The 69,395-nt window shown below is 39.0% G+C and overlaps 4 protein-coding genes across 6 annotated transcripts; 2 read left to right on the top strand and 2 right to left on the bottom strand.

Moving 5' to 3' along the window:
- Positions 1 to 12,483: 12,483 nt before the first annotated feature.
- LOC134748370 (chymotrypsin-C-like) lies at positions 12,484 to 13,561 on the top strand. The gene has a single exon (XM_063683157.1). It carries the CDS (start codon positions 12,506 to 12,508, stop codon positions 13,559 to 13,561), a length of 1,056 nt encoding a protein of 351 aa, XP_063539227.1. The 5' UTR covers positions 12,484 to 12,505.
- Positions 13,562 to 14,507: 946 nt separating this feature from the next.
- LOC134741274 (venom peptide isomerase heavy chain-like) lies at positions 14,508 to 15,509 on the top strand. The gene has a single exon (XM_063673992.1). It carries the CDS (start codon positions 14,585 to 14,587, stop codon positions 15,497 to 15,499), a length of 915 nt encoding a protein of 304 aa, XP_063530062.1. The 5' UTR covers positions 14,508 to 14,584; the 3' UTR covers positions 15,500 to 15,509.
- Positions 15,510 to 16,232: 723 nt separating this feature from the next.
- Positions 16,233 to 39,405, bottom strand: LOC134746032 (src substrate cortactin). Of its 3 annotated transcripts, XM_063680244.1 has the most exons (13): positions 38,938 to 39,159; positions 33,198 to 33,337; positions 30,115 to 30,201; positions 26,764 to 26,873; positions 25,132 to 25,286; positions 24,623 to 24,788; positions 24,373 to 24,494; positions 23,485 to 23,658; positions 22,768 to 22,836; positions 22,234 to 22,530; positions 21,226 to 21,513; positions 20,403 to 20,487; positions 16,233 to 19,288 (listed from the first exon to the last, which is right to left on the bottom strand). In XM_063680244.1, exons 1-12 carry the CDS (start codon positions 38,938 to 38,940, stop codon positions 20,404 to 20,406), a joined length of 1,695 nt encoding a protein of 564 aa, XP_063536314.1. In that variant the 5' UTR covers positions 38,941 to 39,159; the 3' UTR covers positions 16,233 to 19,288; position 20,403. The 3 variants fall into 3 exon arrangements, with proteins under 3 accessions (XP_063536314.1, XP_063536332.1, XP_063536323.1); XM_063680253.1 differs by lacking the exons at positions 16,233 to 19,288; positions 38,938 to 39,159 and adding an exon at positions 39,200 to 39,405 and having other exon boundaries at positions 19,306 to 20,487; XM_063680262.1 differs by lacking the exons at positions 16,233 to 19,288; positions 26,764 to 26,873; positions 33,198 to 33,337; positions 38,938 to 39,159 and having other exon boundaries at positions 19,304 to 20,487.
- Positions 39,406 to 46,128: 6,723 nt separating this feature from the next.
- On the bottom strand, positions 46,129 to 65,570 carry LOC134745896 (acyl-CoA synthetase short-chain family member 3, mitochondrial). Its single transcript, XM_063680005.1, has 12 exons — positions 65,288 to 65,570; positions 64,541 to 64,691; positions 64,146 to 64,290; positions 62,706 to 62,850; positions 60,739 to 60,835; positions 56,092 to 56,291; positions 55,626 to 55,857; positions 53,816 to 53,975; positions 50,668 to 50,815; positions 50,246 to 50,391; positions 49,072 to 49,303; positions 46,129 to 48,949 (listed from the first exon to the last, which is right to left on the bottom strand). Exons 1-12 carry the CDS (start codon positions 65,400 to 65,402, stop codon positions 48,672 to 48,674), a joined length of 2,049 nt encoding a protein of 682 aa, XP_063536075.1. The 5' UTR covers positions 65,403 to 65,570; the 3' UTR covers positions 46,129 to 48,671.
- Between the last annotated feature and the right edge of the window lie 3,825 nt (positions 65,571 to 69,395).

The raw sequence follows: 69,395 nt of genomic DNA, 5'->3' as shown, positions 1-69,395 counted from the left end.
TTCCTTTTTTATTTTTGAAATATTTTCACTTTTAAATGTGTGTCACCGTTTTTTACCTGTGCCTGTGTGTATATACTGTCATCATTTTCCTCGCATTGTCCCCGCATTTTGCCACGGCTCATGGGAGCCTGGCTCCGCATGGCAACTAATCCCAAGAATTGGCGTATTCACTAGTTTTTACGAAAGCGACTGCCATCTGACCTTAATAAAAACGGGACCCTATTACTAAGACTCCGCTGTCCGTCTGTCCGTTATGTGTGTCTGTCAGTTGAAATTTTCACACATGATGTATTTCTGTTGCCGCTATAACAACAAAAACTAAAAACAGAATAAAATGAATATTTAAGTGGGGCTCCCATACAACAAACGTGATTTTTTTGTCGTTTTTGCGTAATGGTACGGAACCCTTCGTGCCCGAGTCCGACTCGCACTTGGCCGGTTTTTGATATTGACGTTCGTCGATAAACAATTGTCATCTTACATATTATTATTATTATTGTTAATTGTAATAACAATAGTCGCTTAACTTCAAACTGGGGTTAATCCATCTGTCACATTATGCGATTTTGGTATTAAGAGAAGGTAATAGGGTAGATATTTGCTGAGAGGGTCGAATGGATTTACCCGAGTTTGGTGTACACAATTCCTAGCAACGAAAACTAGCACCAGACATAGATATCAAGTACCTATCCAAACATATATACATTGGTATTGGTAAGTGTAAATTTCATGCAAACGTTAATTCTCTCCTTGACTAATTTAGTTTTTGCCCTGGTACCGGTAAAACTGTTTTTATTTTAATAATTTTTAACGCAGTTTACTGAAACACTAATCGACAAGTACTCTTGTATATTTATTGTATACCTATAGACTAATAGGGTAAATATCCTCCTACTAGACAAATCAGTTTCTTTTTTAGAAATGAAAACGATTTGGTATTTATATGAAACATTACATAATAACGTCACGGTCAACTCACCTACTTTTTAGGGTTCCGTACCCAAAGGGTAAAAACGGGACACTATTACTAAGACTTCACTGTCTGTCTGTCCGTCCGTCTGTCCGTCTGTCCGTCTGTCTGTCTGTCACCAGGCTGTATCTCATGAACCGTGATAGCTAGACAGTTGAAATTTTCACAGATGATGTATTTCTGTTGCCGCTATAACAACAAATACTAAAAATATAATAAAATAAATATTTAAGTAGGGCTCCCATACAACAAACGTGATTTTTTTTGCCGTTTTTTGCGTAATGGTACGGAACCCTTCGTGCGCGAGTCCGACTCGCACTTGGCCGGTTTTTACATTTCTATCCGATTTATTAAATAGAACTTGTGTTTAAAAATAACATCTATCTACATTTTCCTAATAATTATCTGGTGCTTTAAAATATTGTGCCTGAAATAATTTATTTTTAATACAGTCAAATAGCCTATTGTCATGTTAAATTTCATGTTATTTCAGACTGTCGTTTTGTAATGAGAGCGTAACTTAGATTGTATGGTGGCGGCCAGGTTCGTGAGACCCTTGTTGAATCTGACTCCACCTCCTAGACTACTGCAGATACTAAACACGGCTAAGATCGTTGGATATAATTACTATTTATTTAATCAAATCATCGGTGTTTTCGCAATCATTTCGGCAACAAGAGGCAATCATCACAGCAAGGTGCCATCAATGCTGCGTTTAACTCGATGATAATGGGCTAGGAGTGTCTGATTGACATACTTAACGTTTTCGAGGAATATTAAGCTATAGATTTTCAGTGATGCGAAAAATTTAAGAGGCGTAAATCCAGAAAATTTGAAGGAAACAAAAGACAGCTCCGCCTTGTTGCGCCGGAAGATATGGACATCGCCCGTGTTTTTCCTTTTTCTTTTATCTCAATTACTCCAAAAATACACTTCTGATTAAAAAAAATCTCAGAGGGCCTATTGCGAACCACGTTCGACGTGTTGCCTCTCTGTCACATTTACGTATGAATTTACAAGTGCGACAGAGAGGCAACACGTCGAACGTGGTTCGCGGTAGGCCCTCTGATCCCTCGGCTATATCATTATACTAAAAATATACGTACTTCTATAGGATAGCGATATAAAATTGAAAATAAATGGGAATTAGTAATTTTTTTCGTGATTTTTTTTCTATCGAGCCAACTGTAGCCTTTAAGGTTTTAGCTGGGGTCTACCCTTGTAAATATAGTCCAGTTTCTATGTGATTTTTTTCATGGCATTTGCCCGGTGTAAAAATTGAAAGTTTAAGATGTCAACTTTTTTTGTTTTTATGGTACCTACGACCTTGACTCGACTAGACTATGGAGTAGATCTCGCGCGCACCAATAAGCGAGAGCTATCGTATCATATCAACATCAAAACCGTAACAGATTTCTAAGATACATTCTTGGGTTCGACTCTTGATTAAAAATTTATTAAGATATTTATCTTGTTTTGGTACTACCTTATAGATTGCTCATCTTATGTCATTAGGCATCTCGCTCGCTCTTAATTTTTTACCTAATACCATCAATATGATTTCTTGAATTAGAATCGGCCTCCATAATATCACTCTTTTGCTTACGAATGTAGCACAATTCATTTATTTCTTGAAAATGAAGTAGGGACATCTTAGTAGAGAGGGAAAGAAGGGCGATGGCAGTAAGGGGGAATATGCTTGCCCGCAGGTTTGTACGCTGTAACGATCAAGTAAAGTTGACGCTCTTTAAAGCATATTGTCAAACTTTTTACACGTGCAGCCTGTGGGTAAGCTTTACACAGAGATCTTATAACACATCAACATGTAACACTAACATAGCCTTTTAAGTTTGTACTACAACTAACATTTTTTATGGACACAATGTCTGAAATAAACAATTTTTAATTCTTTAATTTAATTTTAGTACGCGCTACGGCGTAGCGGATAAGTTTAAACTTTCGCGCTGAGTGTTAGCTCCAGGCGTCACAATAATTATTTGTATAAACTTTAAATTTTAAATCATAAAATCATGTCATTGTTGAAAGCGAGGGACAGTAAGTGTTAATAGATAGTACTATAATTGCCGAAAGTATTTCAGGATTTTCACGACCTATCAGGCTATTCGAACGTGCCCTGACATCAAACGATATTGGATATCGTTCATTTTGCTCAGACTTGCCCGAAGTATTAGTGCGAGCAAGAAGCCCACGCGGATGACAGCTAATCGACATGATTCCACGGTTTGATATCAGTGCACGACTACACGTTCGAATCGACCTTTATGACGCCGCTGACGATATTAGTTATTGACAGTACGATTCAAAGTACGATTTGTTATTTCTTTAGGTATTTCTAATTTTAATTACCTAACTAAAAAAACGGTCTTAAAAAATAAAAGCATGTTTAATATTTTAATCGGCGGTTAAAGAAACATTATCCTGTCGTCTGTGTCAAAGAGGCCAATTCAAACTTACATTATGACATCAAAAGGATGTCAGTCGCGCATGCATTTCGCTCATACTTGTCCGTACATGTATAGCCTAAGATACGTTGTATATGGTCGACCTTTACCGATACCATATTTCTTTAGGGAACCCTATTTATTTATGTTCAGGAACATATTTTCTTTCACATATAAAATTAATCAAATATTAAAAACTAAAACAAACACGTACATATAAAACTAAACAAAAACACAAAAAATAACTAGAAAATATACATTATCTATACTAAGTATAAACAATACAAATACAAATGAATTTATTTTTACAGCTGTTCTTAGTTATAGTTTAAGTGTTAGGTAGGTAATTAGTCCATCTTAAGTATAAAGAGCAAGTATTAGGTAAGTATTTATCTATACATTGTGCAACAATTTAAACCCCATTCCGACCCCCACCCTGTCCAAACGTGCCAAATATACTTGCGGCATTGCCGTGCTGGATAGTTTTTTCTTTCATAAAATATAAGTTTCATCCGTCAGACGAATTGGTGAAGGTCGACCATATATAACATTGGACAACTGTTATGATAGCTGTATCGTTATTATCAATAAATAAATAACGTATCTCCTACTAGTATTGGCACGAGCAAGACGCATGGGCGACTGACATCATTTAGATATCGTTTTAATGTTATAATGTAAGTCCGAATTGGCGTCAAAGGTAAGTAAATCCTCAGAGAATAGTCTCAGTAACATAATATATAATTATACCGGTGTCACCTGCAACAGGTCGAACCCTAACGAAGAGAAACGGAGAGCCCGCCAGACAAATAAATGCGAGTCCATTGGTCCTTAAGTAGCTTAGGTCTGGAAAACTTCAAGCCAGTGTGGCTTGTGTTTTAAAATAACTTAGGACAAGAAGCTGTTTACTTACAGATTTTTATACACTTATTTTAGGTACATAATACTGTGCATAGTTAATAAGTACTTAGACCAAACTTGATAAAGTTTTGAAGGAATTTTATATATGTATCATCATCATCATTCGCTTGCCCTTGTCCCTGTCACTTGGGGTCGGCGCAGCATGTCTTTTTCTTCCATATCGTATTATATATATATATATATAATCTTATGGTCGTCTTTCGTCTCCTAAATCGACCACCATATTAACTCTTCTAAATTTAAGCGCTTTTCCAGCTACATCTTTATAAAGACCTGAAGGTGTAATCAGCATTCAGAATATCCGTGATAGCATATCTGTAACAAAATGATAACAAGAAATAATCATCTAGTTATCATTTTGTTACGGATAGGATCTGTCAGCTGTCAACAGTGACATGTCTGGTTGAAGAAATTACTATCTGGATAGGCGTCCACTCCTTTAACGCAATCTTATCCCAAAAACTGGCACAGGTATTATATAACTGCCATTAGATCTTCTGCCACAAGGAAACTGGGGCTTGTTGGGATTAGTCATGTTTATAAACCGTCGACATTGCTCTACCGAAGAGTTTAAAAATATTTACATTATTTACCATAATAGGTATATTGAATGATATTTTGTACATCATTTCCGAAAAAATTTTCGGTGCAAGCGAGTCTTTAGTGAGACTAATCGTACTCGCCGGTTACTAACTCTTAGGGCTGTTAATTTTTTTACCTAAACTGAATGAAATGTCATATACTAATAAAATGTGACCAAGGCCTCCATTGTCGCGGCAGGTGCGAAAGCAGAGCAGAGGTTCGATTCCAGCTCTAGGCACTTGAGGCCCTCGTCACTTTTTCTTAGTATAGGTATGACATTTATTTCAGTTTATCATTTAATATATTTAGTAGTGTTTCTACTTGAAATAACACAAATTAAAATATTTTCAAAAATTAATCTGTTCTAATGGTAATTTAATACCTAGTTACACGTTATACACAACATTTCCCCTCACGTCGGAAGGGAGTGTCCAGATAAAGCCATCATAGATAATATAATAAACTGTTAACTGATAAGCTAGCCATTAACTCGGGTGTTTATCAATTAAGCGACTGACGTTGGAGGCTGACAGGTTGTACCACACGTCGAATGTGAATAGTACGTAGAGTAAGCCACTTCACGGTCATGACGAAATTTAGAATTTCGTGAAAATAATTAAGGCTCCAAATATTTTATTTTTATTATCTGCAGTTGTATGATTGGCCCAATGATTTAAACATGTACGCTTAGCCCAGGTACCAATCGTTACATGCAGAGAGGGTATGATATTTTTCGCTTCAGTCCGCGTAGGTAACGATAACGGTAGGGTGTCCATCGTTTAAGTAACTAAGCGAATAGTTTAAAGTAAAGAAAAATAATCTGCCCGAATTACTAATTCCACGCAGACGAAGTCGCTGGCAAAGGCTTTCCATACTAATATTATAAATGCGAAAGTCTGTCTGTCTGTCTGTCTGTGTGTTCCCACTTCACGCTTAAACCGCTAAATCGATTTAGATGAAATTTGGCATAGAGATAGGTTGAGTCCCTGAGAAGGACATAGGATAGTTTTTATCCCGAAAATCATCCCTTTAGAAAGTAAAAAGCGGGTGGAATTGAGTTAATTAATGAAGAGCCTGCTAATTTGTGTGCATAATATGCTCAAATTGAATTATTGCTATGAGAATTTTTCCTGGCGCTACACTTACTTTAGCTGCTGCTGTTACTAAATCCACGCAGACGAAGTCGCGGGCAAAAGCTAGTTATTAATATTACTAAAATTCTATTCAAATTCAAAATTTTCATTAAACGTAAATATTACAACATATTACGTACACAAACCATATACTAAATCTAATATAAACAAAGAAAAACAATGATTTACATAAACTAAAGACAACTAGCTGGTCTCTCTAGAAAATCTAATCTCAAACTATGTGGTTTATATGCAGGAACGCGCGTCGCATCTAAGTTATATTTAGTTTACTTAATTTCTTGGTTAACTAACAGCCGCAGCATTAGCCTAAACTTGAATATTTCTTCTAAGTTCAATTGGTGTTATAATTTTATGAAGGTACTAGCTTTTGCCGGCGACTTCGTCTGCGTGGACTTAGTAACCGCAGCTAGAGTAAGAATAGCGCCTGGAAAATTCTCATAGCAATCTAAATTTCAGCATATTATGCACACAAATTAGCAGGCACTTCGTTAATTATCTCAATTCCACCCCGCTTTTTACTTTCTTAAGGGATGATTTTCGGGATAAAAACTATCCTATGTCCTTCTCAGGGACTCAACCTATCTCTATGCCAAATTTCATCTAAATCGGTTCAGCGGTTTAAGCGTGAAGAGGGAACACACAGACAGAAAGACAGACAGACAGACAGACTTTCGCATTTATAATATTAGTATGGATTGTGGAAAGGTAGTTTTCTGAAGGAGTAGTTGTGGAAAATAGAGTTACATCTGCTGCCGCAAGTAGGTACTATATCTGAACCATTTTAAATAGAAATTTATCTGTTAAATATGTTATAGTTGCCTAAAGTGAGGCGTCCATAGAACTTGATTCCCATTGGCATACTTGTCTTAAGACAATTAAACACCCCTCAACCAGTCTAAAAAAAGCAAGGGGAAGCCTTTCTACTGGTGGGTTGCTTATATTATACTTATTACCCATACCTAAATACCTACCTTACCTACCTACCTTACGTTATCTTGTAATCTTAGATATTTATAGTCAAGAGAAACAAATAATCCATACTAATATTATAAATGCGACAGTGTGTCTGTCTGTCTGTTACCTCTTCACGCTTAAACCGCTGAACCGATTTAGTTGAAATTTGGTATACAGATAGTTTGAGTCCCTGGGAAGGACGTAGGATACTTTTATCTCAGAGCTCACCCCTCTGGTGAAGGGGGGGGGGGGTGGAAATTTGTATGGGGAATAAATAACCGCTGAATCGATTTAGATGAAACTTGGGATAGTTTGAGATGTGGGGAAGGATATAGAATAATTTTTATCCTCGAAATCATCCCTTAAGGGTGTAAAAAATGGGGTGGAAATTTATAGAGTGCACCAATTAGGGGGTGAAAAAAGGATGGATTTAAAAGCAGATTTGTTTAAAAATTAAAGTACCCAAATTACTAATTCCACGCAGACGAAGTACCACGTGTATGTAGATTGTAGGTTTAATATAACACATAAACAGACCTGTAACGATTGTTATTAATAAACTTTCATTTTCAATTTCATTTTCATTTTTCGCGGGCAAAATCTAGTATGTATATAGAGTTATTTTACTCGACTTATTTACATCTTAAAGGTGATTCTAGGTACCAATAATTTTATCTTAATAAAATACTGACATCTCCGTAGTATCTAATCTATAAGGGATCAAATAAACGAAAATTATTTTAATCTAAGGTACCAATAGAAGCAAATTACATTCGGTTCGATTAATGTGTATTATATTTCTGTTTAATTTTATATCAATCTTGTAAGATGTTATTAAGCCACTATTGCATTCTAGCGGGAATATGTTATGAGTTGTGAGAGATATTACGAACCTTATGAGTAGAACTAAGTATGTCAGCTTATTGTAAAATCGTTCGGGAGCAGCACAGAAAGGGGTCAAGTACACAGGATGTACATTTTATGAACCTGACGAAACGCACTGCGGGTAAAGAAAATAAACGAGAGCGAGACATACACAGAATGTCAAATTAATATCAAATCACTACGATTTTTTAAAATAATTACCTACCATTATTTTCACGCCGAAAGGCAGTATTTATCGAAAAATCTGAAATCTCTAATAAGTTGAAAAACAATGAATTTAGACCCCTGGACTTGACTTAAATCGTTGACTGGACATTGCAAATGAACTGTAAATTACTTAACCTTTTTTAAGGAATAAGTAAAAATAAAAACCGGCCAAGTGCGAGTCGGACTCGCCCACCGAGGGTTCCGTACTTTTTTAGTATTTGTTGTTATAGCGGCAACAGAAATACATCATCTGTGAAAATTTCAACTGTCTAGCTATCACGGTTCATGAGATACAGCCTGGTGACAGACAGACGGACAGGCGGACAGACGGACAGTGGAGTCTTAGTAATAGGGTCCCGTTTTTACCCTTTGGGTACGGAACCCTAAAAATCACCACTAAATCACTATGTATGTAGACAAAGTTATTTTATTCTCTATAATGATAATGAAATTATATGAAAATTTGGAACATAATTATTATGCACTTAATCATAGCAGTTTTCAATTAGTGTATTACCGATATTTTTTACCCTATTATCTTTGAAAGAACTTCATTGTTACTTAGGGGTTTAAAATGTCGAAACTTTAATTTGAGCAATTGAAATCTTGCTCATATTACAGGGCCCCTATTTCATACGGTTCATAATTTATTGGTGAATTAAACGTTCTTGAATAATCACATAAGGCGGTTCCCTGAGCCAGAAGGCGAAAAATCTCCTTATATGATTATGTTTTTCTAAGAGGCGATGATATTCGTAGACGTGGAAAAAATATATGTAGTTCTTGACTATATTATCTTTAACATCATAGCTTCCGATACACGAATTATGACACTTCGCTCGATACAATTAATTCCCAAAGTAACCTCTAACTCGGACTTTTAATCCTACTGTACTCGGTTATTTATTATGTGATACTATTAACAAAAAAAGAAGAAAAAACAATCTTAACTTAAATAGTAATTTCATAGCTTTCGAATTTCGATATTGTAAGGTAACGTTTTTAAAATAAATAAAAATCGACAAAATTAGATCAAAATTGACACTTGGCGCGCATGATCTTTCCCGTTCTTTCTTACGAAATGTGACAGTGACAGCGGCAAACCGATGGAACGGCCATAATACTAAAATCTAAATGATTACTACCTACGAGTACATGCTAATATAAATTGAACTTTGGATCCTCTATTCTGCACTCTCCTTTAGAAAAAATATTTGTAATGTAGGAAAGTGAGAAGAATCTCTATTAGATATAGTTAAAATTCAGCGAGGGAAGCGCTTTCCGCCGAGCGTACATTAATATCATTTAAATAAGTGCATTATATCTTTGAATCTCATTTATTTATCTCGTATCTAATAGTTATCACAGTTATCACATAATTCGAACAGAATTAGCCGGTAAGTCAATTTTATAAACTTTTCCATCATGTTTCATATCCCATCGACCCCTAGCCTCGAGATACCGTACCTAAGGGCGATAACTAAAGCTATTTTCCCATAATTGCATCATCAGTATACATACCTAAATCGCGTACCTATAAAGGGAAATCGGAAATGGATATTATATTTAGTAGAGGCCTCGCAAATCCGCAATATCTCTTACATTCTTCATATGTCATGTCATGCAGTTATTGGACTATGTATGTAGGTAGTACCTACTACAGCGCCATGCGTTTCATGGTTTAATATAACCATACCGTAGGCTGACTACGAATTGGTGGATAAATAACCTTGAACAACGGCTCAGTCAGTTATCACATGGAGTTTCTTAAATACATACCTAAACCCTTCCTTCGGTCGTGTTTTAATTTATCGCCACTCGTTACGAATTTCCTATTTTTCGCACTTGTATCGTAATGTACTATTAAAAGTATTATTTAATTATTATAAGAGTTTGCCCCAATATGTCCTACCGATCTGTCATTTTACTACATAATTGGTACAAGAGCAGTTTGATTTGTAATTTGGCAATCGAGTTATTATTTAAGAATCTGGCACAACTTTTTACGTTTCCAAAAGCAGCTTCAACGATTTTTTATATAATTTACCCACCATATATCCCTAACTATAGGAAGGAATCATTCCACAATTTTTATGGGTCTTTACTGTCAGACCCACGAAACATGCTGCTTGTAGCATAATATTACATTAAACACATGTAGGTATGTTTATTGTTATGAAACACGAAATTTTAAGTTTAAAATATTTGTTACCTATAGTTATATAGTTTGGCGTCAAATGATTCGGCAGTAAATTGTCTGTCACGTTAACCACGCTGTCCTCATCACCCACTATTGTCTGTTACGATAACCGCGCTGTCCTCATCACCCACTATTGTCTGTCACAATAACCGCGCTGTCCTCATCACCCACTATTGTCTGTCACAATAACCGCGCTGTCCTCATTACCCACTATTGTCTGTCACGATAACCGCGCTGTCCTCATCACCCACTATTGTCTCTCACGATAACCGCGCTGTCCTCATCACCCACTATTGTCTGTCACAATAACCGCGCTGTCCTCATCACCCACTATTGTCTGTCACGATAACCGCGCTGTCCTCATCACCCACTATTGTCTGTCACGATAACCGCGCTGTCCTCATCACCCACTTTTGTCTGTCAAGATAATCGCGCCATTCGCGAATTATTCGCGCCGTCCTAATCACCCACTTTTGTCGAAGCCTAAACAACCCGCAGCAGCATTACTTTGTAATTTGTCTGCAAATTGCTTTTCGCGTCGCAAACAAAATCAGCCCTTTGAGCGGCGACAATTATAGACATTATAGTTGCAACTTGTTACAATCTGTTGAAACACATGAAAGATAGGTACTCTTCCGGCTCATCATAATAATAAATTGTTATAGATGTAATATAAGTATTTAACTTATAGTTCAAAATTACTTGATGACCGGGTGCGCCTTGATACTTGATGAAACTGAAAGTTTGCGTACCTAAAACTCAAAGGTATGACCGTGTTAATTTTGGAGCTAAGGTGCCTATGGACATTCTCCAATATACATTATCTAATGATTAATAATAATCGTCTTAAGTATTTTCTTTTTATAAGGTACCTTTATACAGGGTGTCTTTAGGCATTGGACAAAACCGAAATGTACATATTTAGCATTAGGACCAAATCCATTAACGACCAAATCCACAATCTACTTAACGATATTTTTAACCCTCCACCAACCCGCCGAAATTTAAATAAATCTGTTCGCTGGAAAAGAAGACTTTATATAAACTTTTTTTCTTCTTATCATCTAATCTTTCGATTCCAATATGTCTCTACGACGCTCGAGTAACTACTAACTACACATTTAGCATCGCCGGCTCCCCACCTAGAACCTGCATTGACACCAAACCGATTTTAGAATGATATTAGTATCATATCAATTAGACTTATATTGACCGGGATATAGACCGTGATTACCTTTTGTATTATTTGTGAGCTCCCGATATTTCGACGCAGTTACATGCATCATGTTCACGGGTGACTGAAGATAGCGGAACACATTGCTGCGGTCAAGAACAATGACGTTCGCAAGTCAGCTATTGCTCAGCATCTCCTTGAGTCGGGTACAAATCACTGGATCGAGTTGCATAGTCCCAAGGTCATTTCGACAGAACGCCACTATATACCAAGATTGGTAAGAGAAGCCGTTGAAATTCACAAATACAAAAATTTTAATCGTGAAGATGGGTTTAAACTGTCAAATGTGTGGAATCCTGTGATTTGTTTGTGTAAAAAACCAGTGATATCCGAATCAAACACGCGTAGTGACACCGTGAGTGTAGTGTGTTTGGACAGACCAACGAGTGTGAACGCGACCGGACCAACAAGTGTGAATGCGACCGTTGGTAACGTTGAAAGTGAACGCAGCCGACGCGCAAGAATGAGGGTAGACAGAGCGCTGTCTACACAACTTTGACACCCACCCGCTATCTTCAGTCACCCGTGAACATGATGCATGTAACTGCGTCGAAATATCGGGAGCTCACAAATAATCCAAAAGGTAATCACGGTCTATATCCCGGTCAATATAAGTCTAGTGAAACTAACCGTGAATCATTCAAAACTCTAATCATATCAATTAGCTGTCATTCGCGTTTATTTCGCTCTGACCTTGTCCGCACAAGTATTAGTGCGAGCGAGACGCCCGCGCGAATGACAGCTAACTGATAATAATATGATTCCAAAGGTGTGAGTGCACGTTGGGATTGGCCTGCTTGTCAAGATTGACAGATATACATTTATAATGTTACAGCTACAATAATCATCAAATTGTAATTATAATGACATAAGTAAAAAAAAAATGTCAATACTTCCTTGTAAAACTGTTTAGGCAACTATTTATTAAATAAATTCATGTTTTTTAATCATGTTCTAATTACTTTCACAACTGCAATACTCGGTGCTTTTATTCCTAATGTCAATAGTATCGATCGCATTATAACTACATTGAAACATTCAAAATTTCGCGTAAAAACGACTATCGTAAACGGAGAACCTGCGACCATAGGACAAATGCCTTATTTAGTGTCGATCAAGGCTACCCAAATAAAACTACAAAATGTATCTGAAGATGGAGGAACGTTATATGTATGGGACAATTTATGCGGGGGGAGCATCATACATCGTAGCAAAGTGCTTACGGCTGCGCATTGCTTTGAGTTCAACCACTTTTTCGCGGTGAAACACACAAGTGCTCTAAGAGTCGTCGCAGGCAGCTTACAGAGTGAAGTGGTGCACACGGGCAACACGGAGACCACAGCCGACATGCAATGGAGAGGGGTCGAGCGATTACGGATGCATGACCATTTCAACTTCCCGCTAAACGATATTGCGTTAATAATAGTAGATATGCCGTTTCATTTCAACGCAAATGTGAGCTCCATACAATACGTTAAGAGGGTAGTTGACTATCCAGAAATCTGCAAATCCGGTGGATATGGAGATCTGAGCTATAATACTGACTTAAGGCTGCGATCATCCGTTTTAATGGTAGCTCTAATCAAAACAATGCCGCGATGGCAATGCTCTGGAATCTGGGAGATGGATATGAGAACATACGTTTGCTCGGAGTCGGTTGTCTCAGACGTGGCGCAGGGAGACTCTGGCGGGCCACTGGCTTGTACGGGGACTCGGGACCCGATCGAGCAACCTGGGCAGGATGTGTTGTTGGGAATCGTGAGTGGTAAGAGCGTCGACATGACGACACTCTTCACGCGCGTTTCGTCGTACACAGATTGGATTGAGGGTAGTTCAGGTTCTAAATTAATGAGTAACTTTAATTTTATTTTATTTATGCAATTAATTTTTCAAATATATATCGTGTTACTTTGCTTTCGTGATTTTTGTGAATTTGCGACTGGTATTTTCCTAGTTAAATTTTTCATACATAAGGTATCATTAGAATCATAAAAGATTTAGTTCCTGCAAGCATACTGTTATTAGTTATTACATCTTTAACCCTTTTGTCCGTAGCGGCAACATACTTGCCATCATACTTAAAACAATAACGCATCTCTACTATAAGAATTACGGTCCGAAACCGAATGACTAGAAAGGAATGAATAAAGAAATGAATGAATGGAAATGTTGCAATTAAAAGAAGTTAATAGCTATTAGATCACGCGGGGAACTAGAGCTGGTGGAACTCGGTAGTAAGGTAAGTACATGCTCTCAGGTGACACGGACGATTTTTAATGGCTCCAGCACACGGTGCATGTAGCTTACGCATTTTGAGTCACAGGCTACATGTAACGGGGTTATTAGGTCCACACGGTCGCCGGGCCGGCCGTCGGAGCCGGGCGAACGGGGCCGGCGTCAGTTTCCCGATAGCCAGGCTTCACGAAATATCAGAAAATCGTCAACAATATTTGGAAAAAAAAACTTCTTTGTCTAGAATAGGGAATGTTACGCGAAACTTTGCGTAGAGGGCGTCACTAGCACAAGCCTACCGCGAAACACGAAAATCGAAAGTTCGGTTTTTGCCTCTATCAATCTTGCAAATTCGATCGATAAAGAGGGAAACAAACCGTCTTGATGCATCAACATTATAGTAAAAACTTGTCAAAAAACTGTTTAAAGCACAGTATGTATAAGTTACTCTATGGTTTTCGTTAGGTGCTAGTGCTGCACTCTGGCGGCAGAATTTTGCAGTAATACTCCCTATTGCCAATTCCCCCTAAAACTAAGCCTATCGCGCAATTTTGGTTCTTTACGCGTTTGATAAGAATATGGAATGGATAAGAATATCAAACGCGTCAGTTGTTGATGCCTAGTTTCGCAAACTTCTTGCACAAGATGCTAATAACGTCTCTATTATGATAACGTCAATGTCAAATATAATTATTTGTTGAAAAACGTTTTAGTGCCAACACAGTATAGAAAATATGTAGAAAAATACATACTTAACAAAGTTTTGTAATTTAATGCCCGTGAATGTATCTGTATATCGTTGTATATTTGTCAATAATTCTGCAAACATGTGAGGCAGAGCGAGTTATAATGACTCTAAAATACTCATCGCATCGTGTGAAGCCCGCAATAGTAAACGGAGAACCAGTCTCCCGCGGCATAGTTCCTTACATCGTATCCATCAAGTCAGGCCGACGAATAAACAAAGAATACTCATATAAGAACTTTTGCGGTGGAAGCATCATTAACAGGGAAAAGGTCCTCACAGCCGCTCACTGCTTCGAACGTAACGACTTCGAGTACGTAAAAGATCCATCACCACTGGCAGTGGTCGCAGGAGACCTTAGAAATGTTATCAATATAAACAAATTCACTTCAAACGAAACAATTCAGTGGAGAAAAATCAGTAGGGTTATTGTACATCCATACTTTAACTTTCCTTTGGATGACATAGCGGTGGTATTTGTGAACTCATTTTGGAATTTCTCAAAATATATTGAACCTGTTAAAATCGCCAGGCTTCCAATAGATTACACAGACTCGTGTTACGCAGCCGGTTACGGAAGAACTTCGCACGGCTCGCAGAGTAAGAGATCGGAAGTGCTTCTTAGAGCTAAAATTTACGTAATACCGAGAAGCAAATGTACCGAAATTTGGGAAGTACCAATGGATGAATTTGTTTGTACCAGCTCGGTGAATGCTGACGTTGCAGGAGGAGATTCAGGAGGGCCCTTGGTTTGCCGCTGCACGTCGGACCCGGAGGAAGAACCTGGCAAGGAGCTGCTAGTAGGGGTGACCAGTGGTAAAAATTATGATTATACTACTATTTTTATAAGAGTATCTGCTTACGCAGACTGGATTGACCACATGAATGAAGGATGTTACTTGCAGAACTGGTGTCTTTTATCCTACATTTTTTACTTGCTTTTAAATATATAGTTCCAGTTAAGATTTGCTTCATAGTTGTTTTATTTGTTCTATCTTTATTTATTATATTGGAATCAGCCAATTATATTCCAAATTAGCCCCGAGCAGTATGCCTATTGAGATAAAAAAAAACCCTCTTTCCTCGGACTCCGGTAATTACTTTATGCTAAACTGCTTCCTTCTGCTCAGAATAGGTGCCGTTAATTGACTTTCAACCAGAAAAATACTACCTACGTAATCTAAATGAGAAATGAACGGGTGAACTAGCGACGTCATAAAACTAACCTAGGCCACCTAGGTCATAATAAGATCTAGGTCTTTAACGGTTTAGCAATTTGGTCGACACTTTTAACCTTTCACATGCGTCTTTCAAAATCGCGGGTTCATTCAAACCTTGGTTGTGCCCTATAGAGCATTAAAAAAAATACAAATACATAGTAAGGTTAAGTTGCATCAAAAAAGTAAATGCAAGACGAAGAAAGTACTACATTCAGTACACTGAAAGAAATGCTTGCTAAACAGTAACAATATATTTTGTTACTACATAGTTAGTTACAGAATTGGTTTTAGCATATTAAGCAAAATGCAATTCTTTATTACTTAAGTTCAGTTATTTTTTGAACTAGGTTTTCAATAAGTTTGGCTAACATCTTCGTTGTGTATATTAAGATATGTTATTTATGGTAATCTCAGATACGGAAAAAGTAAGGTACTTTGGCTAAAAAATACAATAAAACGCAATACGTCGATATAAAATAAAACTATTTATTTACTTTTATAAACAATATAAATCGTCTTTTATAAAATACAGTTCGGCATTAAATACCAACTATAGGTACGAAGATTAATACAACATTTGTAAACTCCATCCCAATCCAATTATACGAACAGAAACATGTATATCAAATAAAAATTATACAATTGTAATTAATGGTGGTCTAGCTATATTCAATAGAATTCTTTATTGCTCCACAAAAGGAAGTAGTATAGTGGTTTTTAGTGTATTTTACTTTTTTGTTAATTGGTTTGGAATGGGCTGTATTGAACTTGAGTGTACGCATACCATACTATGACCAACTCATAACATGAAAATGAGTTTAAAGGTTGGAGCACGCCAAAAAGCTCGACACCAGACCAACGCCGCCCCCACTCATCACCTCGCTCGCGGTCAACTAGTCGCCAACCATACTCGTACGTAAGTACCGCAAGGGAGGCAATTCAACGCCACGGAGATGTGGGCTCGGCTACGTCTGGTTAACATCGCGCTTGCGTCTGGGCGAGAGCGCGCTACAGCGCCTGTTTGACATCGGCGCAACCACGGGCGGGGGGTAAGCGCGCCGTCCCCGTGCCGTTGGCGAGACACTAGCGAGCGTCGCCGAGGCGATATTATTCCAATGCCGACAAGTATGGATCACAGTAAGAAGTTTTCTACAAAGAATACTGAGCGGATCGGGCGGCGGAGGCGGCGCTGGTCCGGTGCCGAGCTTTTTGGTGTGCTTAGACCTTTTTTTATTTTATTTGATCGAAAACTATTACATTAAATATAAAACAATGTGTAGCTAATACGATTTTAACTGTCATTTAAATGTCCCTCTTTAAACGTGGCCCTAATTTAATGTGGCCCTTTGAACGCCACGCCTAATTATCGTGTGTGGCACACCGTCGTGAACCCTGTCAGAATCCACTAGCTAGGGTTCATATTGGGCTGTTTAGGCGCTGTAGTTCGCGTCTGTTGCCGTCTTTGGCGGTAAAAGGGTTAAGCACTTTAGGCTGAAGTACATTTGAACGACCGCTTGTAGGCAGCGTACTAGATACAGAATGTTAGTTTGAGCTGTAACTCTTACACTAGGTGTATTGCTAGTTCATTATTTATATATTTTTACAACCAACATACCAATTCCCTTCTAAATTATATCGTAAACTATTGTACACCGCAAAAATGACGAAATGCGCACGTTGTTTTATTTTATCTAGCCTCATCACCTTATAATTTTGGATAATTAATTTAGAAACTACAAATGTTGTAAACATTACAAGCAACGATATTCAAACTTGCAAAGATATATCGACAAAAAATTACGAAAGTAATATTGAAGTCAGTCATTACAAAGTCTGCTCGTGTGTTTCGAGATCAGCTTTTCGTCATTTCTACGATGTACCTACTTGGAATCAAACAATTCCTATTTATATCATTCTTTGATATAATACCTATAGTACCGCAACTACGAGAGAAGACGAAAGTGCGTGTAGATGTCGATCTCTTAACCAAATTACCATTTCATTCGAATTCTCAAGCATTCTATCTGTATCTTCTCTCACTGACTATCAAGCACGCTTTGTGCCTTATACTACGTATTTATTTTTTCTTACTTTAATGATATCATAAGATTTCAAGAATATCTAATGCAACAACTACTACAGCCAATTGCTGTGAATTGTGTGCTGATCATTAAATGAAGAGTTTCTTTTCAAAAGGGCTTATTTTTCTATCTATGGACACCATACAAAAAATAAACCCTTTTGAAGAGACACTCCTCAAATGTTTTTTTTTAATAATTTTCACTCAGTGCATTCGACATCGGATTGAGCAAATGCTGCGCCTTTAAAAGATGGCACGAATATACAAGTAGTCATTATAATTTTGAATACTTGTTAACGAATATCAATTTCACTTAATTCCGTAGAAAAAAAAAGTGATAATTAAATGCTTGACTCAGGAGTTAACTTAAAATGTAAACATCTATAAACAATTGTCAAGGCAAGTTTAATATAATACTCGTACTAGTAGAATGTAATATTTAAAGTATTGAGGAATATCAAAATTATCTAAGTCCCCAAACTATGGTACTATACCAATTCGACATTTATTGTTTAACTACATACCTACATCATATTATATGCCATTTTGGGTGGACTTATGCAGTTTTGATACGCATCGACACAAAAATAATGATATTAAAAGTCTAATCATGAAATAAATTAATAGTGAATAATCTAATACATGGAAACAGTCGCAATAGTTTTCATTATGTATTTTTGGCTAATTTGTTCTAAATCATGCCGATTATAGTCTTCAAAATAATATTCCTAACAGTAATGAATATATTTATGTAAAATGTCCTAAACAAATTCATTAAATAGAATTTGACGGAATTATTTTAATGTCAGTTTACGATAAAATTAGCAATGTATAAAAAAATATTAAAAGAAACAATTAAATTTATTTTCAAAAGTATTGCGACTCAAAAATAAACTCAAGTCAATAAAAAATTTAATAAAGTTAGTACATTGGTACAGGTGGATTCACGAAAGCTGGCACGAACGAAATGAACGAAACTTTCATGGTATGAGTGACACCAGTATCGGCATACAGTCAGAGGCACCTTGGTACACACATAGACATTTACATTCACTCATTCATTTCATTCGTGCCAGCTCTTGTGACCCGACCTGTAGGTACCTACTATGGCAATTACTTTATCGTATTATAATTTTGTTGTAACTTTCATAAGTACTTACATACATCTTATTTGTGCCAAATATAGCTTACACTAAAGCCCAACTGTCGTTTTGTGTCATAATACAATAGTTTATGAACTGATATCAGTGACAATGTTCAAAATAATTCAGTCATAAAATCACATTAATAGGGAATATTACGCGAAACTCTGCGTAGGTGGCGCCACTGCCACAATCTGAGGGTCACAAATTTCGTTATCTAACATCTCTGTCACTCTTGCGTATTCGAGCGATAAAGAGGCAGATAGCGAAATTTCGGATGTTCGTTTCCCGGTAGGTCCTCTGCAAACAAACCGCCTTGATGCATCAATGTCATATTTTATTATCTCTGAAAACTTGTCAAAAACCTGTTAAAGGTACAGTATGTATAAGTTACTCTATGATTTACTAAAAAGGCTAGTGCTGCACTCTGGTGGCAAAACATTGCAGTAATATCCCCTATTGTGCCTAGTGTGCGTATGACTGCCAAATAGGTACAGTATTTAATCACGAGCCCGACTTACGATAAAGTCTATGCAATAACAATAACTCTTACACTAAATTAAAAAGATGAAGAATTTACTTAAAATTAGTATGATACAATGTCAATAAGTGCACGAAATGAATTCACTTGGAAAAATATTTAATTGAAACAATAAATGGGGCATTACGAGTGTTAATCAAATTCGTTTATATTTATATAGAAACATGAAGTAAAATTTCGATATTGTGATTAAAATGTTCACGATTATTTCACATGGTTATAAAATAAGACAGGATTTAATCACGTAATAAACCCATTACCCTCCTTTCCGTCGCACAGCCGCGTAATATATTTTAAAACCACCTACAGGTGATCTTTCTGTTAGACTCTGGGGTTACCAATTAGTTTCTTCAGGGGTCCGGTTTTTAAACTAAAATAACCATCGCGGTCCGTAATCTACTTGAGTTTATTAAATAAGCAAATGCAATGTACAGCACAAAATAGGTCGGCGTTCCGGATCCGGGCCGTCCGCCATTTGGTGGCCCCTGCTGTGTTAGACCAAGAGGACTATGTCGCCCACCAGGCCTCGGAGGTAGGTATGTTAAAAGTTACGCCATTAAGCCCCTCTATTCAACAATCCAATTGGACATAGTTTAGCAAAAAAGATCCATACTTAAGTATGCCATTTAAATGAATGATTTTTTGGTTTTGACAGTAAGTTCAAAATTTATTCACAGATATTTGTGGGTTGGATCCTTTTCCCAAAATAACGTTTCCATTCCTAGTAGTCAGTAAATTTCGCTTGTTGTCAATGTTTAATGGGTTACACTTTACAGGATTGGATTAATGTTGATAAATATATTACGTGTTTTGTACCCTTATTTATACAAATAAATATATTTGATCGATTGATTGGTTAAGGAATGTACACACCTCACTTGTCCTGCAGCTGGACGTAGTTGGCGGGGAACAGTCCGTACGCGCCTTTACACATGCCCTGCCACCAGCCTTCGTCGATCTGCACATAAAGTAAACACCATAAAACAACACAAACATTTTTTGTAATAACTGGTTATGAATTTGATCCGAAACCGGTTATAATAAAGTTAATAACCTATTATTAAAATAAAATAAGAATATGCTCACAGTATCAGTATCTGTAAATTTAAAATGTTTACAAAAAATTAGGTTTTAGTTTGTACAATGGGCTGTGCTCTAAAGAATTGTTTGACATGATGCCAACGGCCGCTTTCTATCACCGCACCGCTCGCCATCGGCAGGGTGTTCATCCTCACACCCTAGCACCTAAATGGTCGCGTACTGTGCGGTTTAAGAGGAATTTCCTCCCGCGTACGCTTCGGCTGTGGAATGAGCTCCCTGCCGAGGTTTTCCCGAGGGGCTACAGTATGGGGTTCTTCAAAAAAGGAGTGTACAGGTTTTTAAAGGGTCGGCAACGCGCGTGTAATATCTCCGGTGTTGCAGGCGTCCATAGGCTACGGTAACTGCTTACCATCAGGCGGGCCGTATGCTTGATTGCCACCGACGTGGTATAAAAAAAGAATGAAAATGCCCTTATGTGTGGTGATTGCGTGTTCTTTGTAAACGCTTCATAATGCGGTGTCTGTGTGTGTAGTCTGTGGCTCACCATGACGATGTTGCTGATGATGTCGTCGGGGTCGAAGCTGATCTCGTCGGGCGCGGCGGCCTGGTAGTCGTAGAGCGCCCGCGCGGTGTAGTGTAGCCCTCCTCTACTCACCATGACGATGTTGGTGATGATGTCGTCGGGGTCGAAGCTGATCTCGTCGGGCGCGGCGGCCTGGTAGTCGTAGAGCGCCCGCGCGGTGTAGTGTAGCCCTCCTCTACTCACCATGACGATGTTGGTGATGATGTCGTCGGGGTCGAAGCTGATCTCGTCGGGCGCGGCGGCCTGGTAGTCGTAGAGCGCCCGCGCGGTGTAGCCCTCCTCGTCCTCCTCCTCCGCCTCGCCGCCCTCGCAGCCCTCCCAGCCCACCGGCGACATCACTATTGTGGGCTGGCGAGCCATCTGGATACCAAAAACAATATTTTTTTATATAGGTCATATTGTTTGGTTATGATCCAATAAAATCAGAATTCGAAACCATTTACGAGCACAAAGTTAATTTATACGTTTTTTTTATTCGTAATAATGGCTTCTCTGCTATTTCTAAAGTTAAATAGACTCGAACCACACAGAACTCCGAAGGATTCGTATGGTACAGATGTAATGCAGAATACTTTACCATCGTATTTTCTCAGAAACGTTCGTATTTGTCATGCTACTACGGTCAACCTCAGTACTTTTTGTACTGAGACTGGGTGAAACAGCATGACACGTTCGTACGTGTCCGTGAAAATACGATGGTAAAGGATTATGCACTACATCTGTATGCCGTTACGCTGTTATTCCCATGTCGTTTCGGTGTATGAGCGTGGTAGCGCTATGTATATAGCGATGTCCCGCTCGCACGCAGGCGTGCGAATTCGCATCCAATAAGAAGACCGCCTACCTAAGTACCGAGGTAGGAAACCGAAACCTTGTTTTTTTTTTATATAACCCCTTAACCTCTCCGTCTGTTCGTGGTTAGGATCCTGACCACATTTTAAGGCCGTCTTTCTGTATTTTTTCTAAAATGATTTTTATATGCTCTGTGTGGCACAACCGAGGCTTGAACCCACGACTTTTTGACCCACCCACACCCACATACGACAAGTTAACCAACTAATAGCGCTGACTGCTACTGACCTCTTCTTTCTCTTTAGGCTGCACCAGCGTGACGTCCGGCAGGTTAACCTTCTCCTCAAACAGCTCCGGTATCGGTTCCCGTTCAGGTTGTTTCATTGGTACCGGTTGTCTGACCGGTTCCGGCTGCCTGACCGGTTCCGGTTGTCTGACCGGGTCCGGTTGCATGACCGGTTCCGGTTGTCTGACCGGTTCCGGTTGTCTGACCGGATCCGGTTGTCTGGCCGGGTCCGGTTGCCTGTCCGGCTCTTGTTGTTTGACGGGAGCTTCGCGTTCTTCTTTCTCTAACCGGTCTTGTTCCTGGAAGAAATGTGACCATTCTGATTTAAACTTTCAAGATTTTTACACATTCTTGATTGTTTACGAAAACAGGACTCGCGCAGCTAAAAGCGCGATTAAGTCCCGTTATCTTAAATAATAATAATAAAAAATACCATTTTGAATTAATCTGATCAAATGCCACGCCAATATAAAGACCCTATAACTTGATACTCTTAATTTTACATAAGTGGTTAGGAAAAAAAACTATTATTTCACCTTTTGCGATAAATCCTTGTCCACTTGTAGCCTCTGCTGGCGTATTTTCTGCACCGACTGCAATGCTTCCTAAAAAAAAAACAAAATAGTTTTAAAATTCTTAAAAAAAATGTCTGCATCAATATTCAAGAGTTTCATAAGTGTCAATGTACGTGTTCTTCATAAGCCTGTCAAATCTAATAAACCTCCTCGGTTTTCACATTTGCGTTTGTTAGAAAGAGACAAAATTTAACACAGGGTTTAACAAATATTTTTATGTACTAGTCAAATCAGTTTCTTTTTTCGAACCGTCAAAACGATTTTGTTACTATGGAATTTATATGAAACACTAGCATGTGACGTCACAATGAAATTACCTACTCTTTATAGTTTTATACGGGTTTTAAAATAGAAATTGTGTCTAAAATAACTGCTGTCTACGTTTCTCTATTAATCTTTTGGTGCATTTCATGCATAGTGTTAAATAATTTATTTTAAATCAAGTCAAATAGCGTATACAGGGTACTAGTACTATATTGTGTCAAATACCGTATACAGAGTACTAGTACCATATTGTGTCAAATACCGTATACAGGGTACTAGTACTATATTGTGTCAAATACCGTGTACAGAGTACTAGTACCATATTGTGTCAAATACCGTATACAGGGTACTAGTACTATATTGTGTCATTTATCTTCGATCACCTGAATGCAAAAAAATGTGAGATAAAATTACCTGTTCCTTCTCCTTGGCCATGTTCTCAAATTTGGCCCGGATGGAGCCCGGCTTGGCGCCGCCGATGTCGGGCTTCTGTTTGGTGTAGTTGGTGCCGACACTGCCGACCTCGTCAAAGCGATGGGCGGACTTGTCCACCCGGTCAGTCTCCACACCAAACTTGCCACCGAAACCCTGAGTACGAGTAAGTTCAAAAATTAACAAATGTTAAAAAATACAATTGAGATCATTTCACCAAAAAAGGAAAAGTATGATCTGTAAGTTATCTAACTAATCTAAGATTATACAGTCCTGTTGAATGCGGTTGTTGGGGCGTCGCCTGCAGGAGAGGGGTCTCGACCCCCGCTCCGGGTCGTTCCTACCGTGTCCATCGCGATTCAACGCGGAAACGCGGCTAGCGTGATGGGCACCTTTTCGCCGGGAACGATGCGGGGTGGGTTGTTCGGTTACTTTTTATAGGTTAGTTTATATTTCTATTCGTATTCGTATATTCATAATAATTCATTATACATTCCTTATTTAGGTTTAGTTTTATTTATAGTTAATTTCTTAGTTCTTAGGATTTTTGGTGATTGTGTTTTTTTTTTCTTTATTTTTTACATGTAACCTTGGCACTAAATTTATTTATTAATAAAATGCTCCCTTCAGCTACGTTATATGTCCTGTAATATATGTTTTCAAATAAAAAATTATATAATGTTTACTACAGTCGCGTGTCATGATCTCTACAAAACCTGCACATTGTAACTGAGTCTTTATCGATAAGATCGAGATGGCTCGCTCGTGGTGGTCTCAGCCCACTGCCGACGAGTTTAACCGGACTGTTTTCACATCGAATTTGTCCCTATATCCGCGATCTTTGGAGATGTAGTATAAAGATGTAATAACCTTCTTGTGGTCGAGCTGGCTGGCGTGCGCTGGTGCCTTCTCGTGGTGGTCCCAGCCCACCGCCGACGCGTCTTGCCGGTCCGTCTGCACGCCGAATTTACCCCCGAACCCGCGCGAGTAATCTGGCGAGATACAAGTAAATAGCAATATAAGGTAAACTCAATTAGCCTCTAAAACGAGTGTTTACAGTGTCCACGGTTTCTGAGAAATTGAACACTTTTATAGTTGAATGAATTCCGTGAGAGTAGACCTTTCTGTGAGTCGTGCGGGGCGACCTGCTCGCGGTGCTCCCAGCCGACAGCGGCGGCGTCCTGTCTGTCCGCCTGCACGCCGAACTTGCCCCCGAACCCGTGGGAGTAGTCTTTCTGGGACGAGTGCTTCTCGATCTGCTCGCGGTGCTCCCAGCCGGCCGCGCTCTGCGTAAACATTAAATCATATCAGCAAAAAATATCAATCACTTTCAAGATTACAAAGTTGATTACCTAACATCAGTTAGGAACAGAAGTAAAACATTTTGCAGAACTTGAAAGATGGCATATAATAATGTTTTTAATTAAATTCACAAATATCTTACTTTAATTTTTTTTTGTGCACACTACATTTAAAAAAAATACAGATATTGAGAAAATCTTAAACTAGTTACATTTAAAAAATCTTACTTTAATTGTTTACTCTTGTGGCTAAATTCATTATTTCTTCTGAATCCTGATTTCTCTATATCCGAACAACTACCAGTCCCTATTAATTAAATCAAATCACCTTATCAACGCGGTCGGTCTGCACGCCGAATTTGCCCCCGAAACCCTGCGAGTAGTCCTTCTGCGACTCATGTTTCTCCACTTTGCCGATGTAGTCATGCCCCACCGCGCTGGCGTCCATTCGGTCGGTTTGAACGCCGAATTTACCTCCGAAACCTGCAAAAAACAAGTTTTGAATATATACATTTAACTTAGAGGTTTCACTCACTTATTTTTAATCACTCGCGCGACATGTTTCGGAGAGCCTAGGTCTCCATTTTCAAGCACTAACAGTCCGCTAAGAAACCGCTCAGTTAGCTAAGTTAGTATGTCTCACGATAGTTTAAATTCGATTAAATGTGTAGTTGTTTTTCTTTTTTCATGTAACAATTTTTAAATTTAAAACCCCCTCCCCCTCTAACGCCCTCTACACATTTTTTTGCTTTTATCTACACACATAAATATAAACTTTCTATGGTGCGTTCAAAAACCGCAAATTACGGCCAGCATAAAGATAAAATATATTGTGAGAAGATTTTTTTTTATCTGTGAGAAACAACACAATTCATCATAGAGTGCTTATAAATGTGTGTAGTTAGATAATGCAGGGTATGTACATAACTAGGCATTATGTAGCCGTTACATAAACTACTACAGTAGGGCCTCGATAATCCGTACACGGGCTAATCCGAACGTCGCTGTAATCCGAACTGCCGAGTGACCCCTTTCTTCGAGGGACAAGGCATTTGCGTGGTCAGTACATAGAATCCGGCAAACTAAATTAGATGGGTTCTTACAATTATTTCCCATTTCACATCACAATTTTATTATATAGTGTTAAGTTACTTTGTTAAAAAATTTCTTTGTTGTTGTAATTTTAGAGTATCATGTTATCATGTATCATGTAATATATTTTTTAGAATATACTTATGTTTTATATCGACTGATCACCATGTATAGTAAAATTTGACATCAAAAAAATCATTTTTACCACCAAAAATAATAAATGATCACCAAAATTAGAACTCCATTTTAATGTGAAATGATTACCAAATTTTTTACATCTTGCTATCCTATTAATGAAAATGGACACCAAACTAATAACTGTAAACCCAAAAATAGTAAATGATCACCAAAATTAAAACTCCATTTTAATGTAAAATTATAACATTTTTTTTTTACATCTTGATGCTATTCTATTAAAGCAAATAACTCCAAACGAATCATTGCTAACCCAAGAATAGTCAAAGACCACCAAAATTTTACCACATTTTAATTAAAAATGTTATGCAAACATTTAACATTCCGTTATCCTATTAAATTAATTAATCCACTTCGTCACCTTTTTCTAGTAGCATTTCGTTTCTGTACGGGTCGCAGTTCTAACCTAACCTAACCCACTTTTCTGATAGCATTTCGATTCTGTGAGTTCCGTGACTACACGGCACTTGGCCGGTATTTTTTGAAGTACGGCATTATAAGCAATAGGGTCAAGGCAGAAGCAGTGGCTCAGCTCGAACAGTGGCTCAGTCGCCCAAATATCGCCTCTCTCGTGTTGAAATTAGGATGAGTGAGCCACTGTACCCGGCCTTCTTCTACCGAGTCATTGTTCCCTCCTTGATCCAAACCAATAACTAGTTACTCGTAAACCCACCTTGAGCGTAGTCCTTTTGAGAGACGTGTTTCTCGACTTGGCCAATATAGTCATGGCCCACGGCCGACTTGTCCATCCGATCGGCCTGCACGCCGAACTTACCCCCGTAGCTAAAAATATGAGTTTGGTTTATTTAAATATTTAAATTAATAAGCTCCCCAGGGAGATGACATACATGATCGTATAATTGGATGGGCTACAAATTTAGTCACTTTAAGTATACTGCACAGAATAATTTTCTACTAATTTTGCAGTGAATCGTTATGAGAAAATATTAATAATTATGTAGTTATATTAAAATTTGCAGTTACTTAATTTTATTTTAAGCATAATCCTCTAATATCAGTCGAACTGGGCAGTTCGAAATCGTGCCGATAACGGGAAAATTCAATTGTGTTTCCTCTTTCATTGTTAAATACTCGTAGTTTGGTATCATAAATATCATAATTCACAGTACCACTAGTAAGTATTATTGAAAATCATGATTTTTATTTTTACTAGCGAAGCGAGGAAGATATAGCCATCACAACGCTCCCCAACTCAATAAACACAGATTTTTTTTTTTTCATCATAAAAAGGGAATTCATTTAAATGACGTATAACTTCTATTTTATCGGTGTTTGTAAATATGAAGCAAAAGGCGAGGGATTAACAGTACAACAATGAGTTATAATTCACATTCCCGACTTCCTTAATAGAGGGAATTGCGCATAAAATACGCGACTACGAATATGACGTTGACGAGAGACGACCCCTGTAATCAGCTCCGTGGAACTTTAAGGCGAGGTAACCGTGTAGCAATTAGGTACACCTTAAATTATTTACTAAAACAATAAAAGTAGGTAATAATATTTAAAAAATCTGGGTTATATACATACAGTAGAACCTGCTTAATAGGATCACGTTTAAAGGGGCCCACTGTCTATCAGTCCGCCGGAAAATATCGGCCTGTCCGACGACAGCGGCGGCGGTGGGGGTTTCAGTGGTCCCCTTAAAACGATTTCCCGCATAATACGCCAATTTACGCCGGTCTCTGCAACTTTAGGCCTGTTTTCATACATTTTTTCACGGTTAATACGACTCGCGCCCCCTCAATACGCCATCTAAAATTGTATTTTAAAAAGCAGGGTACCGAAATGATGAGCGTAATATCGTGTTAGAAGCAGGAGAACCCACCATATTGTAGGATTTTCCTGGATATTCACCCGTAGACGACGTTGCAACTTACGAAGTGCTTTCAGTCGAAGATCTTATTGAAAAAGCAGGTTCCGCCCAAAACGCAACCCTAAGTGATGAAGACGACGCTCATGACCACCTCCAATTTTGTCAAATGCTCAGCAGGCGTTGTCAGGTGTAGCAGATTTAAGACGTTATGTATTGTATCGTCTATGGGTAATAGCGAAGACGCGATCCATAAATTAACTTATATTGAAAATCTTGTTATAGCAAATGCATCCAAATCTCTACGTCAAACAAAACTTTAAGTAAAACAGAAATCATTGTTATTTAATACCAATATAAACAGAATTTATTTATCTCACAAACATACTACAATTATGTAGGTAAATTTATGTTAAGTACCCTAATGTTGATTTATAATCTTTGTTGTGTCTTCCATTCTTAATAAACAAATTATAATAAACTTAATAACTCACAACAATTCCACTCAAAACAAATCAAAACATCGCAGCGGTGATAATGAGCGAATGAAATCTAAGTGTAGGTATGTACGAACCAATTAGCAGATCGCTTAGTTAGGGCTATAAATACAAACTTATCTGGACAGGTGGAGGGAGGTGTCACCAGAATCGCGTCCCCTTGCGTAATATTAGTACGGCACGGTTAGTCCCAAATTGTTTACCCGCATGCATAAGTTGATAACATTGTACGACGATGCAAGGTGGGACACCGGGTGCCCCTAGCCATTGGACAAAGCCGAATGGACATGTGCATTAGGGTATTTAGAAGCAGTATACAAAGTATCATAACAACCGGTGTAGCGGTTACGAAGAAATTAACAAATTACAATTTTTTACTTTGGAGCAGCCTGTATGTGTTAGTAGCACCTGAAGTAATAAATAGTATGAAACCTTCCTCAACCTTTTTGATAATCTTTTTTATTTATAACACTAATAACTAATAAGATTCTGACTTTTGACAAATGTCATCATTGCCGCACATTTTCGAACAAATTGTCAAAAGCACTGCCAATGATTAATAATACAGCAGGTTTCTGTTTGTTGTCGATTATTGGAAATAACTTTTGTTTGAAAATTTATTTTTCACCTCAGCAGCTCGAACAAGCCTACTTTCGTCACTCCCTGGAGTGAGGAAAGTGCGACTTTCCTCACTCCAGGGAGTGAAACAATGTAGCTTTTTAATTTAGTGAAGGCCATGAACTTCATACTTTTATAACATTTTTTTTATGGTACGGTACGGTACGGTACGGTACGGTCCGGTCCGGTCCGGTCCGGTCCGTTCCAGTCCGGTCCGGTCCGGTCCGGTCCGGTCCGGTCTCGTCTCGTCTCGTAAGGTATCGTATCGTATCGTATCGTATCGTATCTTATCGTATCGTACATATTATAATACTTTTTTTTTCTGTTTATTTTGTGTAATTCGAAATACATTTTAACCTTTAATATGTTCTCACTACTGAGGTGAAAAATTATGCAACACGAGAGCAAAGTTATTTTATATCTCGTGTTTTTGAGTCCCTCGTTACGCTCAAGATTCTACCTTAGAATCTTTCGCTTTCTCGGGACTCAAAATAAACACTCGCAAGAAAAATCAACTTTCCTCTCTTGTTGCACAAATAACTATTTTTATCTTTTGGTCTAATTAAAAAAACATTAACGTTAATAATATAATTTTAGATGGCGTATTAAGCGGGACGGGAGATGTATTAACCGTGAAAAAGGGTATGAAAATAGGCCAAAAGTTGCAGGGACCGGCGTAAAATGGCGTATTATGCGGGAAATCGTATTAAAATTAATCGTATTAAGCGGGTTCTACTTAAGTTCTTTTTTCACGTTTAATACGATTTCCCGTTTAAGACTATTTTTTGCTAGGTTAGGTTTTATTGTATATACTATAAATATTACAAATCTGTTCTATTGGCAGTAAGTAGCAAGAAGCGGTCAGCGATATTATTTGCAGACGAGTGATTTCTCTTAGGAAATGCTTTCGCCTGCTTTTATTCAGCGATCAACGTTAATAAAAATAATAACGTAAACTATACAAAAAACATCCCTAGAAAATGCTTAATGTACAATTGGAATACTTTGCGTGTTGCAGGAAAAGCATAATAAAATAAAAAAAAACAATTGTTGCACTTAATAAATCCATACTTACCCATAAGACGGCTTGGGCCCTTGCTCGTATTGTTTCTTCTTGGACAATGTGTCCGCTTCCAGCACCTCCTCACGTAGTTTCGCCATACTGCAAATAAATAGGAACAAATTATCAAAAAAGTTACTAACAACAACACTTTTAACTATCAATAGAAGACCTTATCTCGTTGCAATATGGTATACGACGAATTCTCAGTTAAATAAGTCGATGATAGTACGATCAGAAAAAGATATGAATGTTGGGATCTATTTCAAATGTAAGTTGAAATAAGTAGATGTCATGTATATTTACGAAAGAAAAAGTGACCAAGACTTGTATTCGTGTGACATCTATTTCAGTTTATCCCTACTAAGTTTGTTCTGAGTCTGCAATGTAAAATGAGAGCTAATCCCCCCACCTCTGGAGGTGGAGGAAGACTGGTCTTCCACCGTGGGACTAGAACTAGACGCGAACTTGCGTTGTTACTCTGCCACTGATTCGCACTAAACGCTTTGCTTCCAGCTTTGTTATGCTAACGACTAAGTAACTCACTTCCTGCTAATATAAGTATTCCCAGCTAACTATAACTTGAATCTTTTCATATCGAGAGTGAATAGCCATCTTTTAGGTAAGCATGCTCCATCCTAGACCTTATCTGCACTGCTTATCTGCAAGCATGTGCCAGACGGCAGACAACCACAGTTTCTGCAACATGACCTTGGTAGAAAAACAGTGGTTTTAAGCCATGTAGCAAGTGGTTGAAACCAAATTCTGCATGACCTTTAAACGCCCTTGGTAGACACGCGTGCTCTGCCAACCAATGGCAGAAGCAGTGGTTTAAAATTGTCTAGCCGCTTGTTGCAAACCACTCGCTTCTACCAGGTCATGTTGCAGAAACTGTGGTTGTCTGCCGTCTAGCACATGCTTTACCATCAGGTGATGAGATTGTGGTCAAATGCTTCCCTTTATACAATGTAAAAAAACCTCTTCACGCTTAAACCACTAAACTGATTTAGATGAAAATTGGTATAAAGATAGTTTGAGGCCCGCGGAAGGACATAGGGTAGTTTTTATCAACATCATCGCACGCAAACAAAGTCGTTGGCAGAACCTAGTAATTTATAGTATAAGGTAAGTGTAGAGGTAGTAATGTGACTAGTGATTGGTATGTTTCGAAAATTCTTTTTGTTTTAATTTATTAAAAAAATGCCCGAAATGTAATGATGTGATATATTTTTAGAATCGCCTCAAAAAGCCCTTTCGTATGATACCACACACGATAGGTTTTGAATTTTTTTTTTCCATACAAAAAAAAGTTTTACCACCACCCCCCCCCCCCCAGCCAAAATTTTTTTAGGAACTGCGGGTCAAAAATTTTGTTTTGACCTCTAGTATGTGTGTGCCAAACGGCTAACCTGTACATCGATTTGCGGTATTTTTATACGAACAGGTTAAACTATGAGTTTTGAGTTGAGTTGTCAATTTGAAATATATGCAAAATCCAATTTAAAATAGTCCACTATTAGAGCACCAAACTGTCGGTCAACCTTGCCGCAGGCTTTCCCATGCTTAGTTTTCCCGTATATGGTCGGAGGGCGTCGTTTGTTATTAAGGAGGGTGACGTGAGATTAGGTGAGATGCTGCCCAACCCACGAGAGCACAATCTGGCACAATCCAAAGTATATGTATAACAATATATTTACCACTTCCGACTGATGACACGCGATATGAGCCAGACAATGCGAGTGCATTGACTTTTCTGATTTGATGATCGGACTACAAACAGGAAGCGAGTAAATAAAAACACTTTTATTTAGATGATGTCTTGAAAAAAAAGATATTTGCATTTCAATGCAGTTTTTTACTCTGAATGCAGAGTTTATTCGGTTCAGAGGGTTTGTTTGTCTTAAGTTTGAAATGAGGATTTGTAAAATCATAAATTGGCGTTGATATAACTCATCTTTATCTAGAAATCGCTTGACATATTTGTTATGAGACTTAATAATATTTTTATTTCTCTGCCTCTGTATCGTCCGTGACTGCTGTCAACCACATGAACTCACTCTATCTATAGTCTCGACGTTTCTGCCGCCGGGCCCCCAACGCTGCTCAAGTTCCGTGACGTCGCTGATGAACTCGGGGTCCGTGTCCCAGTCGTTGGTCTCTGTCACGTCCGTGGCAGTTCTCTACAATATGAACTCACTTTATAGCCTGAACGTTTCTGCCGCCGGGCCCACAACGCTGCTCGAGTTCCGTGACGTCGTTGATGAAGTCGCGGTCAGGTCCAGTCGTGAGGAGGCTCTGTCACGACCGTGGTAGTTCTCTACAATATAAACTCACTCTATAGCCTCTACGTTTCTGCCGCCAGGCCCCCAGCAGGGTGCCTCGGCTGCCGGCAGCAGGCGGTGTTCGCGGTGGAATGCTTACGCGTCCGTGTCACCGCCACCATTGCTGCGAGACGGGCATACCGTTCAGAACGGTATACCCTTCAGGGTTTAGTCGGTATTTGGTCCCTTGGCCACGAGTCCGACATATACGTCCTAGTTCCGGCTAGGCGGAATGCCTAAATACATTAGTCCACGTAAAAAAAAAGAAAAAAAAGGCCCCCAGCGCTTCTCATGCTCCGTGACCTCGTTGATAAAGTCTGGGTCAGTGTCCCAGTCGGCGGCCCCTGTCACGTCCGTGGCAGTTGTCTAAATACTTATGTTTAGTGGCTGATCTTAGATTATTTTATTTCTTATTAGGATTAAATAGTTGGATATACGAACTTGCTTAATCTCATTTAATATAGCTATGTCGCGTTTTTTGGAAGGGTTTCCACGGAAGACCAGCGTTAAGGTATTCAAAGGTACTTTAACACTAAGCTGAGTGGAAACCTTTTCAGTGACCGTTTTTGTGACATGTTTTTGTATAAAATTTTGTTGTTTAAAAACGTCCTGAATAAATCTTATTCTATTATTTTCTATTCTATTCTAAATATGAACTCACTCTCTAGCCTCAACGTTTGCCGCCAGGCTCCCAGCGCTGCTATAATGGGTCGGCGTCCGTGTCCTAGTCGTCGGCCTCTGTCACGTCCGTGGCAGTTCTCTACAATACGAACTCACTCTATAGCTTCGACGTTTCTGCCGCCAGGGCCCCAGCGCTGCTCGTGCTCCGTGACGTCGTTGATGAAGTCGGGGTCCGTGTCCCAGTCGTCGGCCTCCGCCGGAGCCGGCGCGGCCACGTCCGTGGCTGCTTTCCACATCTGATGAGGAATCGCAAAGATAATGCGGAAAGAAAGAGTAAAGTCACTACATAGTATAAAACAAAGTCGCTTCCTGCTGTCTGATTGGATGTCTGTCCCTAGTCCCTATGTATGCTTAGATCTTTAAAACCACGCAACGGATTTCGATGCTGTTTTTTTTTAACAGATAGTGCGATTCAAGAGGAAGGTTTATATGTATAATCAGCATTGCACCCGTGCGAAGCCGGGGCGGGTCGCTAGTAAAACATAAAATAATGTTTCAGCTGGAAACAAGGATGTATATTATTCTTTGTTATCCTTATGAAACCTGGTAAAATATAGTTATTGTCAAGGCATAAAATTGGAATCGGTGGCTAAGTATTAATTTTAAATGAACAACCTTAGGAGACTGTTTAACGTAACATGAACCCAGCAAAGCTATTCTAGCTAAATTAACTATAGTGTTTTTTTTTTTCAAATTTGGACAAATAATAGAAAAAATTACAATTACTATTTCAAGCACACAAGGATGTATATTATTCTTTGTTATCCTTATGAAACCTGGTAAAATATAGTTATTGTCAAGGCATAAAATTGGAAATGGTGGCTAAGTATTAATTTTAAATGAACAACCTTAGGAGACTGTTTAACGTAACATGAACCAGCTATTCATCTATTATGAATGAGCTATTCCAGCTGAATTAACTATAGTGTTTTTCGCAAATTTCGACAAATAATAGAAAAAATTACAATAACTATTTCAAGCACTTCATAGGTTCCATATGAGTATACAGTCAATATTACTTTTCCATTCCATTCTTGTAGGCTTAGCACAGGAGCGTCGAGACAGCATCTCGCCAGCAGTATAGACTAGCCATCCCTATCTAATTAATACAGTTAGAAAAGACGGGTAGTCTATCTCGCCTAAGTACTTTTGCGGTGCTCCTGTGCTAAGCTCACTAGAATATACCATTCCATGTAAAGTTAATTTAAGGTGAAGAAGAATATCTTATCGCTTAAGGACATCGATGTGCGGAGGTTCAACGCTGACCTTGAGTCTATAAACTGGGAACGCTTGGTGTGTGACAACGTCAATGACACCCTTCATCAATTTAATGTGTCCATCTTACGGCTCTTCGAACTTCACGCACCTTTTAAAAAAACCCTTATTAAAAAACAATCTCACCCGTGGATCACTTATACGGTAAAGGAGATGATGCGACTCCGCGATGAAGCGCACGCAAGATTTCGTAGTACAGGCCTCGACACACACAAACAGTACTATAAGGACTTGAAAAGCATAGTTAACACTGCCCTCTTCACCGAAAAGTCGGCCTTTTTCAAGACTCGTATTAATCTTAATCAAAATAATCCCCGACTGCTTTGGCAAAATATTAAAAGTAACATCGCTGATTTTAAGAAAAGTCACGACCCACCTTCAAATTTCAATAACCCAGATCAGATCAATAATCACTTTCTTAATCTTCCCGGGGGAAGAGGCGTCACCATATCCAGTCTAACATTATGTTCCATAGATTTGGCCCCATTAGTTTTAGGTTAAAGACAGTCGATTAAAGCGCTGTTCTTAAGGTTATTAAATCTTTTTCAAGCAACGCAGTTGGTACTGACGACATCACATTAAATATGGTTGATTTCACTTTACCTAGAACTTTGCCCACTATCACTAAAATTATAAATCAATCAATTACTACTGGTATTTTTCCAGACGGCTGGAAATCGGCGATAGTTAAGCCTATACCGAAAACACCACAGCCTACAGATTTAAAGGACCTCAGGCCAATAAGTATTCTCTGCTTCTTGTCAAAAGTCTTGGAAAAGATCGTCTGCCTGCAGTTGACTGCTTTTTTAGAAACAAATAATATATTGCCAAATAAGCAGTCTGGGTTTCGTAAAGCACGCAGTACAGCCACGGCTCTTCTAGACGTAATGGATGACGTACTAACAGCACAGGATAAGGGAGAAGCATCCATCTTAGTCCTACTCGATTTCTCTCGTGCCTTCGACACAATAAATGTCTCACTACTTTTGTCCAAACTTGCGTATTATGGTTTTGATGAGGGAACAATAAAGTGGTTTGATAGTTATTTCTCGGGTCGTTCCCAACGTGTAGGGCTGCGTAACTCTTCCGGATTGACAGATTTTTCTCTTAAAACCTCTGTAAATTGCGGAGTCCCTCAGGGTTCGATTTTGGGACCGATTTTGTTTATTTTGTACGTGGCGGACATTACGGGTTGCATAAAGAATTGTAGCTATCACATGTACGCAGATGATCTGCAAATCTACAAGACGTTCCTTCCCCGAGAGGCTGAAGCTGCCGTTGAGTTACTAAATCAAGATCTTGCTCGTATCGTCGACTGGTCCGGACACTGTGACTTAGTTCTCAATCCCAACAAGTCTAAATTTATAGTTCTTGGTTCTTGGTACTAAAGGCCAAGTTGAAAAAGTCACCAGTTTAGACCCCAAAGTTTTACTTGGTGGGGATCTCCTCGAACGAGTCACCATAGCACGTAATCTCGGACTACTCCTTGACGAACAGCTTCATTTCGAAAAACATGTACTTGAAGCCGCTAAAAGCTGTTATTATAGACTTCGAGTACTGTACCAAGTGCGTAAATACCTTAGTGTTGACATTAGAATAAAACTATGTGACACGCTAATATTATCCAGGCTTAACTATGTCGACACTGTTATAAACGGTTGCCTACTAGCTCGCTCTAAGGCGCTCCTTCAACGTATCCAAAATGCTTGCGCCCGTTTCTGCTTCCCCATCCCTCCACGGACTCACGTGACTCCCTATATTAATAGTGGTAGGATGTTGAAAATGGATGCACGACGTTCGTTGCATTTTGCGTCACTGCTTTTCGGTGTTGTCCATTTTCAACAACCTCTGTACCTCTTCAACAAATTAAAGTTTTCCACCCGCCCGACTAGAGAAGCCATTCGACTTATCTGCCCGAGACACGGCAGTTCAGCAGCATTTCGTGGAAGATTTCGCTACTCTGCCACGAAATGCTGGAACAACATACCTCTGCCTATACGTAACTCTAAGACACTATTCACATTTAAACTCCAATTTAAAAAATATCTTTTTAGCCTGCAATTGCCGTGCTCGTTGCGTCCCATGGATTTCTCAAATCGTCGGACTTAGTTTTTTTTTTTTACCAGAGTTATACATATAGTTATTATTTTACCTACCTCTTATAATGTCTATAATACTAATAATATCTACCTACCCTTACCATCATAACATTTTACCCTACATGAATCTATAACCTATCTGTATCTTTATAGTAAGTATTTATATTATTTGTATTTTTATATTTATCCCAAATAGTTCTAAGCTACCCCCCGGCCCGGGGTGCCACAGAAAACCAGCGCTGTGGTATTTATTTATACCAGAGCATATGCTGAGTGGCGTCCTTTTGTAGCCACTATAGCGGCGCCAAAATTTCTTGTTATTCATTAACCCTTACCTTACTCCTTTTTCTATAACTACCATTGTACCTAGCTTTAAGTGTTTAGTGAGTAAGTTCTTTTTTTGTAACTGAGGTGGCGCTGTTTGTAGAAGGTCTTTACAATAAATGTCTTTTCTTTCTTTCTTTCTTCTTTCTATAGTTTATTTTGCTCAGGGCAAATCAAATTCCATGGTGTACTTCCTTCTCTGATGTATATCTTACCCCATTTAACCTTTTTAAAAAACAACTACAGTTTTGGGTGGCAACTATTTTCCCACCCATTTACGGAACAGCATCTGACACTCACTCCAGGCATCATTATCTCCTGATTTCCAGAAGCAATTATTTTGCTTTTGAATTTAGAAAATTGAAAAAAGAGAATTTTGAATATGAGCAATATAATGTACAAAGACTCACTAGGCTGGCTACACATCCCCCTTAACCACTTTATCAAATATCTACCAAGGATGTATCAAAATTTGTATAGTTGAAGAAATATTATTTACACTGAAAGAATGAATGAACTTTTTCAATCAAAATATTGTCTTCGGTTACCAATCAAATTTCTATGTTTCCCAACTTTTCAATTCATCTGTTAAATGAAAATAAAATGAAAATGAAAATTGTTTTATTTCCTTATTAAGTATATACAAATTGCCATCAGTGGTTGGGACTTCCTTTTAGGTGAATGAACCTGTATCAGGATGCCCCGCTCCTCTATAACTAACAGTCTTGTTATTTTAGGAAATGTTGTAGGTATACATGAAAGTTACTTATTTTTATTTATAAACAACTTATAAAATAATATTTACGGTTTGTTTTATAAAAAATATAATTCGCAAAAGTAGTGTTATTTTAGTTTCTATTTTATTTAAGGATCACCAACGGATAATACATCTACACAAATACATAAGAACAAGGATAATTAACATTACAGATGGTTAGCCACTTATAGGTGACCACAGCTCACACATGTATATTTCAAAGAGAGTATATAAACAACTAATATTGAGAATAAATTAACTTAAAAATTAGATTTACTTAAAATGAAGTTTTACCATCCACATATGAGCTAGTTTCCGACCACTGCATTATTGAGATAAAAATTGATTATATATTTCATTTTTAGTTCTTATGTTATATGTATATAAATCGTTTTAGTTGGTTTTATAGCTTCTGCCCGCGACTTCGACCATGTATAATGATTATTTTCGTGATAAACTTAACCTGTTCTTCCTTGGGACTCAAGCTAGTTTCATACCAAATTCAACAATCCTTAATAGAAATCGGTCCAAAATCAATTGTACAAAATACCATTTTATTCACACACCGTTGACAAAGGAGTGGACATAAACTAAATGCCTGCTTTAATAGGCGATACAGATCATATTGAGAAGAAAAACTTTTTTTTCTTGGTTTTATTACCTCTGAAAGGCACGGATGCGAAGCTGTAACTAATACTTTCTTAATTTGGTACTTGCGGAATATGTTTATATTCAAATTATATGTAATTCTTTGTGGCAACTCCATCAAGTGGACGGAAACTGGCACTGGACGGTATAGTTTGTCAAAGGACTGTCTCATTTCAAACATAGACAGAGAGAATCATACTATCTTTGTCTTACACTAGTACTAGAATTAGCACCCAAAAGAAAAGGATTAGTATAGTTTTTTTGTTCTTATTTACTGCCAATGTGTTTGCAATATACGGATAACATGTTCTTTGCCGAGACTGGTCTCTCTTTTGTTCTTTTGTATTTGTGAAGTTAAAGTTTTATGACTAATCAGTGCAAATTATATTTCATCAACTATACTTGACCTAGAGTCTATAAATACGAAATGAATGATACCAATAATCATCTCCACAATTTACTCTAGCATGATTTGCATCAAAGTTTTAAATTATATCACAAAAACAAGTGATGCAAATATCTATTTCTAAGACAGTTATTTTGGTAAAAATACTCTTTCAAGTAAATGGAGTAATGTTATCTTGTAGATAGTGAATGTTGCATACATGACTCACAGTTTCTAACCACAATACTGTGGTTAGTCAGCCTCATTGCTAGACCTTATACAAACTATATGATTAAGAAATTATAAGAAGGAAATAAACTAAGAAATTCGTTAAAATGTAAAACTTACCATCTTGGTAGTAAAGGTTAACACTATCGCTAGCTAGACTAATCTAATATTATCTTGACGTTTCATAAAGATGTATTTTGTTTACAGCTAGAACTCCCACGTAGTTTTAGTGTGACTACATTTCTCTACACGTATGGACAATATAATGACACAGCTTGCGTGATTTTAATAGCTAGAAAGATGCCGTGCGACTATTCCGAGAAAATCGATTCAATTTGTATGTTTTTGCCATTAAAAGCAATAAAAAAAAAGGAAAATTTACCTTGTTTAGCCGGTTTTGTTTATTTTTTTATGGGTTACACAGCGAAATTCGCAGTCATGTGCACGATCTTGAATATAGGCTTTTCACTATTTAATTTAAGTGCGTAGGATGTGTCAACTAGATTTTTGGGTGTGAGGAAGGGATATTTAGAAAACAAATTGGGTGTGGAGGGTGTTGCAGCCTGCCTACAGCGTCACCCACTAATGACATTAGCGGTTGACAGTTGACACTGACAGCACAGACAGCTGACAGTTGTCTTACTTTTCTTTATGGTAGCTTTGTCTACGGCAGTCATGAATCTAGTATAAAGGGGCCTACTGACTATCAGTCCGCCGGACGATATCGGCCTGTTAGTTAGAACAAAAATTTGACAGTTCCGAACAAGTGACAGGCCGATATCGTCCGGCGGACTGATAGTCAGTGGGCCCCTTAACATGGATCGGTCATGAGGGGTGGGGCGAAATGACCGAACGGGATAGTCTTATGTATCTTTCAGTAGTAGTGACAGAGAGCAATATATTACTTTTTTCACGTTTCACTTTTCCACCGCTGCCACAACCGAAATTGTGGCAAACAAATAAGTACGTGACATGTCATGCTTGTTCGTTGCTTGTTTAATTATTGTTGTTTTCTATGAAATTGTGCTTTCTCTTATAAAACATAGTGATGGTTAGCGTTTTGAATTGATTAAATAATGGTAAATTGTTCTGTAATCGGCTGTAATAGCCGCTCTGAGCAAAAATATGAGAACATAACCTTTCACACGTAAGTACGGTATTTTACACCTTTCTCTTAACGCAATATGTGAGAATAACATCGTAAAATTACGTTACACTCAAAGCAATGTAGAATCAAACGATTTCAATAAAAATATCACAATTATTTACGCAAATTAACAAAACATTATTTGTAAAATTATCCGCCCAAATTACGTAGGTTGTTTGTGGTAATATGTCAGCTACTCAGACGAGTCTGAGATCAGCCGTTTTTAATCTTCTTCTTAATTTAGCTGCATAACAATCATGTTAGGGATACCAGATGAAAATATCATAATTTTATGGGTAATTTTGACCTCGAAGTTTTTTCGTATTTCTAATTCCAAAAAATAAAATAAATAAATGTTGTGAAGATTAAATGTGGTGTACATTAATTGGTATGAATAATGTGATTGTGATTTGTGATTTCATAAAATTAAAACTCATAATACATTTTATTTTACGTTTTATTTACTAAACATGTTTAGTTTTGTACTTCCCTGCGCGAATTATAGGAGGTATTTTATTGTTCATACGCCTAAAAAGAACGGCCCATTGACATTTTATTCAACAATTTTAATACCGTCAAACTTTGCCTCCAGGGTAATCGCCCCAACGTGATATCAAATATTGGGGTAATTTTTACCAATATGGTATCCCCACGTTTATGACGTCATCTATGTCTATCCCTTACGGGCGCACGCGGTAGGCCGCATCTATGTAATACTAGGTCTATGATGGCAGCCTAGGTGCTACTTGGGTGCTACTCCGTGCTGCTGCTACTTGTATAGGGACCGTGCGCGTTGGAGGGTCTGCCATCTTGTGGCCTGAATCGGAACCATAAACATGTACATCACACATATCACATGTACATTGACATTTCACGCCAAAGCAAGTGCTGCCATCTTGTGGGCTACTTTGGAAGAATAAACTACACATTTACGCCTCGCGCCTCACCTCGCGCCAAAAATTTTAAGTCTCCTGTGCTGCCCCCTACAGTTTATGCACGCAAGCTAATTTTGTCAGTAGAAAAAGGCGGCAAATTTAAAAAACCGGCCTAGTGCGAGTCGGACTCGCGCACTAAGGGTTCAGTACCATTACGCAAATCACGTCTGTTGAATGGGAGCCCCACTTTTATATTTGAGTTGATTGAATAAAAGGTAAATTGCGGTTTACGATTTATGACGTATTAAAAAAAAACTTCTTACTAGGTCTCGTTCAAACCAATTTCCGGTTTTTAGTTTTATCATTCTCTTATTTTTTTCTAAACAGCATCAGATTTATTTTCGGACTCCGTAAATATGACCACATATCTGCATATCGCCGCCGACTTAACTGGCTCCCTATTCGAGAACGGAGGTCCTTGCGTATTCTGTGCACACTATTCTATTTTATTTGATCGGAATGCGCCCAGCTATCTTAGTTCGAAATTTAATTTTATAACCGCCCGATCAGGTTGCACCCTTCGTGAGTCCCGTAGTCTCAAGCTTACTGTTCCTTCTCATCGCACCGGTTTTGTCTCTAACTCCTTCACCTTTCACGCGATCCGGCTTTGGAATGATCGATCTCCCACTCAACATCAGACAGGCTCCAACCAAGCTCTCGTTTAAGCGCATGTTACGCAAGCATTTTTTCGACAAGCTCACTGGTTAGTTGTCCATCGTAGGCATAGTATTATTTGCACTGGGTACATAAAATAAAGTAATATTTATGTAAGTTTATTTAATTATAGTATGTATATGTAAGTTTATTTTCGGTAGTGTGTATTATTTATCGCTATATTTTTTGTTTTAAGTTACCTATTCTGCTTTTTCTTGTTTAATGCCTGCACCTATCACTGTTTCTGTTAAGCCTGGTGGTTGACTGGAAGAGAATGCCTTTAGGCATTAAGTCCGCCATTTGTACTTTATTAGTTATATTGTGCAATAAAGTTTAAAATAAAATAAATAAATAAATATTTTAGAAGTTACGGGGGGTGGGGGGGGGGGACACATTTTACCACTTTGGAAGTGTCTCTCGCGCAAACTATTCAGTTTAGAAAAAAATTATATTAGAAACCTCAATATCATTTTTGAAGACCTATCCATAGATACCCCACACTTTGGACTCCACACTCGCATTCGCGGCTTCGCGCCGCCATTCGCGCACAAGTATGGAGGGCCCTTTAGATTGGTCTGGACAACCAAATGACAACAATAAGTCTTTCATAACTAGGACAGTTATAGTTTGTCAAAGGACTGTCTCATTTCAAACATAGACAGAGATTTTCATTCTATAGTTTGTCAAAGGACTGTGTCATTTCAAACATAGACTTTGTCTTATACTAGTACTAGCACCCAAAAGAAAGGGATGAGTATAATTTTACTGGTTGTTACTGACTGACAAATTGGTTTGACCAACTATATCTTTGTCTTACACTAGTACCAGCACCAGCACCCAAAAAAAAGGATGAGTATAGTTTTTTTGGTTCTTATTTAGTGCCAATTTGGTTTGACCAACTATAATTCCTAATTTATTTATTAACTGCATAAATAAATCCCACAGTAAGTTCAATAAGGCTTGTGTTGTGGGTACTAGATGACGAAATAGAAATACTACTCTGACACAGCGCTGCGACCTTGTCAGTAGAAAAAGGCGGCAAATTTGCGCGATGGAGTTGACTTTCCATAGCAAATTTTAATTTCGCGCATTTTTTTACTTAACTGACAAGTTGGATGTGTTTCAGTATTATAATATATTAAATATAAAGCTTTTAGAAACCAATTAAAAGTAGAAAAATTCACTGTCTTGGGTGGGACTTGAACCTACGGCCACTGGAACGCTAGCCCAGTGCGCCAGGCGTAGTGTAAGCCTTTCGAATTAAAAAACCGCAAATCGATGTACAGGTTAGCCGTTTGGTTTGGCACACGCATACAGGTCGAAACAAAATTTTTGACCCGCAGTTCCTATAAAAATTTCCCGCAAAGCAATTTTGAAAATAATATCATTAACAATTTTTTTTTTAATTTTTCAATTTTACAAAGTGACACAGTTCTACTTCAATACCTATTTAACGAGACTTATGGAACTGTACTGCAGATACGGTACATATTTATCATAAATGATACGTAATATCCATATATCCAATGGGAAATACCTCTTTAACCCTTTAACTGCGCTTTTTCATCAGTTGGTATGGTATAGTTTGTTTAGTTTTTGACAGAAAATATCAAGGTTGTATTCTTTAGATACGATATACCTTATCGATTTTTCTTTGTACAATATACCACAAATGATACTTAATAACTTATTTTCTAACCCCAAGAAAGCAATTTTGAAAATGATTTTATTTAGATTTTTTTTTAATTTTTCAATAAAACCAGATATTGAAAAATTATACACATGACAAATATTTAAAAATTCTTAATGAAATTATTTTCAAAATTGCTGTCTTGGGGTTACATATCAAAATATAGTTTAATTTTTAACAAGCAGAAACGTCTGCGATCGATGCTATAAAGCTTAGAATAAATTTAAAAGTGGAAAAATTACTGCCTTGGGTGAGACTTGAACTCACGGCCTCTGGATCGATACTCCAGCGCTCTGCCAACTGAGCCACCAAGACCGAAGAATAGAATGGGTAGCACATCGTAACTGGTGAATTTCCAATATGACTTGAAACTCCGGTGGCCGTTTAAGAAGTGTAACACTCTTACGGTAGATGTCGCTAGGGTCCTCTAGACCCATATAATAGTGGGAAGATTTGCTGACTATGGATGAGGTCTTGGTGGCTCAGTTGGCAGAGCGCTGGAGTATCGATCCAGAGGCCGTGAGTTCAAGTCTCACCCAAGGCAGTAATTTTTCCACTTTTAAATTTATTCTAAGATATAGTTTGTCAAAGGACTGTCTCATTTCAAACATAGATTGCGGTTCAAAAATTTTGTTTTGACCTCTAGTATGCGTGTGCCAAACGGCTAACCTGTACATCGATTTGCGGTTTTTCTTTGTAATTGGGGTCGAGCGGCTTCTGCTACGAATATTTCCATCATATCAGCCTGAAGCTGAAGCCCTCTCCAAACTATGTGCGTGAATCACGACGCGACTTCACGGAGAGATCATTCGCGACAATCGCGACGTTGACGTATGACTCCACACTCGCTCAACTTCACGACGATTTCGCAGTTTGGTTTGCGGCAAGAAGGCGGAAAAGCATCAGCTGATCGAGTTTAACTGTTAGTTAACTCAGTTATCTACGGCATCATACGTAATTTAGCTGTTTTTCCATATATTTTTTTGCTGCAAAATCGTAAAATATAGCCGCTTTTAATACAATATAATAATAATATAATTATTAATTAACATTTATCTTTCCACTGATGAGCCAAAATAGTGTATATGTCTTGCAAGTTCGCTCTTCGCGCCTCCTTTGACAAGAGCCGAAAAACCGACAAAAAACGGGGAATAAGGCGCGAATGCTTGAACAATCTGCGAAATCCACGCCTCACTCGCGTTCGCGGCTTCGCTGACTTACGTGTGGAAGGCCCTTTAGGGTGCAATAAGATCGTTCGCAAACGTTTCTCCTTCATACAAAATTATAATTATTTTTTATAATACATATAGAATAATTTTTTAGAAAAAAAAAACCGACTTCAATGGGGGATGCCGCTGAAAGTTCACTTATTGTTGATGGTGCAGACAATGAAATGAAAAAGGCAGCATCTTTTGCCTAATTATGTAGAAAAGGAGGTAAAACCACCCACTTTTCTAGTAGCATTTCGTTTTTGTAAGGGTCGCAGGTCTAACCTAACCTAACCTACTTTTCTGATAGCATTTCGTTTATGTAAGGGTCACAGCTCTAACCTAACCTAACCTACTTTTCTGATAGCAGATCTGTTCTGTGAGAATCGCAATTCAAAACCCACCCACCCACCTAACCCACTAGCATAGCATAGCACCAGTAGCATTTCCGGGTCCGGGTCTAGGTCCGGATCCGAGTCCGGGTCCGTGTCCGGCTGTCCGGGTCCAAGTTTGGGTCAGGGTTCGGTCCGGGTCCGGGTCCGAGTTGGGGTCCATGTCCAGACCCGGGTCCGGGTCCGAGTCCGGGTCCAAGTTTGGGTCTGCGTCCATAAGGAAGGGAACAAATCGCCAAACGTGAACTATGTGTCATTGAAGAGTTCCATTCTGATCATCATTAGCAGTTCCACTTCATCAAATGTCACTTTTTTTAATGTAAATGCTGGATTTGTTGACGAAAATACAAAAATCACTATATGTATGCCTTTCACATTTGAGGAGTTCCCTCGATTCCTCGTGGGTCTCATCATCAGAACTCGAGCTTGACAAAAATGTTTCTTGAAAACCTAACTTGCTTAACAAACATAACGAAGAGGACAAATCGCCAAACGTGAACTATGCGTCATTGAAGAGTTCCGTTCTGATCATCATCAGCAGTTCCACTTCATCCAATGTCACTTTTTTAAATGTAAGTGCTTGATTTGTTGATGAAAATACTGAAATCACTATATATATGCCTTTAACATTTGAGGAGTTCCCTCGATTCCTCATGGATCCCATCATCAGAACTGCTTTTTGACAAAAACGGGACCAATCTGTATGTATATACTTACAATCAAAAAAATAATTTTCAAAATTGGTCCAGAAATGACAGAGTTATGGAGTAACAAACATAAAAAAAAAATTGAGAACCTCCTCCTTTGAAATCTTGAAGTCGGTTACAAAATTATAACACATAATAGATGTCTCGAAAGAAATCGACTAGAAATAAATGTCGTCGCGACAATAATTTTACTTGTAGTTTTGGGGCGGGTCAGGACAGAATCAAACAAATATGTATATTATATTGCACCACGTTTAATGTCACAATTCTTAATAAACAAATCTATAATGTTATATTTTGTATAGGAATAAAAACATCGGTTCATTTTATATAAAAACGGATTTCGTTATTTCATACCGGCTGACACACACTCGTCGAGACCTTCGCGCCGAGAGTCTATATATTATACTACTCTTTGGGTAGTACCTTGAAACATAACATGACAGATGATGACAAGAAATTTATAGCTCGCTCCAGACTACGCGGCGCGAAGCCGCGAACGCGAGTGTGGAGTCGATTTCGCTGATTAGCGAATAGACGCCACACTCGCGTTCGCGGCTTCGCGCCGTGAATCGCGCATGAGTGTGGAGGGCCCTTAAACGTTTGGTCGTGTATTTGTGCTCGTGTGTCGTTTCGTGTGTTTGAAATGAAAAATGAAATGAAATGAAACAGTTCGTAAGTATTCTTAAAACGTAGTGATTATATTCTCTTTGAGTATTCTCATGCATAAAATTGATTAAAAATCGTGTGCAATATGCGACTTTTAACCGTACAGCGTCTTAATAGTTATTTGTTATACAAGGGTGCAAAGTTATATTTTACCAGCGAATGTTTCAACACACGAGAAGTAAAACATTTGCACCGCACCCGTGTGTAACACAAAACTTTTCACCTCACTATAGCGAGGAGTGCAACATCCACAGGCGTTAGTTAGATCATGTTCATCACTGGAATCACTTCACATAATATCGTAAAAGAACCTTCGTACGTAAAAATAACGTGAGTCGGAGACGGTGAGAAATATTTAAAGTAAAATGTTTGAAGTTGACAATGTTGACATTTCTGACGATGCGTTTTGAAATTGCATCGACTCAACTTGTGCCTTCAGAATGGGGTTGGCAACTGTCAAAGGTTTGCAGAGATGGCGATGGCGCCATCTAGCTCGCCCCTTTTTCTAAATCTCATAGAAACATGAAGTTATACCCTAAACAGGAGCGAGCTGTCACTTTTTTTGCCATACTAAATTGAACCTTATCACCGAGCCAGAAAGGTGTTCGTACCAGACTAGAGAAAACGGTCCACATGAGATAGCAAAAGTGGGTCGCGGTGTCCCACTCGCACATGTTGCCAATGTTAAAAAAATACCATTTTGGTAGTATTTATATCAATAACTACTAAAATTAAATACCTTCTTATATTATTTAAGTGCTATATTCAGAGTGCGGTTCTGATATCTTTTACGTAATTTGTAAATAGTTATAATGTCAATATTATTAACTTATTTAACCAAGCATGTGCACAACAAAAAATACATATCTTTAATATGGTAGACATTGTAGTAACTTTGAATATTAATTGGTATCCCCAACTTGACAAAGAAATTTTCAAAATACATGAATGGCGGCGCTCAAGATTTATTTGCGAAATAAAGTATAAAATGGGTAAAAGATGTTGTGTGAAAGGTTGCAGAAGTGAAAGTTTTGTTGATTGTGGTATATCTTTTCACAGGTAAGCCTCAACTATTAAAGTTTACGATAAAAATACAAGAAAACATTGTCAAACTCATTAGGGTGACTATGATGTCGGCACGATGTGAATCGGCCTTACAGTTCTTATTACCTACGTACTTACTTAATGTAAAAATAAGTTTACCTAAATAAGTATATCTTTATTTTGGCATGTTTAATTATTTGGTTGATAGATAGATAGATAGATAGATAAGTGATTTATTTGTGCACGTAATGAGAGCTATATAATTGCCAAAATTTAAATATTACAGTCACATTTATACATAATATTCTATATAAGTTGAACACACATTTCCGTCAGTACACGAAGACGGCAAATAAAAAAAAAATTGGGCAATTAACTACGATGACGCTTAAAGAATAGCTGAAGTGTGCAAAAGAGAAGCCATTACGTATATGAACATACCATGAGTGCGAAAGAGGCAGACTACAAATGAAAAAAGTGACCATTTTTAGGGTTCCGTACCCAAAGGGTAAAAACGGGACCCTATAACTAAGACTCCGCTGTCCGTCTGTCAGTCTGTCTGTCATCAGTAACAGTTTTTATAACGACTAAATTAAGTAAGGTTTTGTGAAGCGTTTTACAGAGGAGAAAAAAACTATATCCATTCTCTCTGACTTCCTATGCATGAATGAAAAAAGATCTTGGCCAAACTATACATTCCAACTTATCCTAATATCCCACATACATATGACTTATGGTCACCCTAATTAGAAAGAGATGCAACCGCCCACTTTGACATCTCATGTGGACACACTTTTTGGCCCGTGTACTCCATCCGGTGCATAGAAAAGGCTTAAGGGCTGCCACCCAGGGCATTAAAAAAACAAATATTTGACACAATTCTAGGGATTGACAGCATGGAGACTATAAAGGAGCCAAATCTCTATGTATGAAAAGTGTCCATCAAAAAACAGTAATTAGGCGGCGCCACCATACACCGAAATACCACCAAAAACAACCTACGTAATTTGGTCGGGTTATTTGTTGCCTTATATGGCTCATGTTACACTCATGTCCCAGAGCCTAACTAGCGCCACCGGAAAGATTTAAAGCTGAAAGCGGTCACTTTTGCAACAATTCTGCCATAAGAGATTGGCATCCTTTCTATACCATCCATAATTGACAGGGCAAGCTATGCAGGCGCCATCTGCTAATTATTTCGACCGGCCAACCCCATTATTTTCATCATCGTTTCAAAAAAAAATTGTGTAAATATATATAGGTAGGTACAAAAATCAACTTAAAATACGTAAATAAATACCTCATCTTATATTTAAACACAAACTTAAAGCACATATTTGTTTGATTTCCTAAGTTTCCTAAAAAAACTTCAATCATTAAGATTGAAATGAGGATAGTTGGTATTTTCTTAAACTTCAGGATCGGGTGCATCTATGGCATATCCGAACTTTTGCAGTGCAATTTTTATTTCAGCAAATACACTTGCATCTTCAATTGTAGCTGGCAGTCGCACTAATTGTGATCTAGCTAATTTAGCAATTGCTCCTCTGAGCGCTTTGCCAGACCGAGTCCGTGGTAGCGCAGGGACTGCAACTGCTTTCCTAAACGCCGCTATTGGCCCAATCAGATGGCGAACTAATGCGATAAGTTCCTGGGTTACTGTACTTTCAGCCACAATTTCTTCATCTAAAAAAAAACAAAACACAATAGCTAAATACATCCATATATTTATTACACTTGTTACGAGTACCTAGATATAATATTTGTGTTATTATTTTTAATCAAAGAATTTCAATTTAAATACTAACCATCTTGGGGTGGTCTCATTACGTAAAGACAAAGAGGTACATCGCCCTTGGTAGCATCAGGGGCACCTACGACAACAGCATCTGCTATCCTTGCGTGCTTTAGCACAACATCTTCAATAGCTGCAGTCGATAGCCTATGACCAGCTACATTAATGATGTCATCTGCCCGGGCTACAACCCAAACGGCTCCTTCTGCACTTATCCAACCGGCATCTTGAGTATCGTAGTAATCCTGAATCATAATATTCATAATTGAATATAAATATAATTTACAAAAAGTAAAAATCTTCTCGTTTTAGTTTTAGGACCAGTAGGTTAGGTTAGGTATATGTCAGTGTTTATGTTACGTTTTAGTTATATACACGGTGGCTAAAAAATAAGTGCATTCACGTTGCCAGGGAGGTTTTGGGATTATACTGAGCAACTTTTACTATGGGACCAACCCCGCAATCGCGAAAAAAAATTTGGCTTTGTCATACATTTTGGCTGGTCCATTTTCTATGGGAGGGTAAAAAATTATTTCGGGATTTCGTGGTTGGTCCTATAGTAAAAGTTACTAAGTACCCAATACCTCCCTAGCGTCCCTGAACGTAGATTTCCTAAACGTTGCTTTCGTATTGTAACATGTAAATCATATTGGGATTGGGAAAGACCATATGTATTGTTTTGGTTTATTTTTATCCGTAATACAAGTACGCTTGCTATACTGCTACCAGAAGATGTTTGTGCTAATTATTTAAATGGTAAACATATAAAAAAGTAATTAAAATGTATATACTTATTAAAAACTAACGACACAAGCTATTATACTAAGAATCATACTCATGATAAAATAAGGATATAATATTGTTTTTCTTTATATTCTTGAACTCCCCATCGGCACACTAACCTCCTTAAGGTTTTGTCTTGTATTAATTTCCAAACTGTAATTGGTTTCCTTATTCAATAAATAAAATAAAAAACTACTCCTAAAATAAAACCCGCCTAGTGTAAGTACATACCTACCTTCCAAACTACGCATTAAAATTAATTAATGTCTAGTTCAAATGTTACTACCATTTAAAAAGCAATATTATTCATTGTAACTGTCTAACAATTGTTAATGAAAGCATTGCAGTTGATTGATAATGAGTATAAAATGTTAGAAGGTGAAACTAGGTAGGTTAACGCTTACTGGATACGACTCGAAGTATGTCTTCTTAAATCTGTCATCTGCTTGCCAGAGTGTGGAGGCAAACCCAGGAGGCAGAGGAAGCTTTGCGACTAATCTACCGACTTCGCCCGTTTCACATTCTGAACCGTCTTCTCTTAGAACATGCACTGAAATAAGTATGTGCATGGTAATAAATACGAACTCATTTTTTATAATTAAATATATAGGGTATGTTACAAACGTGAAATTGTAATTAAAGATTTTTAGATTTAATATAAATTTAGTCTATTATAGTCTATGAATTACTTATAAGAAAACTAATTTGCTTCACTTATTGTAGCGACGTGCAAACCCAAACGCCGTTGGCAGAGTTAATTGTGTTTGTTACCTATATAAACCTTTTTATAATTAATTTTTCGGTTATTTTATAATTACTAACTTACTCTCGTATCCTGGAACAGGGTAACCAGCGGAATGTGGCGGTACTGATTTAATGCCATACCCGAGACAGGCAGCAGTAATCGCTGACCCTGTTTCTGTCTGCCACCAGTGGTTTAGCACGGGCACTGAAAAAATACGTTCTGCCCATAGCTGAAATTACAATTAAGTACCTTCAATAAATATTCATGCATGTCTATGTCTGGTGTTTTCAATAATGTTTATTCAATGGGTACATTTTTGGGAGAATTAAAAAGGTGCCTAAATGCACATTTTGTAAAAACATTATTCGAAGTCAAGAATCGCCTTAGTATTCATTGTTATTTTCACTTCTCATGCTCATATAGTTCGACTTTAAGTCTTGCGTAGACGACATAAAGTTGCTTATTATGTTCTAGAGCAATAAACTAAAATCATCTATTACGGCCCTTATTGACTTAGCAGTAAAGTCGAAAATCTGCCATACACACTGCTAGTCCTGCCGGCGCGCCCTCGACCGGCGCGCTCCCGATCGGCGTGCCCCGCGCCCCCGACCGACCGGCCCGAGTACAACTTTATTTAATTTTGAATAAATACGGTAAAATAACCTAAAATATTGGATATTTTTGTATGTATATTTTACTCACAATCGAAGTGAAAAGCAGTGTATAACTCAGGCATAATAAATGTCCAATAAATTGCCTCGGATAAAAATGGATCGCATTTTTAACCACAAGTTATGTTCTAGTAATTAATGTGGCTACGGTAATTGAATCGTACAAAACAAAGGACTGCCCAGAGGTCATACGTACAGTAACTGAATAAGTTTACATACCTAATGACGGGACGGGACCTATCTATATGTTTTCAATGAACAATCATACAGTTTAACTTTCTATCAGGGTTCGGAAACCGGTATTTGCTCCATACAAAAATACCGGTATTATTACGTTCTTTTTCGTTCTTTTGTTTATAATTTCATTTTTAATGGGACGTTTTAATAATGCAAAATTGTTTCCTAAATACATGATTCAGTCCTACGTAATGAGCATAAAAAAATTCAAAATATTGGGCTATTTCGGGGTTTTAAAAAAATACCGGTTCCGAGCCCTGCTTTCTACGAGAAGTATTTATTTTTGCAAAAAAACAGGTATTTTTTTAAATACTTATATTTTTTCTACATTAATATTCCAAAATATTAGTTATCTCACAGTATTCCATAAAATCAATTCCAAGTTCGGTTCGGCTCCGAGATTTTTATAGTTCCTCTTTTCATCTTGCCAGAGCGGATGAGATCATATTATAAATTCGATGTATACCTTTATACATACTTACACAGATTAGTAAGTACATTATACCCAAAATTAATATTTAGTAGGACACAGGTGTCACATTATACCTATCATCCGATTTTTAACGAATTATTGTAATTTTATAATTTTAATAAGCAAATAGGTAGCTTTAAGACTCAATTACGTAAATTAACTAACGTTACTTACTGAGCAATTGACAATTTGGTTAAGAGTTTAGAAACTACCAATATTTCAATAGCAATATTTAATGAATCAGACTACTATAGTTTGTCAAAGGACTGTCTCATTTCAAACATAGACTGAGAGAATCATACTATCTTTTCCCCTCACTAGCTCGGAAAGTTGTCGTTTATCCTTCAATACAAGCGGGGAAAAACGCGTTTTATCCACTAGTGGGGAAAGTAGTTTGACCTTGGATGGAGCGTGTTTAAGTAGCTTGACACTTAACAAAACGTAAAACGCTCATGATAATGGTTCGTTCGATATTAATTATCATTAAATAAATGGTTTGAGAATCTAATAAAAAATACCAAATTTAGCTTTATTTAAAGATTTTAAGTCATGAACCTTAAAATTCCATAAAAAACGTTTGTTTTTTTATAATGATATTAAATATAATTCTGAACGCACAAGTCGAGTCGATGCAATTTCAAAACGCATCGTTGACATTTCATACATCAGAAATGTCAACATTGTCAACAATTTTTTTACTTAAAACCTTTTCTCACCGACTTGCGTAAAAATACACAACTTCCAGAGTTTTCTGTTATAATATCGTAAAGAAATGAGTGATTCCAGTGATGAAGATGATCTAACGCCTGTGGATGTTGCACTTTCCTCGCTATAGTGAGGTGAAAAGTTTTGTGTTACACACGGGCGCAAATGTATTTTACTTCTCGTGTGTTGAAACACTCGCGGGTAAAATACAACTTTGCACCCTTGTATAACAAATAACTATTGTCTTACACTAGTACTAGCACCCAGTAGAAAAGGATGAGTATAGTTTTCTTTGTCCTTATTTACTGACAAGATTTGCTTGACCAACTATATTAAATAATTAATAGATAATACTATAGCTGATATAATTAAGTCTTTAAAAAAAAAATTTATTCGATTTTATATTATTTTATTTAACATATATTTATTTAATTATTTTGAAAATTAAATTAGCTAAAGATAAAATAAACTAAACATTAAAACTAAACTATACCTAATAAATCTTAAAGTAAACTTATAAATAAAAAATGCTCCCCAGGTCACCTTCATGCGTTATGGTGCCCAGAAGGCTGGCAGCGTTTTTGGATGGCGAGGTAGCTGCCAGCCCTCCGGTCACCTGAGGTGTCAATAAGGCGCTGGAAAATTTCCTTAAAAACTGTTTTTGCGCTGGGCCCCCACGGTCCCAGAGTTTCTACGCCAAACGGCGCAAATATGTAGCCCTCGCCGAGGACTATGCTTATTTGCGCCGCTTGTTCTGTTCTGCGGTTGTAGCCGCAGCTACCGCCTTGACGGAGGTCGCCTGTAGGTGGGACGGCGCTAGCGTGTCAACGCAGGTGGCGTCCCACACAAGCGTCCTTCCGAGCCTCCACGGAATGAGTGTCATTCCGTCCGGCCGCTTGCCGTCGTCGCGTGCGATACCGTTTGACTCTAGGATGGCCGGCACGCTAACGGAAGCAAGCGCCCTCCGGATGACATCATTCAGGGAGGCGTGGCGATTAAGTTAGTTGTGAATAGCAATATTTTCCGTTTAAAAAAAAAGGTGATTTACAAATTTTTTTCGCAGCCGAATAGATATTTTGGTACTTATTTTATAACAGAACGGAAGTGGACGTTCAGACATTGTTTACTGGATATTAATACTTACACGTGTGTCTTGGTCGCAATGTTCTCCGGCAATGAATACTGATTTCAAAGACTGATTACAATATCTCCTAGCGTATTTAGCGTTGGGATCGGCCCTCTTCAATACACGAATTGCGGTGGGGATTGTGAATAACGCATTTACTCGATGCTGTTCTATTATCCTGGAAGACCATTTATATATTTTATACAATAAACAAATAAAATAATTTTGTGTAATGTAAAAATATTAATGAATATTGCCTATCCTTGTTGTTCTGTTCAAAATACAAAAGATATTTGATAAGAATAAGTAACGTTGATCTCTATTTATGTTAAGCCCGCTCGATCCAGACTACGCGTCGCGAAGCCGCGAACGCGAGTGTGGAGAGCCCTTTATAATACTAAAGTCTGGTTACACACAGTAAGAATGGATGGACAAATTACTAAAATATAACTTAAATCGGCACAGAGCTTTTAAACTTCCACACAATAAAAACATTGCTAAGGTCGCAACTGGCTCTAATTACCCTGACTCTAATTAGTACTCATCAATTTATACTATTTATTGATTTAAGCATATGTAAATAAGGTGAATTCATAAGGAACTGTTAAAAATAACACCACACTAATTACTTGTTAAGTAGTCAAACTTTTAACGGGTCTAACGCGATAAAATTTCATCATTTTACCTTTTTTCCGACGTTTCAGCTAGGTTGCACTAGCTGTGGTCACGGAAGACTGACGTCACTACCCGACATTAGTTTATATAAATGTTCGGGGTAGACAAATAAATTTATCTACCCGTTTCTGTTTAATGTTTATTGTCCACGGCACGACACACAACACTAACAATATCCACAGTATTCCACACATTGGTCCGAAGATAGATCCCGTGACTTCAACATCTGAATCACTGGTCCCCAAGTTGAGGATAATTTGTAGCAGTCTTCTCTGTTGAAATTTTTCGGGTTTTTTTTTTAAATTTCAATAGCTTCTCTTACGATCCGAGGATAATAGTGGTCAGGATTTTGGGTTTGTGTAGCTCAATCCAATGATTAGTTTCATCAATTGTTAGCAAGTGCTCAGCTATTGCGGATTTGTGTACTTGGCGATTTTTAACAGCCGCTATGTGTTCTTTCACCCTTTCTTGAACGCTACGCTTCTCTCGTGGTCGCTCCCTCATGACTGAGGATTGTGGTCATCAGTGGATGTGGATGCTCCACACCTGGGTCTTGTAATCTGCCTCCATCGGTGCCTCTCCATCGCGTCTCTGACGACCGAGCAAAAGCTGGTTGAGGATGGGGCCCCTTTTACTTGATCGCTCCATCTAGTTGGAGACCGTCGCCGGCCTCGTTTGCCCTCCGTGTTTCCAACAATGATCCGCTTTTCAAGGCTTTCATCTACCCTCCTTATTATGCTACGCTTAGTCTGGCCAATATACGCATTACGCACTTCCAAAACTGCATTCTATCTTGTATCTTGTGTTGTGGATTCTGGTACGGAATGACATCCTTTGGGCTGCGTAAAAGACTTGCTACTATCGATAACGGCGTGTATACAGTCTTATGGAGAATTTCTTGAGTACTGATCCAACCTTACCATACTTCTTCCTCCCCGCCCTACTTTTTCTTCTTTACTTTATCTTTAGTCAAACTTTTGACTTACTTTTCAATGTGCCTAATTTAGTTTTATTCCTTGTAATTTTTTTATGAATTTTCTTATAATATGATAGTATATTGAATAATATAAATGTATACAAATATATTTTTTTAACGATTTCGAAGTAATCAGACATTTTTTAAACTTAAGACCTATTTTAAAGGTGCCTTTACCTGAAATACTGTCCTGGATCGGGTGTCCGATCCGGCTTGCCTTCGTACAAAACAGTGGTCAGACCGGCAAGTAGGGGGCCGTAACAGATATATGAATGACCCACTACCCAGCCAAGGTCAGAGGCAGCCCACCAAACACCTTTTTTTAAGCCATATATTGTGCTCATGGACCAACAAAGCGTAACTGCATGACTACATGGGCGTTGGACACCTTTCGGAGCATCAGTAGTTCCTAAACAGAGTTACACACTAAGATTATGCATCCATGATTGAAAAAAAATCTTACATTGAAAATCAAGAAGTGTATACAAACATTTGCAAAATACGTGTAAGTAGGTAAGTAACTACAGTGTAGTGTCGTCCCTTTCAAATCAATTTAAGAAAAACGGGACGACACTACAGTGCTGTCACTTTTTAATTTCAACTCTTTTTTGCCAGACTATAAGTATTGATCAGATTAACTCACCAGAAGTATACAGAATGTATAAGGGTTCATTTGACTCGACAGGCACGCATGGCACCGGTTCGCTCTCAAGTGCCTCTTTCCAGCACATGTCTCTGTCTTTCTCAAGAGAACACTCAAGAACTCTTCGCCGCTGGTAAATAATGCACTTCAAGGGCTGGTGTGAGCTTTGAGATAGTGCCTCGTCTAAGATATCTTTGTATCTGCAAATATGTATATCAAAAGTTAGTATTTGGAGCGTAATAGGTACGGGTTGTACTAGGTAGATACGATGCACGATACGTTCGTGTTACTGAACTGGACGACTCTGCAACCACTGAGGAGGTTGTAGCCGCACTGGCTGCGGAGGGCGACTGTGCCGTTGGCGCAATCAAGTCCGGCGTCATCTCTCGTAATCAGAGTGGATATGGGTCGCTCTGGCTAAGATGTCCGGTAGTAGCAGCTAAGAAAGTGGTTGAAGTGGGCCGTCTCAAAGTGGGATGGGTATCGGCGCGGGTGGTGCTACTGGAAGCTAGGCCACTAAGATGCTACCGTTGCCTCGAAGAAGGACACGTGGGTGCGAAATGTGACAGGGGTATAGACCGCAGCAGCATCTGTTTCCGCTGCGGACAACCCGGACACAAAGCTAGAGAATGCTCTGCTGCTGATCCGCACTGTGTTGTCTGTAAGGCTGCTGGAAATCCAGCGACACACTCGCTGGGTGGCAAAGGTTGCCGTGGTGGAAAGCCCCAAAAGGGCAAAAAAGTAGGTAAAACAACGACCGAAAGTGGATCTTCCCAGATACATCCTGCTGATCGGCCCAGCAACCAATCTCAACTGGACGAGGCGGAACGCATGGACACCACAAAATAAAATGGCTCTTAAGTGTCTGCAGGTGAATACTAACCACTGTGTCATGGCCCAGGACCTTTTGGTGCAAGCTATGGCGGAATGGCAAATAGGTGTGGCTGTGGTCTCGGAGCCCTACTTTATCCCCAACCGGGACGACTGGGCCTCGGACCGCAACGAAACAGTAGCCATCATAGCACCCGCTACAACTGGAACCCTTGAGAATGTTGTGAGGGGGAGGGGGTTCGTTCTTGCTGTTATAGGTGGCATCGCTGTCATTGGCGTGTATTTCCCACCTAGTCTCACGCTCCTTGAGTTCGAGCAGGTGATCTCGGATGTCGGCGCTCTGGTCGGACAGATATCTCCCATCCCTGTGCTGGTCGCCGGAGATTTTAACGCCAAATCCACAGCGTGGGGATGTCCAGCGACAGACGTCAAAGGGGAAGTTCTGGAAGAGTGGGCGATATCATTAGGACTGGCTGTCCTCAACACCGGGTCGGAAAGCACGTGCGTGAGGCCACAAGGCGAGTCCATAGTAGACATAACTTTTGCGTCAAACGCATTGACACGCCGTGCTCAAAACTGGAGGGTGGTGGTTGATGCAGAGACGGCATCGGACCACCGATATATCCGTTTCGATGTTGTTACGCTTCCTGCTGCCACAATGGGAAACCGACCCGCTGCAGGGGACAGCCCAAGGTGGAAGGTAACGAAGCTGGACAGGCAGCTTGCAAAAGAAGCGGCCATAGTCGAGTCTTGGGGGCACAGTATTGGTCCAGTGGAAGTAAGAGTTGAGCATGAGGCCGAACGACTCGGCGCTGCAATGATCCGCGTGTGCGACGCAGCGATGCCGAGGGCTAAACCTTTCTCGCCGATGCGACGAGTGTATTGGTGGCGACCGGAACTCCACCAACTGCGGAACGCTTGCGTGGCTGCGCGCCGTCGGTACACGCGAAGCAGAAGAAGGCGCATCCGAATCCAAGGAGAGGAAGATGCTCTTTACGAAGGGTATAGGGCCGCTCGTAAAACACTGCAGACTGCTATCGCGCAGGCCAAAGAGGCTGCGTGGGAAGAATGGTTGGAAACGCTCAACAGGGATCCATGGGGCAGGCCGTATCGGGCCGTAAGACAAAAGTTCCGACCCTGGGCGCCCCCACTAACCAGCAGTCTCCAGCCAGATCTCCTGGAGCGAGTCGTCGATGCTCTGTTTCCAGAAAGGGGCGAGTTTGTACCGCCGGCCATGGCGTCCACCACAAGACCACCAGACGTGATAAGGGATGTTCCACCAGTCACAGAGGTCGAAATGAGCGCTGCTGTCTTGAAACTCTGCTCCAAAAAGACAGCCCCCGGGCCAGACGGCATACCTGGGCGTGCCTTGGCAGTCGCACTCAGCGAGATGGAGGAAAGAGTCAGAGACCTTTTCACCGCGTGCCTGACTCAGGGGCGGTTCCCCGATAGGTGGAAAATGGGCAAGCTGGTGCTCCTTCGGAAGGACGGACGCCCACCTGATCAGCCGTCGGCCTACCGCCCCATAGTGCTGCTCGACGAGATGAGCAAACTTTTTGAGCGCATAATTGCAACTCGTCTCGTCAGGAGCATGCAGCCGGGTCTGAGCGACTGCCAATATGGCTTCCGCCCGCAGCGCTCGACACTGGACGCGATTGCCCGCGTAAGGGATTTTGCCGAGGAGGAGGTCTCTCAGGGTGGGGTTGTGATGTCCGTGTCACTCGACATTTCCAACGCATTCAACACCCTACCCTGGGAGACAATAAAAGCGGCACTCAAATATCACAACGTGCCCTATTATCTGCAAAAAACAGTGGCGGATTACTTTGCCGGGCGCGTTGTGGTATTCCCAACTAAGGATGGCTGGGGGAGGCGGGAGATGGCGTGCGGTGTTCCACAGGGCTCGGTGCTGGGCCCGCTCCTGTGGAACATCGGTTACGACTGGGTCCTACGCGGGACCACTCTACGGGGGGTCAGCATTACCTGCTACGCTGATGACACCCTCGTCTCGGCCTGCGGCAGGACCTACAGGGAGGCCGCCTATATAGCCACAGCAGGGGTTGCACACGTGGTGCACAGGATTCGGGCGCTAGGTCTGGAGGTCGCACTGCACAAATCCGAGGTTCTGGTCTTCCACGGGCCTCGGAACAAACCACCGGGGGGAGCCCAAATTACCGTGGGAGGAATTTCCATCGCCGTCGGGTCGACGATGAAGTACCTAGGACTCGTTCTCGACAGCAGATGGAAGTTCGAGGAACATTTCAGGCGTTTGGCTCCGAAATTGCTTTCTGCAGCCGGAGCGCTTGGGCGGATCCTCCCAAATCTGGGCGGACCAGGAGGAGCCTCCAGGCGGCTCTATATGAGCGTGGTGCGCTCAATGGCGCTTTACGGGGCACCAATATGGGCGGGCACCCTGGGAACTCGAAGTGCGGCCCTATTGCGTCGGCCGCAGCGGGCCATAGCTCTCAGGGTGGCCAGAGCGTATCGCGATAACTCGCACGCAGCAGCCGGCCTGCTAGCCGGAAGCCCGCCTTGGGACCTTGAAGCCAAGGTTCAGTCCGCGGTCTATTGGCGGGTGCTGGCAGCAAGGAGGGAGGAAAACTGGCCCGCCCCTCAAGAAGTTCGCAAGTGGCGGGAAGAAGCACGAGAAGTGCTATATGAAAAATGGTCGGAGCGTCTGGAGATCCCGGGAGCTAGCCGGGACCTGGTGGCCGCTGTTCGACCCGTTCTGAAAGAATGGGTCGAACGCAAGCACGGTGCACCCTCCTTCCACCTCACACAGCTCCTAACGGGGCACGGCTGCTTCGGCTGGTACCTGTGTGAGAGGGTGGGAAGAGAGCCGACGACAGCGTGCCACCACTGTGATGGAGAAGCCGTGGACACGGCTCAGCACACGCGCGAGGTATGCCCTGCATGGGCAGAGCCTCGCGCTGCGTTGTCCGCGGCTGTGGGAGGAGACCTCTCACTGCCGGCGCTAATACGCCGTATGATCAGCAGTGAGGAGGCATGGGCGGCAGTGGCTTCCTTTAGCGTCACTGTTCTAACGCAAAAGGAAGCGGCAGAGCGATCGCGCGAGGACGACGCGAACTCGCTCCCTCAGCGCCGAAGGAGACCAGGTAGGCGGCGAAGAGCCTTCGCATCAAGGATAATGCCGCCTTAACGGGACCCAGCGGGTGATGGGTCGGGAGTTCCATCACCCGCATGAACAGGTTCGAGCTGGAAGGCCCTCGAGTGTTCCGAGGAGCCTTCAACGAAGAAGCTGCTAGAGCGGCCGTAAAGAATGGGTTCGCAAGAACAACGCCGACGGGGTATCGGAGGTCTACAACCGAGTTCCCGAAACCCCGTCTACAAAGCACGCGGCGGAACACCCCAGGGGGTTTAGTCCGTGGGAGTCGGACATACCCACTAGGCTTCTCCCGGGCCAGTGGGATCCATAAAGGATTCCCCCTGGGTCATCAAAAAAAAAAAAAAAAGGTAGATACGATGCAGTAGTATTATCTATATTCTTTGTCTCATGAATCTCATGATTTGATGAAGTGTCTGTCTAACTATAAGCAGATGTTTATGTTTCGCTTTCTGTCCAATTGACTATGTATAAAAAAACTTATTAAGAGAGCGATTTGATTTTGAGCCTTATATACCAACGCAGTGGTTTTCAAATAATGTATATCTATTTACTTAAGTTAATAAATGATTTGAAAAGTTTGCTAATTAGCAAACTTTAAATAACTTTGGAGGTTGTTATTTTAGTAGAAATTTCACATTCAAATGTTGTAATAAAATTTAGGTATTACAAAAACTTTTCAGAGAACTCACCTAACAATTTTATTTGGTTCAACTCCACAACTAGCAGCAATAATAACAGTGGGTTCAGCGTGCTCAATTCTTGTTCTCAGCTCTCTAGCCGCAAATCCTAAAATGAATCAATATCCGATATTACAATTCTTGTAAGGTTATAATAATTATATGGAACGTTAACGAATGTAGATAAACAATCACGTAGATTAATGATACTCGATGAACCCCATAGCTAAAACGACAATCATTCATTAATCATTAATTCATGAAAATATATATTATAGGAATGTAGTAAGCATAGTGATGTTATGAATTAATGATTAATATAACCGTAGATAGATCATTAAAAATAAAAACTTTTGCAGTTCCATTGCGGGCTACGGCAGAAGGCTGCAATTTCCTAATATGTAAACGTAACCTTGCTAAGAAATCTGTATAGTCAGCAAATCCGTCAACTGAATGTTCGTTGAATAAGTTCAGCATGGACGCGGATAAATCATCCTGAAGTGGAAGATATTCTGTTCAAGATATTCATTCATTATTGCGTCGGTCCTGAGAGTGCATCGGCCACGACATTGTCTACGCCAGCGATGCAAACTGGCGAGGCGAACATGAGTTATAGAATTTTTTAACCCTTAAATCGATAACGTCCACTATACTGGACTGGACATCCCAAGAAAAAAAAGTCTGGACCTAATATTAAAGCGTAAGTGAATAATATGTTATTTTTAAGTAAAGAAAAAAACATTGGGAACCAGTGTGAACATAATATTTTTTTGTCAAACTCCTACAGAACGCGGAAGTTGCAAGGAAGCATCCGAAAGACTGACATTTTTCCCATATTTCAATATCTTTTTATATGACAGTTACAGTATTTTGCAGCGTTAAAACATGTAATAGGTTCCTCAGTCACCCGTTGATCACGAACGCTGTAAAGGGTTTGAAACGTCGGGATGTATTATAAATTCAATATACGCGTTATAATCCGTTTTCATGTAATAGGTTACTAACTATTTCTTACGTGGCAGTATGATTTACTTTAAAATGTGTTGTATTTATGGGTAAAACAGACTTAAAAAATGCAGTCCAGTATGTTGTCGATTACACGGCACTTTTGCTGAGTAGTATGTTGGACGATGCCAAGTATGCGAAGAGTAAAATTATTAAATCTTCTTGTAGCTTTTGTGGTAATTAAATGGAACAGAGATGTTAGGTATTTCAAAACATTTTAAATTTACATTTACATTACATTACTGTCCCTATTACAACTTAATGAACCAAATCGATAAAAAAAATAATGTTTTTTTTCCTGTTCGTCCATCAAGAGACAGCCAAAATATTTTTACAGAATTTTCAATCGTGGCTGTAACCTGTCAAAGCATGACTATATGGCGGACGAATGTTTGAAATGTAGTAGTAGTATTAAAACTCTTTATTGTACAAAACATTTAGAATTTAGATTTAGAAACATAAAACAAGAGAAAAACGCATCATTTGTACACAGGCGAACTTATCCCTTTCAGGGATCTCTTCCAGTTAACCTTTGAGCAATTGAGGGAGGATTGGAGAACGGTAGACATCAAAGCTGTACTAAACGGCATAAAAGAAAATATTTAATTTCCTAAAAGATAGGTAAACCTATAACTTACAGCCCCTAACCTACCCCCTAAGCTACCTAATGTCATCGCATTTAAAAATTATTATGCTTAAAATTTAGTTTTTTCTTCGCAAGTGTGTTTAAAAACATTGTGTGTAATGCCCGGGGTAAGAATATAGCAAACTCAAGTCTATAATGCCTGCAATCTAAAGACCTCGTTTGCAAAATTTACCTACTAAAAAAAGTAACCCTACCCTCATACCCTACGGCTCATAAAAGACATCTTGGAACCCTTTCAAAATGACACACTTTGCACTCTAGCAATAAAATATACCTATATAACTTTTTCTGTTCTTAAAGTCGGTTAAAAATACCGGGAAGTAACTACCTCCGAATACCACAGAGTGGATGCCCCCGATGCGGTTGGTCGCCAGCATGGCGATGACTGCCTCGGGGATCAGCGGCATGTAGATCAGGACGCGGCACCCTCGCGTCACTCGTAGCTCCGTCAGTTTCCCGGCTAAGCGAGATACCTGTGCATAATGGCATGTTAGCATAAAAGTCCCCCAACAACAGGTACCTAGTCAAGTACTTTTTAGGGTTCCGTATCCAAAGGGTATAAACGGGACCCTATTACTAAGACTCCGCTGTCCGTCCGTCTGTCTGTCTATCTGTCCGTCTGTGATAGCTAGACAGTTGAAATTTTCACAGATGATGTATTTCTGTTGTCGCTATAACAACAAATACTAAAAACAGAATAAAATAAATGTTTAAGTGGAGCTCCCATACAACAAACGTGATTTTTTGCCGTTTTTTTAGTAATTGTACGGAACCCTTCGTGCGCAAGTCCGACTCGCACTTGGCCGGTTTTTTTTACAATAGAACTAGTGGCTCTGTGAACTGTAAACCTCGCGGACCCCCATGGCAACTATGATCATTTATATAAAAGATCATAGCATGGCAAAGAATAAGAAAAACTGAATTGAAAAAAATAAATACTATGTACCTATTAAGTAAGTAAAATTTCACATGTTTCCTGAATGGGTACCTGGAGGAGTACAGCCGGAAGACATACGAAAACATTTTTGTCCAAGCTAAAACGGAGACCTTCGCATTCGTTCGGTCAAGGTTAATTGGTTGCTCTTTAAATATGCACACCTTCTTCACTCCCTAAAACTACAACCTAAAATCTGCTAACATAAGGTTTTTAGTATAACTACGAGTATAGCTTCTGTGATATGAGTCCACAATTGCTATCCCAAATTGTGCCTAACTGAGGAAAACGTCAGTCACGGAAGGATTTGAAGGACAGATAAACACCGAGGGGACCCCATAAGTGTTCCCTTTTTATTAATTTTGGTAAAGGGAATATTGCGTAGATGGAAAAAATTGTCGGTAGAGAACCTAGAGAGTAGCAATCTCTTTCTCTCAACCAAAAACGATAGTAACTGAACTAGTGACCTGTTAACCTGAAGAAATGATTTGTTATCGTTTACCGTTAAATTACCTATTCATGATCACAATGACGATTGACGACGAATAGGGTCATCGAGATATGTCGCAGTTATGAAGTAACAATAGATACCAAAAACAGCCACTTAGGCATTTCTTAATGTGCATCTCATTCTCGGCATTGGATTTTTTACTCTTAATACTTGATTTAGGCGTAATGCCTACTTTAGACTGCAGTTCCACCCACAACCCAGCTGCTGACGTCCACGAGGGTTCATTACACAGCACCCTTAAACCACTTTACGAGTTTTCACCCGGGATCCTATTGGTCATGAAAATCTGTTCCTGATCCGCGGTCTATATGACAGTCTCTAACCTGGTCCCTCATCTCGCTGTACGTGATGCGCCTCACTGTGTCCGTGAGCGGTGAGTCGTGTACCAGGGCCACGCTGTCGCCCTGGCCTTTCTCCACATGCCGATCGATTGCGTTGTGACAGACGGAAAACTCGCCGCCTACCCACCTGCAACATGTCAGTGTATTAGCCTACTGTACCTACAGGATGATTTTCGAACTTAATGCAACTCTCTAGCTAGGGTAAGAAAGGGGTTTAATTAAATAAATAGTTCCTCGTTATAATTACTACCATCGCCATGTTTAATTCAAAAGTCACTAACGCATATACTGTATACTACTTAAATGCAACTTAATTTGCACAGTCTCCTGGCAGTCCTGGCGCTAAATACGAGTAAAACAATATGGTATCCACTTACCATTTTGTAAATGGAGGATTGGAGTGATCCAGTACCTTGTCCCAAGGCTTAGCCCACTCGATCTCTTTTGCCACGTCGGCCCAGAATCCCTCGGGATCCACTAGGGAGCGATGGTACGCTTTTTGATATTGCTCCGTCACACCGCTCTCGCCTAAACCAAAAATACATTGGCTTTACTTACCAAAACATAAGGCTGCGTTTCGACCTGAGATGTGCGAGGGATGTGTTTGTTATGAACCAATAGAATCACTCCATGTGTTTTCCTCGCTCAGCTTATTGTGATTCTATTGGTTCTTAAAAACACATCCCTCCCTACGCATACACATCCTCGCACATCTCTGGTGGAAACGCAGCCTTATAATAGAAAACTAGGTTGGTACCTTAAGTGGCTTACTTTTTTTTTTTTACTTGATAAGTACTGCATTATACAGTTGCTGTGTTACAGTGTCCTTCCTTCTGTTAGCCTTCCTTTGCCTTATGTAACAATAACGGTTACTTATCGTAAAACACGAAAAGATCGTACTTGGAAAGTAAAACGCCCTAGGGCAGAAACAGAAACGTACTAGTACCACTTTTTCAGCCCGCTTCATAGATAAACAACGAGCCAGTTCCAGAGCATAAGAAATGAAAAGTTCTCTTAATGATACTTATTTGTGGTCACCTAATTTAGTTCCCCGGCTATGTCAACCAGGAGTACCAGTTCTCATAATCACGAAAGCTACTTAATTACCACAAATTATTAATTACCATAGCTCTCTATGTCAGCAGCAGACACAAACGCCTTCTTCTTCAGCTCACTGATAGAAGACTCAAATTTGTTCTTCTCGGTCTTGGAGGTGACTCCTTCGGTTTCCTGATACATGGTTACGGTACCCAATCACTTCAGGTGTCGCGCGAGCACTGCCACATGAACAATGTGACTTGGAATCTATAATACTCCATTATACCACGACCTGTGCCCCTACTGAATTATTTAATAAGTTTACTGAAAAGAGGTTGACATTAAAGTTTTTAACGATACAACTACATAAGTGGATATCTATCTACCGCATTAGTAGCAAATGACTTAAGTGCAATGAAAATTGTTTAACATGTTCTCTTTCTGAATACGTAGGAGTACGGTGTATCTCTGCAATCACATTATCACTTATCGCTTCTTTTCACTACGATTGTGAAACTTATTTATAATGCAAGAGGTACGTTTTAACGCGCACTCGCTTAATTTTTTTAAGTATAAGTATGCTTATGCTCCGGATATGGAGATGGGCGGATAGTATTCGTTAAGAGGAAACATTAGTGGTAATTTTTCCATACAAACGTTCTCGACATTTTCCTCTCTGGATTTGGCCCTAGATGAATATTTTTTTATACGAGTTAAATATTCATTACCTGTATCTGTACGTTTTGTTTTTTTTTTTGATATTCTAATTTTTATAAAAACTAGGTTACTTCAAACAGCGCTAAAAACGGCTACAAAAATACGCCTAGCTTACAAAATCGGGAAAAATAAACGCAAAAATCAAAACGTTCAAACACAGATAATTTCTTTCTTTCGTTTCCAAAATTTCGTTTTTATTGGTTAAGTTTTGGAGGAGCAAAATGTCGAGAACGAAACCTCGATTTCTGAGATTTTCGCTTGACGCCAATTTCTTTTCTGTTTAAATCGGTCGATTTGATCATTCCGTCTGGACTGGCCTTTAAAAAAACTTGAATCCTTTTAAGAGATCACTCAACTTTAAAAAAAATAAACAAAATGCAATGGCTTTATAGCTTTATGGCAAATTAAAAAAAAATGGTGTGAAGGAATATCGTCCCATAGAAAATTTGAATTTCGCGCCTTTTTCTACTGACAATGTTGTTTGACCGGCTATATTTAAAATATCGTGGGTGTGTGCAAAAATAATAACAATAGCGATTATTTTCTTTACTGGTATTTAGATAAAAAAACCTATAAAACGAGTCTTTATTCGGAGGCTCGAGTCCTTAGTCCGGGACAAATACTGGGTACTTATTGTGTCAATGATACCTATCATTCAAAAATCACAAGACGATTTTTCTTTGGAAAATAAAACAATTAAATTTGTCCGTTAAGATTACACATAAATTGATTGCAACCATGCGATAAGTTCAATTATTGAAATCTAAATAGTAAAAGTAAAGGAAATGAAGTTGTGGAAAAGCGTGTTTGGTAAAATAGTTTATATAATGCAGTCTAGAATCATATTTTGTACTGTAAATTTTATTATCTACGGTAAGTTCTACTTATTGAAAACCGCTTTCCACAAACCTGATTTAAAAAGGATGGGATGGGACATAGACTTCTAAGTGAAGCTATTGTAGAAAAATATCTATTAGTCCATATCATTAGTTTATTAATCCACTTATTTAGAAATAATAAACTAAGTAACATAATATGCCTAACGTAAATAATAGTATTTCTGCCGAGGTAGTCCGAAGTTGAAATGATGCCTTTCACCCGAGTTTAACACTACTTTTAATTTCGTATAACTAGTCACGTCAAATAAAGCCGAATATGGACAATCAGCGGAAATAATTCGTGTAGTTTTGAAAATGTGTATTTTTGTGGTGTCCAGATAAACATAGTGGTGATGGGGGGGGGGGGGGGGGGGGGGTGCTGAGGGTGTAGGGGGGGTTGAATGTACCTTTTTTCATATTTTTGCTCATATCTCGAATATATGTAAGTACGAATAGCATTATAATTACTTTGGACTAAAGTTTAAACATAAAATTTCCTACAAATTTGGTTGTTTATTTTTACTCACCGATCAATACAAGGAGCTAACCGTCGTTTTTTCGTAATTGTTCATTATAAATCAAATTTTTAGTTTAAAATAAGCAAGATTAGCGACCTGCTGATAAGGTAAAAAAAAACCGGCCAAGAGAATGTCGGGCCATGCTCATGTTCCGTAGTTACCCGTCCGTTAAAATAGAATAAGTATTTGCAAAAACTCAAAAACGGTTATACCGATCAGGTTCGCTATATTTTTCCTTGAAAGTCTATACTAAGCTATACTTTCACGATTTTTTAATATTTTTGGACTCATGGTTCAAAAGTTAGAGGAGTTAAAGGGGAAAACACAACTTTTTAAGTTGATCAAAAAATAGTTCGGGAAGACCCTTATTCGATCAATCTATCGCAAAACAAGAAAATCGAAATTTCTTTATCTAACATCTCTGTCACTCTTATTGCATATTCGAGCGATAAAGAGGCAGATAGCGAAATTTAGGATTCGCGTTTCCCGGTAGGTTCTCTGTAAACAAACCGCCTTGATGCATCAATGTCATATTTTATTATCTCTGAAAACTTGTCAAAAACCTGTTAAAGGCACAGGATGTATAAGTTACTCTATGGTTTACTAAAAAGGCTAGTGCTGCACTCTGGTGGCAGAACATTGCAGTAATATCCCCTATTCGGTTACCACAAACTCGGAGGCATTATTTTTTCTTAGACGGTACCTACATACCTTTTCAGTAATCAATGGCTCTTTGGCTTAAAAAGTCATTAATAAGCATTATTTAAAATGCCTTTTTTAGCTCTTCCACAAGGAAATACCAAATCAATAAAATTTGATTCAACTGTAGAAGTGGGCAGCAATATCACAAGCATCCTTCAAAACTTAACAGCTTACTTGCAAAGGTTACAGATAAAATATCCAGATGTATCCAAAGGCCTAACCATTGATGCACAGAAACCGCAAGTAAGATCAGAAGGGTCGAATAAATTAAAAGAACGCATATTGCGATTAATTAAAGCCATGGGAGACAAACCCCCAACGACCCCTGCCCAATTCCAAGGTAGGAACAAGAAAGGTACTTACCTATTTGTACGAGGGTGGGTCGATAATACCTAAACCGATTGATATTATCTTTCTCAATTAAGTATTTAAAAAAAATAGTTCATGTTTTTAAAAAACCATTGAGGTTTGAAGTTAGTCAGTTTTCCATTTTCATGAAAATGGAGAAAACTAAGGATCGAGTTGTCATACAGTTCTAAGTTTAAAAAGGTAAAACGGGAACCCACATTAAAACTGTGTTGCATCGTGCCATAGGGGACCCTTAAACTTTCTTTTAGTACCGTCCGCACTTGGGTAGATGATTTCATACGGAGACAACGAAGCGTCAATGGCGTGTCCCAGGAGTTGGAGACTATATGAGGTGTCTATCCCAGAAACGACCAAAAAAGTCGATAACTACCTAGGGAGACAGCAGAGATTGTAAACAGCTCGCCGGAATATGTTTTCAATATTACCAATTTGACAAAAAAATAGTACATTTCGATGCTAGTGCGGAAAGTATGTCATTAGTTCACGAGTACCGAGATATCTTGCCACGAGCCGTAGACGAGTGGCAAGACTCGGGACGAGTGAAGAATGACATTTCCGCACGTGTATCGAACGACGTTTTTTAATACAGTTGCGAAAAAATAAGAAAAACAACAAGTAAGGAATTCGAAACTTTTATACTATTAATTCTGTGACATCATTGTCATTGACATTATGAAGAGGTATTTTTTTAGCTTTTATTGGCCTAGAATCAGTCCTAGAATGGATGTTGTTAGTATTATTGAACCCACTTCAATTAAAGTTTTTTTTTAATGCATGTTCTATGACAGAAACAATTGTAAACATAAAACATTGTACTATTATTACCCAAGTATCGTTATTTACGATTTTTATTTACCGATTACCGAGATATCTTGCCACGAGCCGTAGACGAGTGGCAAGACTCGGGACGAGTGAAGAATGACATTTCTGCTCGTGTATCGAACGACGTTTTTTTAATACAGTTGCGAAAAAATAAGAAAAGCAACAAGTAAGGAACGGAATTCGAAACT

This window comes from Cydia strobilella, chromosome 1, assembly GCF_947568885.1.
Source record: "Cydia strobilella chromosome 1, ilCydStro3.1, whole genome shotgun sequence".
NCBI classification, from domain to species: Eukaryota; Metazoa; Arthropoda; class Insecta; order Lepidoptera; family Tortricidae; genus Cydia; species Cydia strobilella.
Note: the sequence above shows the minus strand (reverse complement) of the source record. Positions and strands in the feature narration are given on the sequence as shown.

Excerpts from the sequence above, each read along its gene's own strand:
- LOC134748370 (XM_063683157.1), top strand. The coding sequence starts at position 12,506 with ATGTTTTTTAATCATGTTCTAATTACTTTCACAACTGCAATACTCGGT.
- LOC134741274 (XM_063673992.1), top strand. The coding sequence starts at position 14,585 with ATGTATCTGTATATCGTTGTATATTTGTCAATAATTCTGCAAACATGT.
- LOC134746032 (XM_063680244.1), bottom strand. Across the intron at positions 25,287-26,763 it reads TCAAAAGGACTACGCTCAAG|GTTTCGGAGGTAAATTCGGC; the intron begins GTGGGTTTACGA and ends TGTTTTTTGCAG. Across the intron at positions 20,488-21,225 it reads TCATCACCAACATCGTCATG|ATCGACGAAGGCTGGTGGCA; the intron begins GTGAGTAGAGGA and ends CTTTATGTGCAG.
- LOC134745896 (XM_063680005.1), bottom strand. The coding sequence starts at position 65,402 with ATGTATCAGGAAACCGAAGGAGTCACCTCCAAGACCGAGAAGAACAAA. Across the intron at positions 49,304-50,245 it reads CATACTTCGAGTCGTATCCA|GATTACTACGATACTCAAGA; the intron begins GTAAGCGTTAAC and ends ATTATGATTCAG. Across the intron at positions 48,950-49,071 it reads AATGAGACCACCCCAAGATG|ATGAAGAAATTGTGGCTGAA; the intron begins GTTAGTATTTAA and ends GTTTTTTTTTAG.